We start from the raw sequence: 64597 nt of genomic DNA, 5'->3' as shown, positions 1-64597 counted from the left end.
GACACCATATCGGATGGAACCTCATGAAGCTTCACGATCTCATTTATGAACACCCAAGCAAGTGTCTTAACATTGGGAAGTGCAGTCAATGCGACAAAATGAACCATTTTACTGAACCTATCTACTGCCACCCAAACCACCGTTTTGTCTGCAGAAACCGGTAGGTCAGTAATAAAATCCATGAACAAGTGTGTCCATGGCCTACTAGGGATAGGTAGTGGAAGAAGAGTACCAGACGGACGGGTATGCGAAACCTAAGAACGCGCGCAAATACTACAAGCAGCTACATGTTCAATTACATCACAATGCAAACCCGGCCACCAAAAACGACGAGAGAGGAGGTCTGCGGTTGCCTTACCACCTAGATGCCCAGCAAGCACAAAGTTATGATGTTCTTTAATTACTTTGCGGCGCAGATCAAATGGTACAAATAACTTTCCTGAAGGGCAGGAGACAGGGGCTTCACCCTGAGCCTCCAACACCTCACCTTCCAGTTCAGGATAAAGTGCTGAAATTACTACCCCTTTCTGTAATATCGGGGCAGGGTTCTCATGGTCACCACCACCAAGGAAGCTCCGGGACAAAGCATCAGCCTTGACATTTTTGACCCCTGGACAAAAAGTGACAACAAAATTTTACCTAGTAAAAAACAGGGACCATCTGGCTTGCCTAGGGTTGAGACGTTTAGCTGACTGGAGATATGACAGGTTCTTATGATTGGGAATAATAGTAATAGGATGGACAGCCCCCTCCAACCAATGTCGCCATTCCTCGAATGCCAATTTGATTGCCAAAAGTTCCCTATTACCCACGTCATAATTTCTCTCAGCCGAAGACAATTTTTTAGAAAAGAAGGCGCATGGACGCCATTTACCAGGGGACAAACCCTGAGACAACACAGCCCCAACCCCGACATCCGACGCATCATCCTCCACAATAAAGGGTTAAGAAAAATCGGGTTGACTGAGTATAGGTGCAGTGGCAAAATCATTCTTTAAAGAAGAAAAAGCTTGGAGGGAAGCATCCGACCATTTGGAAAAATCAGACCCCTTCTTAGTCATGTCAGTAAGGGGTTTCACTATAACAGAGTAATTTTGGATGAATTTCCAATAAAAATTAGTAAAGCCCAGAAAACGCTGTAGAGCCTTCAGGTTCTTGGGACGTTCCCAGTCAAGGACTGCACAGATCTTCTCCGGATCTATCCGAAAACCCGAAGATGACAACAAGTACCGCAAAAACTGCACCTCCTGAACAGCAAAAACACATTTTTCTAGTTTGGCATAAAATTTATTATCCCTTAATATCTGGAGCACCTGCTTAACATGCCCCCAATGGGTCTCAAAATCAGGTGAATAAACCAAAATATCATCCAGATAGACCACCACAAACCTCCCCACCAAATGATGAAAAATATCATTTATGAAATGCTAGAATACCGCAGGTGCATTGGTCAAGCCAAAAGGCATAACCAGACTCTCGAAATGTCCTTCTGGGGTATTTAACGCTGCCTTCCATTCGTCCCCTTCTCTGATTCTAACCAGATTGTATGCTCCCCTTAAATCCAACTTGGAGAATACCTTAGCTCCCACAACCTGGCTGAACAAATCAGGAATCAGAGGAAGAGGGTATGGATCACGGATGGTAATTTGATTTAATTCCCGGAAATCTAAATAGGGATGTAGACCGCCATCTTTTTTCTTCACAAAGAAGAACCCTGCCGCCACAGGCGAAGATGAGGGTCTGATATGTCCCTTCTCCAGACTTTCCGCAATGAAATCTTTCATGGCTTGTCTCTCAGGGCCAGAAAGATTATACAGTCTGGACTTCGGTAGTTTAGCTCCGGGGGTCAGGTTAATAGGACAGTCATAAGCACGATGAGGAGGCAAATCCTGACACCCCCTCTCAGAAAAAAACGTCCTCAAAACCAGACAGAAAAGCAGGTAAAATTTCCAGACAGTAGCAAGGGAAATATCTAAACAGTTCTCATGGCAGTAATCTCCCCATTGAATAATCTCCCCGGTTTGCCAATCCACCAGCGGATGATGTTTAACAAGCCAAGGCATACCCAAGATAATTGGTGTGGGAAGATTGTCCAGAACATAGCCAGGAATTATTTCACAATGAACTGACCCCACCCTCAGTTTTACATTATGTACAATCTGAGTAAATGCTTTCTGTGCAAGTGGCGCCGAGTCAATGGCAAAGATGGGAATAGGTTCAGCTAAAGCACAGCAAGCAAGACCATGAGTTTTCACAAACTCAGCATCAACCATGCTGACTCCGGCTCCACTGTCAACAAACACAGAAATCCTCTCGGTATTGCTCTCCAGCACCACCTCAGCTGTCAGGACAAAGCGGGAACTGCAGTTTGGCCACAAATGCACCCCTTGTTTATCCAACTCCAGACCACCAAGAGTCAATCGAGTCTCCTTTTGTTTAGGAACTGAAGGACAGGTCCCAACAAAATGTCCCTTTTTCCCACAAAAAAAACATACGCCTTTTTTCTTGCGAATCTCTGGGGAGATGTATGATGTAGAGACACCCCCAACTGCATGGGTTCCTCCACCTCCCCCAGTACTGGTTCACCCCCAGAATGCTCCCCCGGCAGAGGTACACAACCCCGACAAGAAGGCCCCGGAGAAGGTGGTCTCACCCGTCTGTCCTGAAGGCGTCTATCAAGACGTATGGCCAAAGACATGGCAGCCTCCAAGGACCGAGGGGTTTCATATACTGCCAAGGCATCTTTCAACCTTTCAGTAAGCCCCTCACAAAATTTACTTCTAAGGGCTGAGTCATTCCATTTGGAATCCGTTGCCCATCTACAGAATTCCGAACTGTACGTTTCCACTGACCGATTCCCCTGCTGAAGGCGACGTAGCCTAGACTCAGCCAAGGCGACTCGGTCTGGGTCATCATAGATGAGGGCCAGAGCTCTGAAAAAACCTTCTACAGACTGGAGAAAAACTGAGTCCTGCGGTAATGAAAATGCCCATGACTGAGGATCTCCCTGCAATAAAGAAATCACAATACCAACCCGTTGCTCCTCATTACGTGAGGAGTAGGGACGAAGTTTGAAATACAATTTGCAGGCCTCCTTAAACACAAAAAACTTATCCCTACCTCCTGAAAACTTGTCCGGGAGGGTAACCTTGGGATCATGCTGGACAGGCCTACCTGCTGAGACCCCCACATTGGCAACCTGTAACCGCTGATGCTGCTGCTGTACCTCACGGCGGAGGTCATTCACCTCCAGAGACAGCCTGTGCAGCCACTCTGCAAGCTCTGCAACTGAACCAATAGCAAGGGAGAAAGGAAAAAAAAAAAAAGGTGCACACCCAAAACACACAGAAAAAAATGTCAGTTTTTATTTATTTTTTTCCTTTTCAAAACTTGCTCGGCCGGCTATTATGTCACGCCAGGTGTGGGAAAGACTTAGTGCAACACAGAGGGAAGAGGGAAAGGGAGCCCAGACACTAGGGAAAGGGGGAAGTGGAGACCTCCTAGTCTGGTCTAGTGTCACCCTGTCTCAACTAGCATTCCTATATTGCCTCTTCAGCAATCGCCGCACGCGTGCCTCGCCCTGTCTTCCTCTGGCGTATGGCTAAGCCTAGGGATGGGAGAAGATGAGCACTAGTCGATCTCCACTAAACTCTATAGACAACAAGAGTAGACAAACAGGGGGAAAATGCTTAGCTTTAGATGACTCCAGACAAATGCAAACTCAGCCTCAAGATCCAGAGAGGACGAAGTACTGCTCTTGCTAAGCCTTCACAAGTAGAAATGAATATAGCCGGCACCTCCCTCTAAGACACACCAGGTATATATACACCCAGGCCATGGAGCTAATTACCAGAGGGAGGTCGCCGCTAGGTCCTAGAGACAGCCTCTCATCTAAGATGTCTGTAATTCCAAACGTAGAGATCTCCTGCAACTAACTGCAGGGCGACTGTCTGTCACCTCTGATACACCCGTGACACATCAGCACATGAGTGCGGCGCCAGAACCACCGTCAGTACATGAATGCAGTATCAGAATCACTGACAGTACATGATTGCAGCACCAAAACCACTATCAATACATGAATGCAGTGCCAGAACCCCCATCATTATATGAGTGCAGCATCAGAACCACCGTCAGTACATGTATATAGCACCAAGCTTAGTAAAGCAATCAATTGCAATGTCAGGTCAGCCCCATATATCGCATGAACCTACAACTCCCAGTATGTCCTTAGCAATGGTAAGGAGATGCTGGAAGTTGCTGTTACCAGTCGTCATCAGACTGTGGACCATACAGGAACCCAGGGCTGCCATCAGGGCATCACTGCCCTTACTGGCGTATGGGGCCTGGTGAGCATAGAGGGTCCGGTCGGGGCCCCGTTCTTCTTCTCACCGGGCCCCAGAGGCAGCATTCTGCTGACTCAGTGAACGTGTGCCCTTGGACGCAAGTTCACTTTAAATCTATTGCCGTGCTGGATGCTTCCCGCACGGCAATAGTTAACAGCTGCCGGCCAATCACAGTGATTGGCCGGCGACTGAAGTCAGAAAACATGGGGGCAGGGTGAAAACATGGGGTCATTGGGGGCAGGATGACAACATAGGGGACATTGGGGGCAGGATGGAAACATGGGTCCAAAATGGGGGACATTGGGGGCAGAATGTGACACAATGAGGGCAGAATGTAAACATGGGGGCAGAATGTAAGACATTGGTGGCAGAATGTGAGACATAGGGGGCAGAATGGAAACATGGTGGCAGAATGTGAGACATTGGGTGCAGAATGTGAGACTTTGGGGGCAGAATGTGAGACATTGGGGACAGAATGTGAGACATTGGGGGCAGAATGGAAATATGGGGGCAGAATGGAAACATGGGGGCAGAATGGAACCATGGCAGAATTGAAACTCGGGGTAGGAAGGAGAGACATGTGGGGCAGAATGAGAAACATGGGGGGGGGGAATGGAGACATAAGGGGCAGAATGGAGACATGGGGACAGAATGGAGACATGGGGGGCAGGATGGAGAGACATGGGGGCAGAATGGAGACATGGGGGCAGGATGTGGGACATTATTACTGTGGGGGCTAATTATGGAGACAATGGGGGCAGGGTGGAGAAATGGGGGCAAGATGTGGGACATTATTACTGTAGGGGCTAATTAAAGGATATTATTACTGCTGTGATTTATTTTATTTCTGAGAATACGGTTTTCAGTGGGGGGGTCCTGTTATTGTACAGGGCAGCACTATGTCACTTTTTTTTCTTCATCTGGTACAGTGTAGAAGTTGGAAAAATGCTCTTTAAGCTGCTCTAGATAACTGTTATTTTATGAAGAGACGAGTTCTGGCTGGAAGAAGTGATGGCGGTATGCCCTGCATGAAGAGGAAAAGCAAAGATGAAAGACTTCAACTAGAGGCGTCACCGGTGAGTCAGTGTGTTATCTGTACACTGACACTGTACACTGTATACTATGTACAGAGATCCTATGTATAATGGCACTTATGGTAATATTAGTATTCTGTTTTTTTACTAATGATCAGTATCGTAGTATTCGGTCACTATGTGGTGGTAATATGTTGTCTGGTCATTGGGGAGCTGTATTTGTCCCTTGTATATGGTATTATTCGGTCACTATGTGGTGGTAATATGTGGTCCGGTCATGGTGTGGCGGTATCTGTCCCTTGTATGTGGTATTATTCGGTCACTATGTGGTGGTAATATGTGCTCTGGTCATGGTGTAGCAGTATTTGTCCCATGTATGTGGTATTATTCGGTCACTATGTGGTGGTAATATGTAGTCTGATCACGGTGTAGCCAAATTTGGCCCTTGTATGTGGTATTATTCGGTCACTATGTGGTGGTAATATGTGATATGGCCATAGTGTGGTGGTATTTGTCCCTTGTGTGTGGTATTATTGGTCATTTAAAAAAATGTATGTGACACATTCCCATAAATAAAAATATACCTAAAAGAGTATTGGGTATTATAAGAAATGTTTAATAGGTTAGAGTAGAGTAGGGCCCGGCCAGAAGAGTCTCCTTGTCGTGTTGGCGACAAGTCAGATCTAAGGGGGCCATACTCATCACTTTGGAGGGGTCGATGATGTGCATAGGCTCCTCCTCTAGATTGGACGACTGGAAGGATCGGGACAAGGCGTCAGCTTTAACATTCTTGTCCGCCGGGCAGAAATGTAGGATAAAGTCAAAGCGAGCGAAGAACAAAGACCACCGGGCCTGACGCGGATTGAGTCTTTGGGCATTCTGGAGATATGCAAGGTTTTTGTGATCAGTATAGATGATCACTGGGTATAAAGCCCCTTCAAGCAGGTAACGCCACTCCTCCAGCGCCAATTTGATGGCTAGCAGTTCTCGGTCTCCTATGGAGTAGTTGCGCTCAGACGAGGAGAAGAGTTTGGAGAAGAAGCCGCAGGTTACCATTCTCCCGGATGAAGACCTTTGGGTGAGCACCGCTCCGGCTCCGGAGGAGGAAGCATCAACCTCCAGGAAGAACTGTTTGTTGCAATCCGGATGGTGCAGCACTGGGGCAGAGGAGAAGGCTTGCTTTAAGGAAAGGAAGGCCTCCTCAGCTTCGGGCGGCCATACCTTGGGATTTGCTCCATTACGGGTGAGCGCAGAGATGGGAGCAGTCCGGGAAGAGAAGTGCGGGATGAAGAGACGGTAGTAGTTGGCGAAGCCCAGGAATCGCTGAATCGCCTTCAACCCCTCCGGACGGGGCCACTTTAAGACGGCAGAGAGCTTCTCGGGGTCCATTCGTAGACCTGTCTGGGAGATAATATAGCCCAGGAACGGAAGGGAGGTCTGCTCGAAGAGGCACTTCTCAAATTTGGCATAGAGGTGATTCTGCCTGAGCCTAAGCAGGACCTGACGAACATCCCTCCGGTGTGTGGGAAGGTCCGGAGAGAAGACCAAGATGTTGTCCAGGTACACCACCACGCAGGAATATAGAAGGTCACGGAAGATGTCATTGACTAATTCTTGGAAGACGGCTGGAGCATTGCAGAGACCGAAGGGCATTACACGGTATTCGTAGTGACCGTCCCGAGTATTGAATGCCGTCTTCCACTCGTCTCCTTGACGGATCCGGACCAGGTTATACGCCCCACGTAGATCCAGCTTGGAAAAGATCCTGGCGCCCTTAAGGCGGTCAAACAACTCAGAGATGAGCTGCAGGGGGTATTTGTTTTTTACCGTGATTTGATTGAGTCCTCTATAGTCAATACAGTGGCGTAGCGAGCCATCCTTTTTCTTGACGAAGAAGAATCCGGCTCCAGCCGGGGAGGTAGATTTCCGGATGAATCCCCTAGCCAGATTTTCCTCAATGTACTCCGACATGGCCCGGGTTTCGGCCGACGACAACGGGTAAATACGCCCACGGGGTGGAGTGGCTCCGGGTACCAGGTCGATCGGGCAATCATATGGCCTATGAGGTGGCAGTGTCTCTGCTTCCTTTTTGTCGAAGACATCTGCATAGGACCAGTAAGGTGCCGGTAAACCGGGTAGATTAGCCGGGGTGGGTGGAGGACGAACCGGGCGGACCGGGACCAGGCAGGTCTTATGGCAATCCTGCCCCCAACGGAGAACTTCACCGGATTGCCAATTCAGCACAGGTTCATGTTTCTGAAGCCAAGGTAGACCTAGCAATAGGGAGTGAGAGAGACGGAAAGCACATGGAAGGAGATCCTCTCAGAGTGCAGCATTCCCACCTGCAGGGTTATAGGTTCTGTGACGAGCAGGATGGTCACCGGAAGAAGTCTTCCATCTACGGAGGCGACTGCCAATGGTTCAGCCAGAGGTTTGGTGGGAATGTGATATTTCTCTACCAGGGACTGGGAAATGAGGTTCCCAGCAGCTCCAGAATCCAGGTGTGCAATTTCAAAGTAGCGGTTCTCTCCCAGGGAGATAGAGACGGATAAAGTGAAGGACGGAGAGGATTTACTTTTGCCTAGGATGACCTCTCCGAGCGGTCCTAGACTCTGGAGTTTCCCGGCTTCACCGGGCAGGAACGGATCAGGTGCTCCTTACTACCACAGTAGAAACTGCTCCCCTCGGCTCGGCGTGTCTCTTGGCGAGATTTGACCATCTTGGTCTGGTCAATCTGCATAGGTTCGGGCGAGCGTGCCCGGGAAATTGCTGATTGGGAAGCCGGTCTCTGGAAAACAGGAGCAAGACGAGGAAATCCTCTCTCCAGGGTAGACTCCTTAGCACGTTCTAGGAAACGAATGTCAATCCGGGTTGCTAGTGACACCAGGTCATCCAGGGTGGTATGAATGTCCCGGCCGGCTAACTCGTCCTTAATCTGACCAGAAAGACCCTCCCAGAAGATGGCCACCAGGGCCTCGTTGTCCCAGACAAGCTCAGAAGCGAGGGTATGGAACCGTATGGCATATTGGCCCACGGTGAGACTCCCATGGCGGAGACATAGCAGAGAGGAGGCAGAAGAGGATTTTCGTCCTGGTTCATCGAAGAATTTCCAGAAAGCAGCGAGGAAAGATGATAGATCGGACACTAGGGGATCCCCTCTCTCCCACAGGGGATTTAGCCATGCCAGTGCTTCTCCAGTGAGATAGGACATGATGAATGCCATTTTGGCCCAGTCGGAGATGAACTGGTGTGCCAAGAGTTCAAAGTGCAGGGTGCACTGGTTTATGAAACCTCGAGCTAAAGCGGGGTTGCCAGCAAGACGTGGAGGTGCCGAGAGCCGGGGTCCATAGCCGGACGCCATAATAGGACTGGGTTGCGGTGCCGCGGAAGCAGGCGCTGCTTGACCAGAGACAGACACAGACGGGTCGGACAATGCGCCTAGGCGAGAGTTAACAGACCGCAGAAAGGACAGAACCGACTCCTGTTGAACTCTCTGACGTAAGACCTCCTGGTGCAGGTCGGAGAATGCGGGGGTCTGGGGGCCACTGGGTTCCATGGCCAGAGCAAACTGTTACGGATCCGGGTGGTGGAACCTCTGTGCTGCGGTGCAAGGAGGGACCCAGAGGGACGTAACTAAGTATCAACTTGATCCAAAACAAGTCCAAAAGGCATAAAGTCAGACAACAGTCAGTAAATCTGGGGAATCAGGGCAAAGCAGACATATAAGCAATGGGGAGAGAAGCGATGGGGAGAGAACCTAGGTGTATGGTAAACTGCAGGGGGCATGAAGCAAGAAACGTTACTACCTGGGAGTGAAGATGCTGCAACGCAGATGACCGAGGAGGGGGTCCTCCCCACACCCGACGGACGCCGTTTCGCACCGTAGCTTCTTCCGGGGCGTGTCATGATTCCCCAGATTTACTTATACAGGTACCAGTTTTCACCAATTAGGTGATGTATGTGGTTACACCTGTTACTGCATTTATACCGGTGTATCTGGGGCCCTTAGCAGCTGTCAGTAATCTGAGACTTGGGATTCACTGTTTAGTCATGTATGTACCATGAATTAATTCTTCAGGTCACATTTATTAAGCTCATTAGGTCGCACTGGCGCTATATTTGAGCTAAAAAATCCTTTGACCATTACACTGGTCATCCATATATTTTCCTTGAGAAATGTTATCCTGGTGTATAGATCTTATCTGCATTATTTACTGTCTATTGCATACGCAGTGTACCTTGAGTGTGTCCATTCCCTGTTTTTGGAGGTTCCCCTTGCCTCATTTTGAAGTTTTCCTATTTTAATATTTCCCTAATAAAATATTGTCTTTTTTATTTCTATTTACTTGTCAGAATCTCTTCTTGTCTAGCGGCCATTAACCGCTATAGACCTTTTGTTTAAGTATCAACTAGGACCGACCTAGGTCGTACGGCGGCTAACAACTCTGTGACCAGGGAGGGACCGAGCAGAGGGACCAGGTGCTACTCTGGGGACGACCTTGTAAGAGAGCAGGTGACTCCCACGGGTCAGATGGCTGAGACTGACCGATACTGCAGATGGGCACAGCAGGCAGGCTGACGAGAGATCCGGGTAGATGGACTGGCAGAGACAGCAGGCGACAGGCGGGAGCCTCTAGGTAGGCTGTCAGGTGGTCACGACAAGTGACGGTAAGGAGCCTCCAGGTAGGCTGACAGGTGGTCACGGCAAGTGACAGGCAGGAGCCTCTAGGTAGGCTGTCAGGTGGTCACGGCAAGTGACAGGCGGGAGCCTCTAGGTAGGCTGTCAGGTGGTCACGGCAAGTGACGGGCAGGAGCCTCCAGGTAGGCTGACAGGTGGTCACAGCAAGTGACAGGCAGGAGCCTCTAGGTAGGCTGTCAGGTGGTCACGGCAAATGACGGGCAGGAGCCTCCAGGTAGGCTGACAGGTAACAGGCAGGTGCTTCCAGGTAAGCAGGCGGGCAAAACCCATAGACAGACTGGCGGACTGAACGGAAGACAGACTGTCGGACTGGAGAGTAGTCAGGCTGGCGGACAGGACTGATACTCAGGCTGGCGGGCAGGACCAGTAGTCAGGCTAGTAGCGGGACCTGAGGGCTGAAGCAGAGGTAAGTACACTGTGCATCAACTATTGCTCGGGCACCTCCATATTGGAGGAGGTGCTTTAAATATGGGAGGACCTCCGGCAATTTGCGGGGGACTCCTCAGGGCGGCGCGCGCGGCCCCTTTAAGAGGGAGGGAGCGCGCGAGCGCCCTAAGCACAGTGCCCGGGAAGCAGCGAGCGCCGGCATAAGCAGGAAGAGGAGCGCTGGAGGACGCCGGGCGGGGAGCGCGGCGGTGAGAGGGACGGCGTCTCTGCTTGGCAGGGGGCAGAGACGCCGATGCTACAATCTGACATGAAATCAGAATAAACCTTTCCTGTTTTAGGACAATTAGGATTACCATCATTTTGAATGTTTGTCAAATGCCAGAATAATGTGAGAGAGAGAATGTTTTAAGGCATTTTTATTACTCACTGAAAAGTCAAAAGTTTACCTACATTTCATTAGTATTTGGTACCATTGCCCTTATACTGAATGACTTGGGTCACACGTTTGGGATATCCTTCCACAAGCTTCTCACAATAGTTGGTTGGGATTCGGGCCCATTCCTCCTGACAAAACTGGTGTAACTGATCCAGGTTTGTAGGTCGCCTTGCTCGCACCTGCCTTTTCAGCTTTGCCCATAAATTTTCAATAGGATTGAGATCAGGGCTTTGTGATGGCCATTCTAAAACATTGACTTTGTTATCCTTAAGCCACTTTGTTACCATTTTGGCAGTATGCTTTAGGTCATTGTTCAATTCGGAAGACCCATTTCCGTCCAAGCTTTAACTTCCTGGCTGATGTCTTGAGATGTTGCTTCAGTATTGCCACATAATCTTCTTTTCTCATGATGCCATCTATTTTGTGAAGTGCACGAGTTCCTCCTGCAGCAAAACAACCCCACAACATGATGCTGCCACCCCCATGTTTCACGGTCGGGATGGTGTTCTTAGGCTTCCAAGCTTCTCCCTTTTTCCTCCAAATGTAATGATGGTCATTATGCCCAAAAAGTTAAATTTTAGTTGCATCAGACCACAGGACATGTCTCTAAAAATTAAGGTCTTTGTTCCTGTGTGCATTTGCAAACATTAATCTGGCTTTTTTATGTTTCTTTTGGAGTAATAGCTTCTTCCTGGCAGAGTGGCCTTTCAGCCCATGTTGATACAGTACTCTTATCACTGTGGTTATTGACACAATCTTACCAGCTTCCACCATCATCTTCACAAGGTCTTTTGATTTTGTCCTTGGGTTGATATGCACATGTTGGACCAAAGCACGTTCATCTCTGGGACACAGAACCCATCTCCTTCCTGAGCAGTATGATGGCTGGACATTTCCGTCTTGTTTGTACTTGCGTATAATTGTTTGTACAGATGAACAATGCACCTTCAGGAATCTTGAAATTGTACCCAAGGATTAGACAGACTTGTGCAAGTCCACAATTCTCTTCCTGATGTCTTGGCTGATTTCATTAGACTTTCCCATGATGCTACACAAAGAAGCAGTGTGTTTCAGGTGTGCATTAAAATACATCCACAGGTGTGTCTTTAAGTAACTCAGATGTTGCCAAAAAATCAGAAGCTTCCAAACATATGACATCATCGTATGGGCAGTCCAGAATTGTTTAAAGACAGTAATCTTAGTGTATGTAAACTTTTGACTTTGCAGTAAGTAATAAAATGACTTAAAACATTCTCTCTCTCTCATTATTCTGGCATTTGGCAAATATTAAAAATTATGGTAATCCTAATTGACCTAAAACGGGAAAGGTTTATTCTGATTTCATGTCAGATATTGAGAAAAACATGCAGATGTGTCTGTTTATATAGTGTATGTAAATTTCTGGTTTCAACTGTAAGTCATTTTTCTTTTTCTTTCTTGCACTCTTTGACTTATTTTTACCCTAAATTCTTCAAAACGGCACCCGCAATTCATGAATTTTGCACAAAATAAATCGCCACCGTACTAGAATGATTTTATGCACGCAGGTTATTTTGGAACAACTTTTTGCAACCATTTTTTGTAAAACGGGCTACTAAAAAAGTCGCAAAAAAAGAACAAAGAAAAAGTTTTTAACTTTGCGTAAAAATTGTTGAACATCCTGCGACATTTTTGAAGACCAGCAGGAAATTACATAGGAAAGAAACAAAAAAAAAGGAAAAAAAAAATATATATATAAATATATATATATATATGTATATATATATATATACACTGCTCAAAAAAATAAAGGAACACTTAAACAACAGAATATAACTCCAATTAAATCAAACTTCTGTGAAATCAAACTGATTGACAATCAATTCACATGCTGTTGTGCAAATGGAATAGACAATAGATGGAAATTATTGGCAATTATCAAGACACTCTCAATAAAGGAGTGGTTCTGCAGGTGGGGACCACAGACCACAACCCAGTACCAATGCTTTCTGGCTGATGTTTTGGTCACTTTTGAATGTTGGTTGTGCTTTCACACTCGTGGTAGCATGAGACGGACTCTACAACGCACAGAAGTTGCTCAGGTAGTGCAGCTCATCCAGGATGGCACATCAATGCGAGGTGTGGCAAGAAGGTTTGCTGTGTCTGTCAGCGTACTGTCCAGAGGCTGGAGGCGCTACCAGGAGACAGGCCAGTACACCAGGAGATGTGGAGGGGGCCGTAGGAGGGCAACAATCCAGCAGCAGGACTGCTACCTCCGCCTTTGTGCAAGGAGGAACAGGAGGAGCACTGCCAGAGCCCTGCAAAATGACCTCCAGCAGGCCACAAATGTGTATGTGCCGGCACAAACGGTTAGAAACCGACTCCATGAGGGTGGTATGAGGGCCCGACGTCCACAGATGGGGGTTGTGCTCACAGCCCAACACCGTGCAGGACGCTTGGCATTAGCCCCAGAACACCAGAATTGGCAAAGTCGCCACTGGCGCCCTGTGCTCTTCACAGATGAAAGCAGGTTCACACTGAGCACGTGTGACAGACGTGACAGAGTCTGGAGATGCCGTGGAGAGCGATCTGCTGCCTGCAACATCCTTCAGCATGACCGGTTTGGCAGTGGGTCAGTAATGGTGTGGGGTGGCATTTCTTTGGAGGGCCGCACAGCCCTCCATGTGCTCGCCAGAGGTAGCCTGACTGCCATTAGGTACCGAGATGACATTGTCAGACCCCTTGTGAGACCATATACTGGTGCAGTTGGCCCTGGGTTCCTCCTAATGCAGGACAATGCCAGACCTCATGTGGCTGGAGTGTGTCAGCAGTTCCTGCAACATGAAGGCATTGAAGCTATGGACTGGCCCGCCCGTTCCCCAGACCTGAATCTGATTGAGCACATCTGGGACATCATGTCTCGCTCCATCCACCAACGTCACGTTGCACCACAGACTGTCCAGGAGTTGGCGGATGCCTTAGTCCAGGTCTGGGAGGAGATCCCACAGGAGACCATCCACAACCTCATCAGGAGCATGCCCAGGCGTTGTAGGGAGGTCATACAGGCACGTGGAGGCCACACACAATACTGAGCCTCATTTTGACTTGTTTTAAGGACATTACATCATGGTTGGATCAGCCTGTAGTGTTTTTCCACTTTAATTTTGGGGGTGACTCCAAATCCAGGCCTCCATTGGTTAATAAATTTGATTTCCATTGATGATTTTTGTGTGATTTTGTTGTCAGCACATTCAGCTTTGTACAGAACAAAGTATTCAATGAGAATATTTCATTCATTCAGATCTAGGATGTGTTATTTCAGTGTTCCCTTTATTTTTTTGAGCAGTGTATTTACACAAATTATTTTGTCTTTAACCATTTTGGCGCTGTTCTGCTAAAAAAAATTCACAAAATCAATCAACAGGTGTACAGAAAACCACTCAAGGAAGAGCGGGGAGAACGTTAGCACCAAAATTGTACTCCCTTTTTAAAAGTCGCAGATGAATCCCCAATTTTGGAGGAAAAAAAAGAAGAAAAATTTAAGTGAATACCCCCGAAAACTAGGGAAAAAGGCACAAATGCAATAATGAATAGGGGGCAGCATAAGGGCAGCCTCTGACAGAGGGCTCTGTCACGACATGAAGATGGACACGACCCCTGCTTGCAGTCATCGACTCCACAATTGCGCTATCTGTCCGTCTGCACGTAGTACACGCTCATTAAATGACTGACGGGAGAATGAGCCAATGGCTGCTCTCGATGACGTCCGAATACCCGCCCTCACTCTCTTTCCACCAATCAGAGCCCGATATGATGCTCGTCACTCATAGGTCAGTATAAGGTTATACGCCCCGCCCCTCTCCGGCGTTACTTGGCAGCCAGGACCCTGCTGTCAGGGGGAGTGGGCGGAGCTTGTCATTGCTGGGAGCAGGAGCTGCTGCTGGCAGTTCAAGGGCAGCACATCCCGCTGTCTACGGCGCTCCGCAGTCCGCACACCATGCCCCTGGCCCGCAGCTTATCTGTCACCTCCCTCAACGGCCTGGATGACTGGGACGATGACCTGGACCTGGACAACAGTGTGCTGTTCGAGGTGGCGTGGGAAGTGGCCAATAAGGGTGAGTGGGAGCTGGCATTGCCCCCGTCAGCACTTCCTTCTTGGCATTTTGCAAGTCAAAAATTGTGTTTTACAGAATTTTGCAAACAATTTCCTGATAGTGTATAGATTTGATTGTAAATATTTCCCCAATACATGACCCCATCAGGCTTCCATAGATTATTGATTTTCCCCTATGGGATCAATGCTGCCAGAAATTGGGACTATGGCAACTATGGGTGGGAAGGGTCTGACCCCCTCCCACACAGCTGATCCTGATCTGTTGGTTTGCACTGACTGTAGCTGATAAGGGACGTGGATACTGCACCTGTGGTAGTGGCCATATTACAGGCATCCCCTCCCCCCTCCTGCCGATGTAATGAAGCAGATATGGATCTATGGGGATGGAAGATTAATCTCTAGGTTTCTGCTTTTGCACCCCCCCCCCCAAATATGGGAGATGAGTCTGATGGGGAATCTGAAACGCCCTCAGCTCTGCTGCATTGTTGGGACTGTTTTAAGGTCGGATCTGCTGCAGAACATTGTGATAAAATGCAGAAAAATTGGGTACATTTATTTATTTATTTCATAAAGTGAAAAATCGATGCTTTGCAAATGTGCACGTGTATATTTTGCTGCAGCCTATTCGGGTTTGTTGTGGATTTTGTGAATTCCCTGTTGGGGAAAATCCACAACAAATCCATTAACAATTTGCAAAAGAGAAAATAAAATTGACAAGCCGTTGTGCTGCTCTGATCAAAAGTACAGTAGTTCCCCCTAGTCTCCACCTGCTGTGCGTCCCATGAGTTTTTTTTGACCCTACATATTTTCACTGTGCAAAAAAACGCAGCGTCTTACAGTTAGGGTATGTGCACACAGTGCGTTTTTTATGCGGTAAATCCGCATGGATTTGGCCCCAAAACACAATTTTTTTTTAATGAGAATTTTGCAAGATCTGGACACAGGATTTTTCCTTACAGAATTTCATGTTCGTTAAAAGAAGCAGCATGTCCATTCTTTGTGCGTTTTTCCTATACAATGCATTGGAAAAAATGCTTGTCAAATCTGCAGGCTTAAAACGCTGAGGATTTACCGCAGCGTTTTTGCTACCAAGAGTTGCTGAAACGCTGCAGAGATTTCTGCAAGCAAATCCTGATCGTGTGCACATAACCTTACAGCAAAGTGGGGTTCCCACATAGACTTGCATGATATGCATAAAATCTGCAGGGGGAGGTGGGGGGATTGCATAAAATCTGTATCAAAGAAGTTTTAGCAAAGCCAAATACTAGGAAGTATCAAAAACAAACCAGTTTTATTTAAAACATGACATAAAATAATGCAAGTAACCTAATTTGCCGAATAGGTGCAGAAAATCTGCAACATCAGTCCACATTGTGGGGACGGAGCCTTAAGGCGTGAATTTAGCAGGAAAAATGCAACATCATTGGCTCAGAAATGCACAAACCTATGTCGTAGGATTCAGTGCGTGTATCAGGAGTTGGGTATTCCCATGTTGGTATATTGCTTGGATGTGAAATTATTTATAACTCTATTTCCAAAATTTTAAAGTATCGACCCCCCCCCCCCCCAATCTGTGGCATAGAGGATAATCTATCAATCTGGGTGTCTGATGGAAACTCTGAATTTAGGGCACTGGATCCCCCAGGTTCTGCAGAGTCTCATGCACATGCTGGAACTCCGCTCCATTCACTTTGTGGGGGCCTGTACTTTGATTCTTCCAAGAGTCCCATAGACAAGAATGGGCACCTCTGCTCCATTCAAGACAAGGTTCTAGAGCCCCAATCTTCGGATCGTGTTGGGGTCCCATCGGTTGGTCACCAAGCGATCAGTAAGTTATCCTTAATATTTTGGGAATAACCCTTTAATGACAGCTGCTTCCCTCTCAGTTTCTGCAGTGCTTTGGGGTCCGCAGCCAGCCCCAATCATTTTAATGCAGTTGCAGAGTAAGTGGAGACAGCCTTGCATTCCCCTTTATTTTAAGGAATGTCCCACAGCGTGTCCTAGACATAGAGAAGATGGAAATAACCCTTTAATTTCTGTGTTGTTTTATTCCATTGGAAATGCAGTGATGAAGTTTTGGATACAATGTAAAAGTTTGTCAACAAACTTTGAGAAAGTTGTTTTGATACAATGATGTGTCCTAGAGCAGTTGTCACATTGGATGTGGCTGCCCAGTTCTGTTTCTCCCCAGTAATGGCACATATTAGGGGGGATACAGCAGTGTCTGAGTGTGTGAGAAGTTCACGGTGCGGATTTGTATTCTTTGATACAGTGCCAGCTCTCAGCAAACACTGAGCATGAAGGCCGGGCCTGACACATGCCATTGTACGGAGTAGCGCCATTTGCAGGGCAGGACTTGTTGGTTGCAGCGTGCTCTGTAGTATTCTAGCCGACGTGGTCTGATCCAGGTGGGCACGTGTCCTGAGCATGCTCTCCACAGCCCCCATTAAAAATATTTTTTTTTATGGTTTTTGAACCCCCCCCCCAACTGCAGTTTATTTAAACAAAACTAACACTATATTCACCCTCCCCTGGTCCAGCACTGAGTCTCCTTGCTGCACCTGCTGTCTGTTATTGTCTGCAGCGCTGACAATATGTCGTCACCACTGCAGCCAATTGCATAGCTCTGCACATAAGCACCAATTGGCTGCAGTGCTGTAAATGTGACGGAGCAGTAGCGGAGACTCGGTGCCGAACCTGGGAAGGGTGGTAAATGCACAGTTTGTACCCGGCATGCTCAGAGATATAGATTGCTGGTCTACGGGTATCTTTTCATTCTACCATCCTGCTAAATAGGGAAAGGGGGTGGCGCTGCGCTCTCATACGTTGGAATTACCAGGATGACATTGAGGAAGGGGCAAAATATGCAAAATGGCTCTTCTTGCGAACCATGAGGACTCACCTGATTCTGTCTAAAAGTGTGTTTCGTTAAAGGGATATTGTCGGATAGAGCTTGTAAAAATAAGCACTTTTGTAATTTACTGCTTATTAAAATTTGCAGCCTTCTTGACATATTAACACTTTTTTTTTTTTTCTTTTGTATACGGCTCGTCGCCTAAGAGACCGACCACCTCTGCTGTCTAGTTAGTAACAAAACCTACAAAAGACAAAAATATATCTCATACCCTACCATCATTATATATAAATGTAAAGCAAAGTTGCATGATAAATATAGGGTACTTAGTGAACTATTTTTGATCAAAAAAAGTATACAAGCCGTCCCACCAGCGGCAAGGTGACCCTAAATTGGGACGGTACCTATACTGCCTATATTAAAAACCTTACTGTATATCAAAGTTGAAGTAATGCATATAAAAGGGTAGACAAATAGGACCGGGTCCCAACTCCAGACCACCCAGGCCCGTGGTAAGCTACATATATACCAGTCAGCTCAACAAAGGGGATGCCACACCCTTAAATTGCACAGAATGCAAACAAGACAAAAAAACAGGCAATGTGAACTGAGGTCTAAGATGGTAGACATGCAAGAAATAGGAGCATGTTCACACTAGCAAAAAAGAAACAAAACCGACAAAAGACAAAAATATATCTCATACCCTACCATCATTATAACATGCTCCTATTTCTTGCATGTCTACCATCTTAGACCTCAGTTCACATTGCCTGTTTTTTTGTCTAGTTAGTAAGCAGTGCTTTGACGCTGGCTGAGATTAGGAGATAACCGTGAGCTCCAGAAATCTTAGCCAGCTCCAAAACATCGCTTACAAGCTCAATAGAAATGTCTTGTAAGCACTGCGCATGTTCTGCTATCTGGCAGCAGTGGTCGGTCTCCAAAGCAACGAGCTGTAAACATAAGTGTTAATATCTCAAGAACGGCTGCAAATTTTAACAAGCAGTAAATTGCAAAAGTGCTTGTTTTTACAAGCCCTATCCGACAGTATCCATCTATGAAGATGGGGAATATCCCATTATCGTACTATAATCAGCTTCAACTATCCTACAATGTTTCCCAATTCCGGTTTATACTCGTTACATTGATTCTGAGACTTTCCAGAATGTTCTCCTTTATTGATCAGGTCTCTGTTTCCATCGAGCACTAAACTGAAGATGGAAAATGTCAATGATTTTCGTTCAGTTGTAGATTGATCCAGTGGTTTCATGTCTGGGAACTGGAACAATATCGGAGAATAAATTCTAAAATGTATCGAAACAGTTTATTTTGAATGTATAAAATAAATAATATAAATGCAATTGTTATAAAAGAAATAAAACACAGTACACCCCAAATCCCTTGCCGCTCTAGTGGTTCTCCACTGATTATTGCTGCATCGAGTCAGTGCCCCTAGTGGTGATACCAGTAAGAATGTCAAACATAATCTGGAGCATTGCTGCTGGACTGTCAAGAGAAGACTGTTTTTTGTTTTGCTTTTTATGTTTCACGAAGACTCTTTATGTAGAATCTATCTCCCCGTTTTTGCTGCATAAAGTAGGGGCAGAGACCTTGATTTCAGCCATGGGGTTATTCCTGATGCAGTTTTTTTTTTCTGCCGCAGTTCTGCTAATCCTCCATATTCATGAACTCCAGCTATCCACCACCATTGATTGCACAGCTTGTGTACAGTGTAGGCAGAGAGCTGTCAATTAATGGCAAAGGCGAGGTTATGTTGAGCTCATCGGTGAAAAAACTGCGGCAAGAAGCCTAGTAAATGAATGGCTAAGTTGGCCTCGTACTCAATTCTAGACTGGCTTCTCATAAAGTGTTCAGTTTTATCCATGGTGAGATCATTGGATCAAATGAAGAAAGGTTATTGACATGTAGGCTGATGGGGTTGGAGGAGAAGGTTTGGAGGTCCATGGAGGCGGTTGATGAATATGGTCATTTGCTGAGATTCTCCTACATCCACTATTAGGGTGCGCCACCATAGTTGTAATCTTGGTTTACTTGGTTAGGGGCCCTCTCAGAAGTTTCGCCCACCCCCAAACCAAACCCCTAGCTATTCCTCTGAGGGACGGTGTTCGCTGGGGATTGTGAGATGGAGAGCCATTGTGTTACAGTTCATACCCACATGATGAAGAATTGGATGACTATTGAGACGGGCACCAACTACCCACACACCATACACGTACCATTTACGGTAATCTTCTCCAGTATGTGGCTTCTTAAGAAGAAGGTTGGGCTGTGTAGGTGATCTATGGATGTCCGTTATATGTTGAAAGCAAAAAAAAAGCAAAGGCTCAGGGAGTCCTAAGTTGGACACAACCCAAAAAATGATTGTCTGTAGCTTTTGTGCGGAACGACTTGCACACGTCAGTAGTCTCTGGCCACCGGACAGAAGCTGTGAGAATTGTCCCTTACCTGATGGCATCCACAGCTCTTGTGATTAGCCAGCTTGGTGCACTGTCCTTGTTTCGACATTTTGCACCAAGTAGAAAAAAAGTAAATCCGTGGATGCCGTAAGGTAAGGGGCATTTCTCAGAACTCCTGTCCCCGGCCACAAATTACTGACTTAGAGTTGGTGCAAATCAGTTCCCAGCACTCAATGTCAAGATTCAGTCTTTCTGATTTTTTTTTTTTATTTTGCCCAGTACTTAAGAATTTAAGAAATTTCTGTACTGGAGGTCTGAAATATGGCACAACCACTGATCGTCTCGATGTAAGGGCGGAACAGTCCCATACATTGCTTAGTGTCCACTGCAAGTACAACATCTGTCACAATGGTGTTGGGACTATGGGCGCTAACCAGGTCCATAGAACTAGGAGAGCCCTAGTCTATTCCTGTCCTACATTACTCCTGAAGGTGGAGACGCCGGGTTCACGTGCCTTGCTGTGCTCCTATATCAACCCTTATCTGTCTCCTCCCCCACCCAGGGTAGTGGGAAGCTGAAGTGTATAGGAATACCCTAACCAGACAAACCAGGAAAGATGGACTGGGATAAATGAAAATACCAACCATACAAAATTCACTCACCAGAGTGATACACAGAGGAGTTAAAGGAAGGAGAAACCAAATAGAGTATGAGGATGTGCACACAGACAAAAATCCAAGCAACAATCTCCTGAACAAATCTCCAAACGCCAACTACAACCACGAACTACACCTCTAACTCCAGAACCAGGCAGTAAAAACTAACCATGGCAATCCATAAGTGCCAGAGAGGAGTGGTCAACACTGAACAGCTGAGCCAATCCATGTATGAAAGCTCCAGGAACTTCAACTGAACAGATTAACCCTTGCACTGCCAGCAAGGAAAAAAATGGACTGTTTCATAAGATGGTGAAGTACTTCTAACCAGTGCAGGAGTCCGTGAAACCAGACGCCACGGTCATCTGGCCCCTTTCTGTCGCTGTATCCCCATGACAGCACCTTTTCTCCCTCTCCATTGGATCAATATTTCCCAAACCCTATACATAATGGGTATATGTTCAATCCATGAAAAACAGGCATCTACATGAATCCAAACCCTGCAGATTTTTGCACGCAAGTCAGCCCTATAAATCCACAGCGTTTATACTATGTGTGAACTTGCCCAAATGTTATACCCACATGGCACTGATTTGCTATAAAATGCACCAAACTGTACTTTATTATTGCTGGGGCTTTGCTGCAAATCACATTGCAAACTGCAGATTTTTTTTAAACACTGTGTGATTGAGATTTGATGAAATCATATCCACAATGCTGTTACTGTGATGTTCTCGTATATATTCCTTTGTGGAATAGACCTCAAAGGTAGTGCACATAGCAAATGTCTATTTATCTGCAGCAAAAAAATCTGCAGATTTTGTTGCAGATTTGCTGCCAATTTTTTTGATTACCAGATTGCAAAATTGTGAAATCTGCAATAAATTTGCACTTGCTAAATATGCAAAGAACTTATTTGCTGCGTTTTTTTAAAATCCGCCCCACGTGTCAATTTCCGAAAAGTAATTTTTCTACCCCTTTAAATCTCGTCGTAGATTTTCCACACTTGCAAATCTGTGTGGAAAATCTGCATTTTAACCCCTTCCCGACCCGTGTCACACCGTTTGTGACATGGAAAACAGTTCTTCCCGACCCATGTCACAGCGTCTGTGACATGGAGGGAAAGAGCCCCTGCAGCGCCTGCGAGCGGGGTCGCTCAGGTTTCACAGTTGCTACTGCAACTGGACATCCTGAAGTCGACCCCCCCGGGGGGTGGATTAACCCCCCCCCCCCGTGCCTGGGACCCCTCTGATTGGCAGTTTCATTAAAAGTGAAAATGAAACAGCCAATCAGTATGAATTAAATATTTCACCAATGAAAATTTGTGTAATATTTAAATCTGGGCATGGCCTGATGCTTACAGCATCAGCCATTGGCTGGGGGGAGTGTCACCTCTGTCCCCCCCCTCCCCCCAGATCTGATTGGGGGGCTAGCGTCACATGGATACTAGCCCCAATCAGATGTGGAGGGAGTTTTTAATGATGCCGGCGGGTGTGGACCCTCTGCTGCTGCCCCCCCCGTGGACCCTCTGCTGCTGCCCCCCCCGTGGACCCTCTGCTGCTGCCCCCCCCCGTGGACCCTCTGCTGCTGCCCCCCCCCGTGGACCCTCTGCTGCTGCCCCCCCCCGTGGACCCTCTGCTGCTGCCCCCCCCCCGTGGACCCTCTGCTGCTGCCCCCCCCCCGTGGACCCTCTGCTGCTGCCCCCCCCCGTGGACCCTCTGCTGCTGCCCCCCCCCCGTGGACCCTCTGCTGCTGCCCCCCCCCTGTGGACCCTCTGCTGCTGCCCCCCCCTGTGGACCCTCTGCTGCTGCCCCCCCCCTGTGGACCCTCTGCTGCTGCCCCCCCCCCGTGGACCCTCTGCTGCTGCCCCCCCCCGTGGACCCTCTGCTGCTGCCCCCCCCCGTGGACCCTCTGCTGCTGCCCCCCCCGTGGACCCTCTGCTGCTGCCCCCCCCGTGGACCCTCTGCTGCTGCCCCCCCCGTGGACCCTCTGCTGCTGCCCCCCCCGTGGACCCTCTGCTGCTGCCCCCCCGTGGACCCTCTGCTGCTGCCCCCCCCCGTGGACCCTCTGCTGCTGCCCCCCCCCGTGGACCCTCTGCTGCTGCCCCCCCCCGTGGACCCTCTGCTGCTGCCCCCCCCGTGGACCCTCTGCTGCTGCCCCCCCCCGTGGACCCTCTGCTGCTGCCCCCCCCCCCGTGGACCCTCTGCAGCTGGCCCCCCCCCCGTGGACCCTCTGCAGCTGGCCCCCCCCCCCGTGGACCCTCTGCAGCTGGCCCCCCCCCCGTGGACCCTCTGCAGCTGCCCCCCCCCGTGGACCCTCTGCAGCTGGCCCCCCCCCCCCGTGGACCCTCTGCAGCTGGCCCCCCCCCCCGTGGACCCTCTGCAGCTGGCCCCCCCCCCGTGGACCCTCTGCAGCTGCGCTCGTGGTTCGCTTCTGCCGCCGCTGATCGCCTGCTGCCGCCGCTGATCTGCATCAGGTAGTATTGCCCCCGCTCCCCCCCGACCCCCCCCTCCACTCTGCCCCCCCCTCCACCCCCGACCCCCCCCCCCCCTCCACTTTCATACCTGCACCCCGACCTCCGCCTCTGCTCCCCCTCCCACGTCTTCATCCACCGGCTGCTGCTCTCCTTCTGACAGCCGGTGGACTGTGATCACAGCAGCAGCAGGCTCAGTGTAAATGCCCTGCTCCTGTGATCAAGCCCACCATCCCCCAGTCCCAGTGATATCACCCCCCATCTCCCAATAATCACCCCCCCTATCCCCAGTGTTCACCCCCCCCCCCCCCTGTCCCCAGTGTTCACCCCCCCCCCCTGTCCCCAGTGTTCACCCCCCTTCCCGTCCCCAGTGTTCACCCCCCTTCCCGTCCCCAGTGTTCACCCCCCTTCCCGTCCCCAGTGTTCACCCCCCGTCCCGTCCCCAGTGTTCACCCCCCCCCCGTCCCCAGTGTTCACTCCCCCATCCCAGTGATCACCCCCCTGCTGCTGGCTCCTGCTCCGCTTTCTGCCCCAGTGATCACCCCCCTGATGCTGCCGGCCTCCTACCCCCCTTGCTGCTGCCGGCTCCTGCCCCAGTGATCACCCCCCTTGCTGCTGCCGGCTCCTGCCCCAGTGATCACCCCCCTTGCTGCTGCCGGCTCCTGCCCCAGTGATCACCCCCCTTGCTGCAGCTGCTGGCTCCTCCATCTCTTCAGCCCCCCCCTGCGCCTGACAGCCCCCTGCGCCTGACAGCCCCCACACGTGACTGCAGAAGGTTACACCAAGCACACACACACACACACACACACACGTACACTCACACTATAATAAAGTTTCTATTTTTTTATTTTTTTTTTGCACACACAATGTCCCGCCCGTCCCACTCATCCCAGTCTAGGGCGTACTCAGCTTAGGAGGCTATGTCAGGTTGGTGTGTGTGTGTGTGTGTGGTGTATACACTACAATATACCACACCGCACACCAACCTGACATACACTACACAATGGTGTCCACTAACCAATTGGAACCATGTTGCGTTTGGAGAGTCCCTGTGTGCCCAAACATTGGAGCTCCCCAACAAGTGACCCCATTTTGGAAACTAGACCCCCCAAGGCACCTATCTAGATGCATAGTGAGCACTTGAAACCCCCAGGTGCTTCACAAATTGATTCATAAAAATGAAAAAGTGGAAAAAAAAAACACTTTTTTTATTTTTACGGATTAATTTGTGAAGGACCTGGGGGTTCCAAGTGCTCACTATGCATCTAGATAGGTGCCTTGGGGGGTCTAGTTTCCAAAATGGGGTCACTTGTGGGGGAGCTCCAATGTTTGGCCACACAGCGGCTCTCCAAACGCGACATGGTGTCCGCTAACAAATTGAATGGAAAATCGGCTCAAATTGTTAGCGGACACCATGTTGCGTTTGGAGAGCCCCTAATGTGCCTAAACAGTGGAGCTCCCCCACAAGTGACCCCATTTTGGAAACTAGACCCCCCAAGGCACCTATCTAGATGCATAGTGAGCACTTGGAACCCCCAGGTGCTTCACAAAATGATCTGTGAAAACAAAAAAGTACTTTTTTTTTCACAAAAATTTTCTTTTAGCCTAAATTTTTTAATTTTCACATGGGTAACAGGATAAAATGCATCCTAAAATGTATTGGTCAATTTCTCCTGAGTACACTGATACCTCATATGTGGTCATAAACCACTGTTTGGGCGCATGGCAGGGCTCAGAAGAGAAGGAGCGCAATTTGACTTTTGGAGCTAATTTTCCATTCAAAAAGTAAAATGGCGCTCCTTCCCTTCTGAGCCCTGCCGTGTGCCCAAACAGTGGTTTATGACCACATATGAGGTATCAGTGTACTAAGGAGAAATTGACCAACAAATTTTAGGATGCATTTTATCCTGTTACCCATGTGAAAATTAAAAAATTTAGGCTAAAAGAAAATTTTTGGTAGAAAAATAAAAATGTTCATTTTTTTCTTCCATGTGGCTTTAGTTCCTGTGATGCACCTGAAGGGTTAATAATCTTCTTGAATGTAGTTTTGAGTAGCTTGAGGGGTGCAGTTTTTGGAATGGTGTCACTTTTGGGTATTTTCTGTCATAAAGACCCCTCAAAGGGACTTCAAATGTGATGTGGTCACTAAAAAAATGGTTTTGTAAATTTTGCTGGAAAAAAGATAAATTGCTGATGAACTTTGAACCCTTCAAACTTCCTACCAAAATTTTTTTTTTTTTTCCAAAATTGTGCTGATGTAAAGTAGACATGTGGGAAATGTTATTTATTAACTATTTTGTGTCACATCACTCTCTGGTTTAGTAGAATAAAAATTCAAAATTTGAAAATTGCAAAATTTTCAAATTTTTTCCCATATTTTTGATTTTTTCACAAATAAACGCAAATATTATCGACCTAAATTTAATACTAACATGAAGCCCAATATGTCACGAAAAAACAATCTCAGAATCGCTAGGATCCGTTGAAGTGTTCCAGAGTTTTTACTTCGTAAAGGGACACTGGTCAGAATTGACAAAAATGCCAAGGTCTTTAGGGTCAAAATAGGCTGGGTCCTGAAGGGGTTAAGAGGTTTATATAGGCGGTTACTGGTTGGTAGGTTGGGTGTGTATATGGAGACAGTAAGTTGGTCGCGTGTCGTCAGATTTACCTAAATTCTTTACTCTATGCTCTGATTACCCAGTGGCAGTGAGCCGTGCAGTGGTTTATATACAAGACACTTCTATGTATGTCATATTCCTTACAAGGGAAACGATCCAGACAATCAGCGACAATAGTATCAGCGTGACATGCCAAGATTACCAAGGTCAGCCTGTGATAAAACAAATCCGCTCAAAATAAGTGTCCTGCCACTGTGTTTCTTCTAATACATTAATAAAGATACATTTTATTTCTATAGCGCCAACATGCTCTGCAGCACTTTACAATTCAGAGGGAACTTGTACAGACAAAATAAAACGTTACAGAATGACATAGTCCAACAGATACCAAAAGGAGTGAGGTTTCTGCTTACAATATGAGGAAATAGCAGGGGTGAGCAAAAAGTAAAAATTAGATTAGTGAGATGATAGGCCAGTCTGAAAGGAAAAAATGTGTTTTTAGGCCACGCTTAAAAATGTGAATACTAGGAATTAACTGGATTGTCTGGGGTAGTGCATTCCAGAAAACTGGGGCAGCACGAAGGAAGACTTGGAGACAGGAATGTGAGGTTTGGATTATTAAAGAAGTTGTCCACTACTTTATATGAACCCCGATAGCGCCGCTCACAGGCAGAAAAGGCACAAGGTATTTAGAGAAACACTTATGGGCCCTGGGGAAATACATTGGGGGGATCATATAAAGTAGTGGACAACCCCTTTAAAGATGTTGGTATTTGATCATTTGCAGAACTGAGAGCACTGCTAACGTGGAAGACAGAGATGAGGGAGGAGATATAGGGTGGGGCAGAACCGTGAAGAGGTTTGTGGTGAGATTGATAAGTTTATACTGGATTTTGTAGCGGATGGCAATGACTGGCACAGGGTAGAGGCATCGGTGCAGCTGCTGGACAGTAATACGATCCTGGCTGCTGCATTCAGGATGGAATGGAGAGGAGAAGAGAGAGTTTGCAATAGTCTAGGTGAGAGTTAATCAGAGTGAAAGGTAAGAAAAGAGAAGTAGGAGAACCAGGAGAGTAGTATCATTGAGCCCTGTAGAGTGGAGGATATTGAGGAGGAGCTGGGGATCCACAGTGGCAAATGTTGCAGAGCGATTTGGAGAATCAGCAGGGAGCAGTGACAATTGGATTTTGCTGTTACTAGGTCATTAGAGACTTTAGTAAGGGCAGTGTCAGTAGAGCAGTGTTCCTCCAACTCCAGTCCTCAAGAGCCACCAACAGGTCATGTTTTCAGGATTTCCTTAGTATGGCCCAGGTTATGGAATTATTGCCTGTCCAGGTGAGCAGATATCACCTGTGCAATACTAAGGAAATCCTGAAAACATGACCTGTTGACTGCTCTTGGATATTGGAGTTGAGAACACTACAGTAGAGTGTAAAGATCAAAAAGCCAGATTGTAAAGGGTCAATAAGATAGTGGTCTGAGAGATAGATCAGATAAGAGTGGAGCAAGAGTTCCAGGAGTTTGGAGATGAATGGAAGATTAGAGAACGGTCTATAGTTGGCAGTGCAGTTGTGGTTGAGAAATGTTTATTTTAGTAGAGGGTTATGACTGCCTGTTTGAATGAAGAGGGAAGGATACCTGGAAGAAAGAGAGGGTAAATATTTGTTAGGTGGGCACTGACCACCACGGAGAGGGACTGAAGGAGATGTGAGGGAATAAGGTCACTGGTGTCAGTTGAAAGGCGAGCAGATGCAAGGAGACTGGTAACTTCTTCAGTCTTTACAAGGGGACAAGGCTCACAGGATCCTCTGGGGCATGTGTTTGGGTTGCTCTGCCTAATGACTAGGTTACGCCCCCTTGGTAAAGACAATAAAAATTAGCACTAAATAAAAATGCCCATATCACGGGATCCATATAGCGAATTTTAAAAAAGGAAAAAAGCTGAATACTTAGGGGAGCTGCGAGAATAAAATAAGAGCAAACACTGCCAGTTTTGACCTATTGACAGGTCCACTTTAGGCTGGCCGTATCTATTATATATGGACTGAATGTTCATTTTGGCACAGAACTATACACATGACCGTTGGGCCGAACGTTCATGTGTTTGCAACGAGGAGAACTCTAAGAAACAAAAGGATCAGCTGTTGAAATTCAATAGCCCGATCCTTCACTTCCCTAACACCATCTTTCCAGGGAAAGTCGGGAGTCTCCTTTACACATCAGCTGGTCCTGCTGAAATTTGTAGGTTCAGCTGTCTTTTATCTAATGTGTATGTGGGGGTCTATAAGCTAGCTGTATCGATAGGATACTGGTTTATGTCCATAGAGAAGTATGTAGAGCTGTTTTATATGGAGAAGTGAATAAACATGGCCGTCTTGTTCCCCAGTCATGGGATTATTTGGGCTGAATTTTAGCAAATTTATTTTGATGAAGTTCATTTTATTTGAGCCCTATTTATTCCAGTGACTCAAAACCCTTGAATTACATGTGGGCCTTTTTCTACACGCAGCCGAACGAGGCCTCGAGGTTGCATACTTCTGTGGCTTTTTATAAGCCATCAAACATAGTGTTTGAATACTTCAAATAGCCGCAGAGGAAGTGTCAGTCTGCAAATGTGTACGCTATAGCAAGGGCATGGGGGACAGAGTATAAACTGTAGTTATGGTCACCACCACCACAATGACTGACAGCATTATGGAACCTGATGGAATCGTTACAAGTCATTGGGGGGCAGTCATGTGACAGATCAAGTGCTTTGTGGGCTGTTTTTAACTCTGATATAAATAAGGCCTAACTCTGCCTCTGAGTTGGTGTCCATATGGCTTGATATACATCTGACTGGGGTTGTCCTGAGTCCAAAACCTCTTCAAGGAGGAACTATCACTTGTCATAAATATGTAATTATTTTACCTGGTGTAAATTCTGCTGTTCTCCTGAATCTGGCACCATTTTTATTTTGTTCCTGCTTCTCTCCATTCCTGAGATATGGCCTTCTCTTATCTGTATGTAAATCTACTCTTTTTTTATTTTCTTGTAAACTGGGCGTGGCCCTCCCATTGAAGAGAGGGTCATATCTCGGGAACGGAGAGGAGCAGAAACGAAAGAAAAACTGCACCGGATTCAGGAGGACAGCGTCATTTACCCCAAGCTTACATTTTTATTTATTTATTTATTTTTTATGGTAAGTGTTAGTCTTAGAAAAGGCTGTGTGGTCCCCTTATGTGTGGCTTACTGCTTTAGAATAGGGTGGGCACAGAATCTAGAAAGTGATGTCTCCTGATCTTTACACTCAACCCGTCAAGTTGATTAAGCTGACATCTAAGGCCGAATGTAGACATCTGTGCACAGACTGGCCACAGGTCTCCTGACCTGTACTTGACAGCCTCATATATTCCTATGAGTCTGTCAAGAAACCCACATCCAGTCCTTCATCACAGTTCATACACAGACGTCTGAATTCAGCCTTACACTGTACTCTTAAGAGTCTCAACGATGCCCATTGCCACCAAGATCCTATTGACGAAATGATGTCCAAACTGGATATACCTATAAAGTTACTGTCCCATCAGATCCTGTGACGTCATGAACAAATTGCTATTGGTCTTTGACTCTCTTGGTGGTTTTTCCTTTGTCTATAGAAATTTTGGCTAGTAGAGTTCAGTTGGTGTCTAAAGATTTAGACAGTTTGCCTACTTCTGCCGAAGTCAAGGAAATTGTAGTAAAGGCATCAAGGCCATAGGGTTATCCATGAAAAATATGAGTTACCAACATATTTTGGTGTCCCATCGGACTTCGGGGACTTACTTATCGGCTTCTATGGACAGGCAGTCATTCTACGAGCTGGATCAGTAACGTAGCGGTCACACTCTTCATGACACAGATGTCGTCAATCCCCTGATCCTGTGAGATGTTCTTGGCTCTGCTGTATATTACACATGATATCGGCAAGCCAGAGCGAGTATTTTCATACCTCATTCACTCGGGTAAACTGCTGAGCCATGTGCCGGGTGACTTGGATCTCACCCTTTTTTAGAAGGACCGAGTGTACTTCCATTACTATGGAACATTCTGTACTGGTCACTGTCCGTCATCTCCTCGCCTGTGTGAGGTCTACAAACAACGTGCAATACATTGAAAAACAACTTTATTCTTTTTGGAATTTTGCAAATCTTTGACTGGTGCATCATAGCCCCATTGTCCTGGGGATTAGAGTGGGGGCCAAATTGGGATTCCCCACGAGATCGGAAATCCCACTGTAAAGTTGTTGTGTGGCTCTGACTTCACTTCATGTTGTTCTTCTTGGAGGTTCTATGTTTAGAGGCACCTTTTCTATTTCTCTCCCCAGTGGGTGGAATTTATACGGTGATACAGACCAAAGCCAAGATCACCACCGATGAATGGGGCGAGAATTACTTCCTTATAGGACCCTACTTCGAGCACAATGTACGGACCCAGGTTGAGTTGATTGAGCCTCCACATCCTGCCATCAAGCGATCCATAGATTCCATGAACGCAAAGGGATGTAAGGTGAGAAGAAGCTGACTCGTTGCATTTCTTAAATTTCTGATGTCTCTGCCTCCTTGTATATATTACTTGGTATTGTCAATTCTTTTTTTTTCTGATAAAATGCTTTAGATCATCTCCTCTTCATCTGAACTCCTCAATTACTGTCCATCACAAGTCTTCTCTAAAAAGAGAGGAGCCTTTGACCTATACACAAATCCTCCAAGCCTTAAAGAGTCTGTCACCCTCCCCACCCCAAAACAATAACTAAACCACTTATACAGATAGATATAAATATGGGTCTTGACGCTTCTACAAATCATATGCGTAGTATAGCTTTTAGTGGTTTAGTGGCAATTTATTTTGTATGCAAATGAGGCTGCTTCAGTGCACCCTTGGGGTCGCCAAGAGCTCAGTGCATCATTATGCCCTTTCAATTTGCATTCAGGCTGTCAATCAAAATATGACCGTGCTCTGTGAGAAAATGGAGAGGCGTAATGGTGCACTGAACTCTTGGCCACACCAAGGGTGCACCGAAGCCTCCTAATTTGCATACTAAATATATTTTTTTTTTATGGCACCTAAACCAGTACAATCTGTACTATAGGTATGGTTTTTATATGGGTCAAGTCCTTTGAATGCCTTTATAAATGGTTTAGTTAGTGTTTTGGTGGTGACACTCTTTACAACCCTGCATTGGTTGGGGACCATTGGTTTTTCGCCCCTGAAGCTTAAAAAGAACCCATCTGTGTCCAGATATTTTACATAGGCTCTCGCTGACACATCCATCAGAGAACAAATTCTAGGTTTGGCTACGCACCTTCGAGAAAGTGTCTCCAGCCTAACTGCTGGCAGTATCAGTCCTTGGTTTCCAGGCTAAAACAGAGACAACTGTTCTCATCACTTCAAGAGAACGTTGAACCTTGAACTTTCCAACTACTTGATCTACTGACATCAATCTTAAGGCCCCAGATTTCCAACAGGTAGTTGTTGAGCCCAACCATTTAGGTCTGAACTTCCTTTTGTATCTGCCTCATTTTGGTTGCCCCTTTCAAGCAACTGCTAAAGCCATTTTCTAGACTTTCTTAGAAAAAGGTCTTCACTGTTGACCTCTTGTGCGACCATATGTCAGTTTCTAACATTAGCTCTGGGGCTTTGATGGTTTTCAGTATAGACCATGTATGGGCAAACTTTATTTTTCACAAGAACAAGTTCTGGGATTTTTCATCTCATAGAACCGGGGAGGATTTGTTCTATGCCGTGCCTCCACCAGTATATGAAGAACAGGAAATGTCTCATGGTTGAGACATCTGTCCTTAGGTGGCTGCTCTTATCGTGACGGCATTGCTGTGTCTTAATTTGAATATTTTCTTCAGCTCAATGCCCAGGTTATGCCATCTGGTGTGTGTATAAGCATTGCCATAACCCTTGGGGTATTGTATAATCTATTGAGCCATCTTTAGATTAGGAACATTGTGACCCCCAAACTCCCCTTACCTGTCTTCCAATGTCCCTGTTCCATGCGACGGGTATATGATTGCTGCAGCAGTGACCTGTGTGACACTGTTGCAGGCAGTGATTGGCTGCAGTGGTCACATGTTCATCTTAAACAAACACGTAGCATACAGCTGATCTGAATGTCTATCCAATTTCTGCCACATGTGAATCCAGACTTTTGGGAAAAGTTCTAGTCTGGAATAGCATGTTCGACCACCGTTGATAGACCGCGGAGGTGGCCAGTAACCTAGCATTTTACAATGAAATGTTCTTGAGAACAGAATTTTTAATAAAAGGTAAATTTGAAAAGTTTTTTTTTTCCATAGCCTGTTGTAATTTTACCCATTATTTATTTGAGACTAACCCTTTAAGAGACCCTACTCCAAACATTTGATCAAAATTGTCTGTAATTTGGCTGACCAATCGCACAAAAAAATAAAATAAATAAAAGCCAATGGGGTCGTCCTCTTTCAGTAGGCGGCGTTCAAGCATCCCGAATAATCTGTCTTGCAAAATATTCCTACAATCACTGCTTTGCTCATTTTTGGATGATGTGGGTATTTAAAGAGTTAACTGTGTAATAAGTGGTTAGACTTTAAGAAATGAACTTTTACTCTGCAGTCAAAGTCTATATGTGATGCAAGGCGGCGTTCCAGTAATGCAGTGAATGAGCTCTTACATAATTTATTGCATATCTGTCAGTTACATTACACATCTAGACAGTGACGGGAGACTGCGCAAAGCCCCAAAACTAAGTGCACGGAGCAGAGGCCTTAGGACAAGGCCCGCGGCTCATCATAGTCCTCCACAGTACCTGCCGTTACCTACCGGACTTGATTCATCAAAGCTTTCACGCTGGCGTAAAAGCTTTTTGAAAAGTTTCAAAATTTAGGTGGCACGCAAGGTGGCGCCTAAACCTTGCTACCTTTTGGGCGTCTTCACACCAGGATCTCTTCTCCAACAGAATGGGTCAAGCGGGATGGGGTCGTGGTGACCGCCGCTCTTCAAATTCAGGATGAGTGGCACCAAACCAGGGACTGGAGTAGAATTTATAGCAAGGGGCACACAGAGGTGTATGCTGTTCGTCAGATGCTTCTGATTCATGAAAAGTAGTACACCCCCTAATCAAGACCACCGGTGTGAACAATGATGGCCTTAAGAGTGAAAATTTGTGGGATATCAAAACCGGCAATTTTGCACCAAATTATGTAACTTTTTAAAACTTTGTAATATTAAAAATCCCTCCTGAAGCTAATGGAAGGTGCCTAGAGTTGAGAAAAAAAAATTACAGGGCCTTGGTCCGGCGGCCACGTCTAGTGCCCTGCGAATGTTCTCGTACCTTCATCGTCCTCACTCCTCCATCGGATTAGAAAGCCACTGCATGGGCTGCTAATCAGAAGAGCAGTGGGGATGATGCAGGTAGGAGATTTCTAGGACTCTTGTCCAACGGTGATGTTGGTAGTCCGTGGTCACCAGAGAACTTCGAGCCTGCTAGGTCCCCACTGCCTTCCCGGCTCTTGTGTTGTGGTGCTATACACACGCGCAGGACATTGTTACAACCTGCTAATTTGAAGAGGCATAGGAGATTTGCAGGGCTCAAGTCCTGTAACCACGAACTACCAAAATCGCCAGTGGGCCACGGTCTTGCGAATCTATCTGCTCAGCTCAAAAGGAGACCCAATTGGTGGCCCCTGTCTTCTGCCATCATGGGGCTTATAGAAAATACTTCTTAAGTCTAAAATAAAAGGAATGTGACGTGTTCTCTTGGATATAACTCCTTTAATTTTCACTTGCGAGATTCCGCAAACTGCCTATCTGAGTTGTCCTAGCTCTTGGACCCAGACATATCAGAAGATACATTTTGGTGTCACTGAGTGGAATCAGTAACCCGTCCATCAATCTTATCGAGCACTTGCGCATCTTACTGTCCTTATTATTACGCCTTTGTCTTGCACCTTGTGACTTTGCTAAAAATCCTCCCCCTCCCCCTTCCGTCTGTGAGTTCAGGAGCACATGTTCGAGCGCTAATTTTGGCCTTCCTCCACCGTGACCTGATGTTATGCGGGGATTTGGTTACAGCCCCATCGAAAGGTCAACTCTAAAAATTGTAAGTCACGCTGATGTCCGGCTTCGGGTTCCCGGAGAGGATCGCAGAATTAGTTTGGTGTCGGGGACACGTATTTGTCCAGACAGCTGAGATGATGGTGAGAAGCTGACAGTGCGGAGGTCAGGGAGTCCTCGTGAAAGCGGTCTTGTCTTTCACAGAAAGGTCAGAGATGAGCAACCAAAATGTTAATGGCCGATATCTGCAGAGTGAATCACGGCAGCATGTATACAGGGCGGACCGCCAAAAACAGAACCATGATTCTTCCCGAATCAGTCCCCGTAATCCGGTAACTGTGCACACAATCGCTGGAAGACGTCCATGTACTCGGCCGTGTTCACATCTTTATTGAAAAATACTGGATCCTCAATCCATGTGCCCACAGCTACACACCAAATGCAGTTTGTGCGCCATCTGTGGGTGCTGGTACCTGGGGCTGGCTCCAGGACCGCTGGTGACAAATTTCCAGTGAGCCCCTCTTCGCTTTCTATTTTTCCTCTGCGCCTGTATCTGTGTGCTTGTGCGCATAGATAGAGATATATAGAGATTATTATATTATTATTATTATTTATTTATTTATTTAATAATTCTTGTTTCTAAATAACACATATATACAAATATTATTATTATTTTTTTTTCTTGTTTTTATCTCTTCTGGGATCTGGACGACTTTCTGTTTTTTTTTTTTTTATTCCGTTCTATTTTTCAATTATTTTTTTCATCTATTTCACTTGAACCTGAAAAATAAATATTATGGTATTTTATTAGCTACTCATGCGGCAAAACCAAATATATTCGTTATTTTTTATTTTTAAAAGGCGATGATATATTTTATATATTATATTCTCAATCGCATTTTCCCAAAATGCACATAATCTAAAAATCTTTAGATTTTTTTTTTCTTTATATGTACGTTTTGGGAAAATGTGATTGAGAATATTATATAAAAAAATCCCCTTTTTAAGAGTCAAAATAAAAAGGAATAAATTTGATATTGCCGCACGAGTAACTAATAAAATACCATTAATATTTATATCTCGCGTTCGAACGAAATAATGGATACAAAAATGATTGAAAATTAGAACAGAATAAAAAAAAATAAAAAATTAACGTAATAGATTTAGTTTTGCCACATGAGTAACTAATAAAATACCATAAGATTTATATCTCGTGTTCAAACGAAATAACACATTTAAAATTAAAAAAAAATAAAAATAAAATTGAAAACCGAACAGGGATCACCGTACAGTAAAGAAAATGCCAGAATTTCAGAATATAAAGGGCCCATATACTTCAGAACAGACAAGTGGACTCCTCGCTTATATACATTTGGCCAACCGGTTTCTATTCGTAGATGTATTATACTGCCACCTACTGGACTGTACCAGCACATTTTAAGTTGGGTTTAAAGTGAGGCCTTCCTCAGAAAATGAGCTACTGCTCAAGTCAGGATTTTTTGTCTACTTTTTTTTTTTTTCTTTTAATTTTACGATCTTTATTAAGAAAAAAATAGTGATATTGCAATCTTCACACTGGCCACCAGGGGCTTTTTTTTTTTTTTTTTTTTTTTTTTTTTTTTTATAACTTTCGTACGACCTGTACTTTCAAGAAGAATTTACAGTAGTCTCATTATCATCAGAGGCAGGATTACAGTGATGGGTAACACCTCTATACACAGCTGATAACCCAGGATCCACCAATCACAATAGGTGATGTCACAGCTCCTCCTCTCTTCACAATGACCTCTGCACACGCTCATTAGATGCCTCCTCATCTGTTCATTGATGCTAATGTGTATGTCAATATTCTGCCCATTGTAAAAAATTCAGTATTTTTCTTTTTTTAATACAGATTGTTATATGGGGCAGAAAAATAAATATATTTAAAGGGTATCTGTCAGTAGGATCACTCCCTCCTCCCCCTAAGTCTATATGGGCATGTAGGTCCTATATAATAGGATAAGATGATACTTTGATAGAAATGAGAAGTGAGCAGCCTCTCTGTTTTGCACAGATCTACTTTGGCCGGTGGCTGATAGAAGGAAGCCCTTACGTAGTCCTCATCGACATTGCCGCCACTGCCTGGAGCCTGGACCGCTGGAAGACTGAGCTATGGGACAGCTGCGCCATCGGGATCCCCTGGTACGATAGAGAAGCCAACGACGCTGTCCTATTCGGCTTCTTAACAGCGTGGTTCCTGGGTGAGGTACGTTCGCCGACCGACCGGTGAGGCTGACCCTAGGTAGCCCACCTTATCCCCGCACCCCCGTCCTTACCGCTCTTCATGCTCCCAGTTTGCAGCACAATGCGGTGACGAGAAGCCCTTTATCGTGGCCCATTTCCACGAGTGGCTAGCCGGCATCGGCTTATGTTTGTGTCGAGTGCGGAAACTCCCGGTGGCCACCATCTTCACCACTCATGCCACCCTCCTGGGACGATACCTGTGTGCCGGAAGCGTGGACTTCTACAATAACCTGCAGACGGTGAGATCTCTACAATGTATAGGTGCCATATTGTCTATCATGCTGTGATATTTTAGCTATAGGGAACGTCTAGGACCTTCTGGGATCTGCTAATCCCAAACTTTGGCCGTACTCCTGTGGGTAGTTAGGGTGATCTACATGATATTTGGAACCATTAATCTCCTGAACTTCTGTTATCAGAGCTCTAGAATCGAAAACCCAAGTGCCAAAAACTATAAAACTATATTACATAATTGACCAACACAATTTTTTGGACCTAAAAAAACTCGGAATGATGTATGAGATTCACTGTCTACTTAGTATTTGCCCCTTTTCATTAGACAAGTCTCTTCTCCCCCTCCCCCCCCCCCCTTCTCCCAAAATAAGTTGATCTGTGCATCCTGGGAACTGATTGGCAGGGAAATATGGCAAGTTTTAAATTCACTTATAGCGCCACCACTGGAGAAATAAAGCATTACGAATTCAAATCTATTGCTGGGTCGTCCAGAGACTTTATAGCCTCCCTGGTGGATATTATATGGATAAAAGTATTAGGACACAAATCTTAATCATTGAGTGCAGGTTTCTCATTCAGTCCCATTGCCCCCCTGCATGTATAACATTTGGCCTGTCACCCCCTCCTTTGGTGTATAACAATCACCCCCCCCCCCACCTACTGGGAGCTTCATGGCCTAGCAGCTGCATGCAGCCGTACATCACCAATGCAGAGCGTCGGATGGAGTGGTGTAAAGCTGCCACCACTGGACTCTGGAGGAGACGTGTTCTGTGCAGTGACGGATCACACTTCTCTATCTGCGTCTGATGGAGGAGTCTGGGTTTGGTGATTCCAGGAGAACATTACCTCCTGACTGCATTGTGCTCCTGTACAGATGGTGGAGGAGAATAATGCTATGGGCTGTTATCAGCGGTCGGCCTTGGGCCCTTAATTCTTCAGCTCAAGACATTGTGGACAATTGTAGCTTCCAGCTTTATGGGAACAGTTTGGGGAAGACCCTTTTCTGTTCCCCAGTGCACAAGGTCCATACAGACATGGTTGGATGAGTTTGGTGGAAGAACATGCCCTGACCTCGACCTCATCCAACACCTATACCAGAGATTGTGCTCCCAGACTCTTGTCCAACTTCAGGATGAAGGGTCAAAAATTCCCACAGATGCCTCAAAAATCTTGTAGGAATCTTCCCAGAAGAGCGGGATATGTTACATCTGGAGAGGGGCCGACTCCATATTAATGTCTATGGATGTAGAATGGGAGGTGAGAGAAGATCCTGTAGGTGTCCCAGTCCATACAGTGTGCATATGTTAACATAGCATTTCCTACAAGTGGGCTTTCTAAATCCAGACTGTTCCATGACTTGTCTATTTATCGATCTTGTTGTCATGATGAACATTGGATCTAAAGAGCCTTATAGCAGACTGCAGTTTATGTGCCCATGATGGCGGCTGAATATCCACATTAACCCGAGCTCATCTGCTGACAGTTCAATGTAGATAAGGAAGCCGGCGATCGTCAGATCTACCACCGATACTGCATGGAGCGCGCCGCGGTGCAGTGCAGCCACGTCTTCACCACGGTCTCTCAGATCACCGCGATAGAAGCTGAACATCTGCTGAAACGCAAACCTGGTAAGAGGGTGCGACACTATACTTGTGACCAGGGTTGGACTGGCCCACCAGAGAACCTGAGAATCCTCTGGTGGGCCCCGGCTTCTCCTTCAGGGGAGTTCATAGTGCAAACCTTCCAGCTGCTATGTGGATCTTGAGTGGGGGAAAAAGGTGGGCCCTCAGAATCAAATCCTCTGGTGGGCCCAATGTTCTTCAGTCTCGCACTGCATGTGACTCCTCTGCTTATTAAAGGGACTCTGGGTATTTACCATTACATTAACTTTTTCCTCACTACAGCTTGTTAGACTGTCGGATAACGTTGAGTAGTCTGTACAGTCATTGGAAGGGATAGATCTTGTCTTAAAAATGTAAGCAAGCACTGACTCTTCTACACCGGCATCGAAGGTGTAAATCACAGCTCCTGGACCCAAATGCAAGATGGTAAACTGAGCCCCCAAACTGGTGTCAGAGGGACCTTTACCTCTCCTCCGATACCCAGGCCTGGGCGCGACTGCATCCGCTATCGTCACACCATTGACATGCATGTTTTTATGGGGGCTCAAGGAGGCTTTAAATGGTACCTGTCATGTTGAAAATTGCTATTTACCAGCAGATAGAGGGTCAGTCTGCAGGTAAAAAGCATTAAAACCCTGCCTTGTTGCTGCTACTTCAGGGAGAAAATAAACAGGTGCTCAGTGCACCATTGCTGCAGCCAAACATATAAGTGCACCTTCTCACCTTGTTTTCCATCTATCGCTACCCTTCTCTTACGCTATAAAGCCAAAGTTTTCAATCAAAGAACAGGGGGACAGAGATGGAGGGAAAACAAGTAGGTGGGAAGGGTCACGTAAAAGTTTGGCCACACCAAGGGTGCACTGAGCACTTGTGCATAGTTTGAACAGTGATTCTAGGCTGACAGTCCCTCTAATCACTCCCCAGTACATTGCTTGACATTTGGCTCTGCAGTGTGTGTCTGTACAGAGCAGCCTGTCAATCAGTGTGGGGTAGTGATCACTAGGGAGTGCGCTGTAAACCGTGATTGTGATCGCTCCCTGCACCGCCCCTATGCTCCCTGCACCGCTGCTCGAGACTGATAGGTCACTCCCAGGGTATATTATAATGGACAAGCCTGATGATGGAGCAGTGAGTGGCAGTCGACCCTAGTTTCCTCTACACCCTCATTTCCCAATCCATGCCAAGACTTGCCTTCTCTCCCGGTGGTCTTTGTTCATCTGACCCCAGCAAAGACATTTCAAGACATGATGGCTGCATTGGTCACATGCTGATGCCACATGTCCTTTTTTGGGAGCATGAAACAGAGACCATTCCTAGAGCAAGGAAAACCTTGGCACCATGATCATGCTTTTGCTGTCGATCCGTAGATAAAATCCGCAACGATAGAATTTGATTGTGGATTTTACTCCTCCTGTGACAGCAATTGGCGTGCCCACTTGGAAAATCCACAGAATTTAATATCCTGTGTAAATTGGATTATGTGTATTTGGGGAAAAGTTTCCTAACGTTTTGCTGTTTCAGATGTTGTGACCCCGAATGGCTTAAACGTAAAGAAGTTCTCTGCCATGCACGAGTTCCAGAATCTCCACGCTCAGAGCAAGAACCGCATCCAGGAGTTCATCCGGGGGCATTTCTACGGGTAAGACAGTGGCACTGTAAACCCATCTAACTTGGGGAAACCGATCTTGCAGGGAACCTCTCCCCTTAGGAAAATGCTATTTACCTGTAGATATGAGGTTAATCTGCTGGTAAACAGCGTTACAATGCTCTGTGGCTACTGGGAGAAAACAGACTTCTTTCCTCCAAGGAGCTGCCGGTAAATGATTAGTTTGCCTGTCTATGGTATAGGGAATAAAATATTGATCTCTGGGATCAGGCTGCCATCTGACTGGAGCAGAGGTGGAGAATTCATCCCACCGCTCCATCTATTCTCCAGGAGACTGTCTGATACAGCCGAGCGCAAACCCTTTATAAGTCCCCCACTGACAGCTTCTCTTAATAGTAAAAATGTTGAGTAATGTTGCTTCATCTTGTCACATTTCCTTCCTTCTTATCAGTAATTACCGGATTATTCAGACTATAAAAAAACAGCAGAAAATGGGGGGAAAACATGTTTCCTGCTAACACTTCCCTGGCAGTATAAAGTACAGGGGTGAACACAAATAATATTAATGCACAAGTATAGAATAAGGGGTAATAGACCTAATGTTAGTGTCTGTCTGCAGCGTGTGTATTATGCAGCACACACAATATACGCACGCAGCTGTGCTGCACGGCCGCACGCACGCAGCTCTGCTGATGCATTACCAGACATGTGACTGATGACATGATATAAATGGTCATTCAGCTGCAGTTTCTGGGAGACCAGTGTGGGGCAGGAAAAGAGAACAGTTAATTTTGTCAATTGTGTAGTTAGTTAAATTTTATGGAACTACAGTGCTTGTAAAAGTATCCCCCCTCCCCTACCCTCTTTGCCATTTTTCCATAACCTGGAATTTCACTGTTTCTTTTGAGGGTTTTCATCAGTTCATGTAAAGAACATGGCTACAACTGTGAACATTTGGTTTTCTTTATCATGAAGCAAACAACAAATAGGACAAAATAACTGAAAACTTCAGTGTGTGTGTATAACTATTCACCTCCCTAAAGTCAGTACTTTGTGGCGCCTCCTTTTGCATCAATTGCAGCTACAAGTCACTTTGGATAAGTCTCTATGAGCTTTTCACATCTTGCTACTGAAATTTTTGTCCATTCCTCAAGGCAAAACTGCTCCAGTTTCTTGAAGATTGCAGTTCACCAGACGAAACCATGTAACTTGAAGTCTGACCACAGATTCTCAATTGGATTAAGGTCTGGGCTTTGACTAGGCCACTCCAAAACATATACAAGTTTCCCTTTAAACCACTCGAGTGTTGCTTTAGCAGTATGCTTTGGGTCATTGTCTTGTTGGAAGGTGAACCTCCATCCCAGTCTCAAATCACTGATGGACCGAAACAGGTTTTGCTCAAGAATATCCCTGTATTTTGCACCATCCATCTTCCCCCTCGACTTGGACCATTTTCCCTGTCCCTGCTGCCAAAACACATCCCCACAGTGTGTTGCTGCCACCACCATGTTTCATTGTGGGTATGGTGTTCTTGACGTGATGAGCTTTGTTGGTAAGGTGCCAGACATAGTGTTTACCTTGTGGCCTAAAGGTTAAATTTTGGTCTCCTCAGACCACAGCACCTTCCTCCATACATTTGGGAAGTCTTCCACATGTCTTTTGGCAAACTCAAAACAAGCCTTACAACTTTTGTGTGTAAATAAAGTATTTATTCGGTCACCCATGACGTGAGAGAGAGGATCCGCCCATCAAGGACAGGAAACCTACAGGTTAAAAAGGGCGGCCCTCTCTTCCCGCCTCAGTTTAGGTTTCCTGTCCATGATGGGGGACCTTGCAGGTTTACCTGCAGAAGATGGACTCCTGTCCCAGAGAGGGCCACAGCAGGTGGTTGGAGCCGGTCCGTCCCGGTCCTCTGGAGATGCCACGGCAGGGCTCATGGAGGCGCCTCCGTGAGCGTTGCGGCAGGCGCGACATCGCCTCACGGGAGGTAGATGTCCGCCAGGTGTGGGGCCGCTAGCGGGCTTCCAACCCCCCCCGCTACAGCTTGCAGGGGATCCAGGTCACGCCGGCGGCGCACGTGACGGGCGCGACCTTCTGACGTGACTTCCGGTGCGCCGAGCAGGAAGCCCTGTGACGTCACCGGAAGGGGCGGGGCTCATTTGAATTTTTGACGCGAGCAGCTGAACGCCGGGGGATTGAGGAACTGGCGGCGAGGAGCCCACCTGGATCCCACCTGGACCTGGGGAGGAAGACCAAGGAGCAGGGAACGCCCTCCTGGGGGAAAAAAAAAAAAAGGAAACGCACACCCACACATGGTACCGGTATGGCCAGTATTTAAAGGGTCTGGTAACATACAGAGGTGCTTCCCAGCCCATTCTTACATTGTAAGCTATGGAAGATTCACAGGAGCTGTCACCTAGGCAACAACATCTGCTGCAGGAGCAGCCCTCTGGGGAGCCCTCCCAACTAGTGGCGCAGCGTCATTCCCGGCTAGGGTCTGGTCGTACAGCTAGAAGAGCTACCACTAAGAGCAGGAAGGACGGTCCGGTGCGGCGTGATTCCTCGCCATGCATGCTGGATTTTTCTGCTTCTACGGTACCGAAGGTTCTGTGGGGTGAGTGGAATCTTCGTGAAAGTTCTACTAATGTTTCCTCCTTCTTTCTATCTATGACTTTCTTTTAGAGCAAGAAATGTTCCTTGAAGTCCAAGCACAGAGAGTGTGCCTTATGCAGCTGTCCGCTCCCTGATTCATATAGCAAAAGGTTATGTCAGCTTTGTATCAGCAAAATGATATCAGAGGAGACCCCAGATTTTTCCCTAGGCCTAAGAACTTTAATAAGGGAAGAAATAGGCAAAGCATTGCAAGGTTCAGAGTCTGGGCATATTCCTCAAGAAACCCAGCTGGGTTCAGACTCTGAGCTATCGGTCGCTTCCTCCTCCGCCTTCTCTTCCTCTGATAGTGAGCCAGATAGACAGTGCTTCCCCCTGAAGGAGGTCGATGCCCTAGTAAAAGCCGTCCGATCTACAATGGGGATAGTGGACTCGAGGGTAGAGAAGTCAGCTGAGGATGTTATGTTTGGTGGTCTGGGGCTAAAGAAGAGAAGGGTCTTTCCAGTAAATTCAAAGGTGAAAGACCTCATCGATAAGGAGTGGAGAAAGCCTGACAAGAAGGGTAGTGTTCCTCCATCCTTTAAAAGGAAATATCCGTTTGAGGATGCTATGTGTTCCTCCTGGTTAAAAGCACCCAAGCTGGATGTTGCTGTTACTAAAGCAGCGAAAAGAACTTCCCTCCCGTTCGATGATATGGGTGCATTGAGAGACCCCCTAGACAGACAGGCTGATACTTTCTTGAAAGGGGCATGGGAGACAGCTGCAGGAGCACTGAGACCAACAGTAGCAGCTACCTGTACGTCCAGAGCCCTGATGGTGTGGCTTGAACAGCTAGACAGTCAGTTGAAGGATGGGACTTCTAGGAAAGACCTTTTCTTCCCTTCCACTGGTTCAGGGGGCGGCAGCTTTTCTTGCTGATGCATCTGTGGACTCGATGAGGTTGGCAGCAAAGTCAGCAGCACTGTCAAATGCGGCTCGGCGAGCCTTGTGGATTAAAAGCTGGCCAGGGGATTTACAGACTAAGTCCAGACTGTGTACAATCCCGTGTGAAGGAGAATACCTCTTTGGTCAGACCATGGACGACTTATTGGAGAAAGCGGGGGACCCTAAGAAGGGGTTTCCATCAGTACCTCTACCCTTCTTTAAGAGATCGTTCCGGAAGAGGAAATTTTTCCGGAAGAGAGATTTCAAGGAGCAAGACAAGTCTGATGAAAGAGGTCGAAAAGGTAGAGGTCTACTCTTTGGTCCGTCTCCAAAAATTGAGCAGAAGCCAGGGGATACACAATCAGCCCAGGTGGGAGGGAGATTGTCATTTTTTTTGTCCCAGCTTGGGAACAGATTTCTCATAGTAATTGGATTTTGAGCCTGATTAAGTATGGTCTTTAAATTTAAAGCATTGCCTCACAAAAGGTTCATGGTTGTTCCCTCCAGTTCTTCCCCAGAACGCCAGGCTGCCCTCGTTTCGGAAGTACAAACCCTAATAAGAAAGCACGTCCTGATTGAGGTTCCGGAAGCTGAAAAGGGTCTTGGTTTCTACTCCCCGCTCTTCTTGATTCCGAAACCGGATGGAAGTTTCAGGACAATTATAAATCTGAAATCCCTGAATAATTTCCTTAAAATACACAGCTTTAAAATGGAGTCTTTAAAATCCGTAATAAAGTTACTTTTTCCCCACTGCTATATGGTAGTGCTCGATCTCAAAGATGCGTATTACCATATCCCAATTCATAGTAATTACCAGAAATACTTGAGGCTGGCCATTGAAATAGACGGGGTGGTTAAACACTTCCAATACACTGCACTCCCCTTCGGTTTAGCTATAGCCCCACGGGTTTTTACTAAAGTAATGGCGGAAGTTATGGCCCATATAAGAGAAAGGGACATTCTAATTATCCCTTACCTGGATGATCTCCTGATAGTGGGGAATTCGTTGGTTCAGTGCGAGACCCACCTGCAGGAGACCATGTCGGTCTTAAAGAGTTTGGGGTGGTTTCTAAATTTAGAAAAGTCTAGACTATCTCCACTCAAGGTACAACAATATCTGGGGGTCATATTAGATTCCAGGAAACAGCTATGTTGTCTTCCAGAAGAGAAAATTGATAGAATCCGGGAGTTGGTAGAACAATGTATACGTAAACCTTCTATGTCACTCCGTAAGGCCATGTCACTATTGGGAACCTTCACCTCCACTTTTCCTGCGGTTCGTTGGTCACAATTGGATTCAAGAGCCTTTCAGTGGGATGTGTTGTACAATAACGCAGCTTTAGAGGGGCATCTAGACCGTAAGTATTCGCTAGGTCCTCGTGCCATATGGTCCCTTCGTTGGTGGTTACGACAAGACAATCTTGCTAAAGGGGTTCCCTGGGAATGTAGTCCAACTGCAGTCTTGTCCACTGATGCAAGTGCTACAGGTTGGGGAGCTCACTTTGAAGGGAAATTAGTGCAGGGAACCTGGTCAAGCAGTGAGCAACAGTTGTCATCAAATGTTAAGGAGCTTCTGGCGGTGCAGCATGCGTTCAACGAGTTCCTTATATATTTTCAGGACCAGCATGTCCGTGTACTCTCGGACAATCAAGTCACGGTAGCTTACATAAACCACCAAGGGGGAACCCGCTCAAGAAACTTGATGAGGGTAGCGAAGGCACTTCTGCTGAAAGCCGAAGATCACTGTCTCTCTCTTTCGGCTACTCATCTAAAAGGCAAGGAAAACATCACAGCGGATTTCCTCAGCCGTACTTCTGTAAAAGAGGGAGAGTGGTCCCTAAATACACAAATATTCTCCAGAATCGTAGAAATGTGGGGCCTTCCGACTGTGGACTTATTCGCAACAAGAGCCAATCGGAAAGTGGGAAATTTTTGTTCCTTAGACCCCAGAGAAGGACCCCTGGCAGTGGACGCCTTTATGGTTCCCTGGAGATTTCCTCTGGCATATGCCTTCCCTCCCATGATCCTGCTCCCAGCGGTGATGAGAAAGATCAGGGCAGACCAGGCCAGAGTGATACTCATAGGTCCCTTTTGGCCCAAAAGACCGTGGTTCCCTTGTCTCCGAAAGATGTCCATATCAGATCCCTGGGTTCTTCCGGAGATTCCGGACCTCCTCACTCAAGGGCCACTTTCCCATCCTCCAACCCCGAGTCTACATTTGACGGCGTGGAATTTGAGAGGGTGTTATTGACCAACAAAGGATTCCCCGCAAATGTAGTGAATACTCTCCTGGCTAGCAGAAAACCTGTTACCACCCGTATTTATGCCAGGACCTGGAGGAAGTTTCTGTCCTTTGCAGAAGTTAAGGTGGAGGAGGGGCACCCTATTGGGAAAATTCTGGAATTTCTGCAGCGGGGCTTAGAATTAGGTCTCACTACCAGTACCTTGAAAGTACAGGTGTCGGCGTTGGGAGCTTTATTTTCTTCCAATATTGCAGATAACTATTGGATAACCCGTTTTTTAAAAGCTTCCTTTAGGTGTAGACCCATTACCAAAGTAAAGATGTCTCCCTGGGATTTGAATTTTGTCTTAGATGCCTTGACCAGTCCTCCTTTTGAGCCACTAGATTTAGTCTCCCCCAAAATTATTTTCCTAAAGACGGTCCTGTTAGTAGCCCTAACTTCAGCCAGGAGAGTTAGTGACCTACAGGCCCTTTCAATATGCCCTCCTTTTACGCAAATTCTGGACGATGGGATTATATTAAAACCTGATCCAGCCTTTCTTCCTAAAGTGGCCACTCGATTCCATAGAACCCAGGAAATAGTTCTCCCAACTTTTTGCTTTCCGCCCAAAAATCAAAAAGAGAAGAGACTTCACACTTTAGACATTAGGAGGTGCGTACTAAGGTACTTAGAAGTATCACGTGGCTTTAGAAAGGATAAGTCCCTATTTATTTGCTATCAGGGGGCTAGGAAGGGTTGTAAGGCCTCAAAGGCTACAATCGCTAGATGGATCAAGGAGGCCATTTCCCTCGCATACTCCTCAGGGGATAAAGAGATACCGGAGGGATTGAGGGCGCATTCTACCAGAGCGGTATCAACCTCCTGGGCGGAGAAGACAGGGCTTTCCATTGAGGAAATTTGTAAGGCTGCCACTTGGTCTTCTCCCTCTACTTTCTATAGGCACTATAGATTGGACCTGGGTGGCTCTGCAGATCTCACTTTCGGGAGAAGGGTACTTCAAGCTGTGGTCCCTCCCTATATTCCTTCGTCTCTGTAATTCTCTCACGTGGTGCTGTCATGGGCGAACGAATAAAGCCTTAGTTACTTACCGGTAACGGGATTTTTCGGAGCCCATGACAGCACCTTTATATTCCCTCCCTTCACTGGTGTTGTGCACTCCCGTAGATTTGATTTCTTTTTGTGCACCCTTGCGGGAAATTGATGAAAAGTAATGTATTTAATGTGTTTGTTTTGTTATAACTAACCTTGGCGGTACTCTTATGCTCTGTTAACTAAACTGAGGCGAGAAGAGAGGGCCGCCCTTTTTAACCTGTATGTTTCCTGTCCTTGATGGGCGGATCCTCTCGCTCACGTGGTGCTGTCATGGGCTCCGAAAAATCCCGTTACCGGTAAGTAACTAAGGCTTTTTTCTGCCTACTCTTCCATAAAGGCCACCTCTATGGAGTGTACGGCTTATTGTGGTCGTATGGACAGATACTCCACTCTCTGCTTGGGAACTCTGCAGCTCCTTCAGGGTTACCTTTGGTCTCTGTGCTGCCTGTCTGATTAATGCCCTCCTTGCCTGGGTGCAGAGTTTTGGTGGGTGGCCCTCTCAGCAGGTTTGTTGTGGCATCATGTTCTTTCCATTTGAAGATAATGGATGTGATGGTGCTCCGGGGGATCATCAGAGATTGAGATTTTTTTTTTATAACCCAACCCTGACTTGTACTTCTCAAGAACTTTGTCCCTGACTTGTTTGGAGATCTCCTTGGAATCATGGTGGTGTTTGGAGATCTCCTTGGTCTTCATGGTGGTGTTTGGAGATCTCCTTGGAATCATGGTGGTGTTTGGAGATCTCCTTGGTCTTCATGGTGTTGTTTGGTTAGTGGTGCCTCTTGTTAATGGTGTTGCAGCCTCTGTGGCCTTTCAGAAAAGGTAAAGTGTATACACTGACAGACATGTGACACTTAAGACGTCCACCTGTGAGCAATGTGTCACTAAGCATGTGACTTATGAAGGGAATTGTTTGCACCAGAAATTATTAGGGTCTTTATAGCAAAAGGGGTGAATACATATGCACATACCAATTTTTAGTTATATGATCCCATAAATTTAATTTATCCCTATATTTTTCTCACTTCACCAACTTAGACTATTTAATGCTGATACATCACACACAAATCAGATTACAAAAATATTTACACACAGGTTGTAAATGTAACAAAATATGTAAAAACCCAAGGGGGTGAATATTTTTTGCAAGCTAATGTACATCTTCGTTTGCCTAAAAGACAGCGGATCCTGGAAGCTTTTTCAACCTCCTGCTTTATATGTAGTAAAAATGGGATCACTAATCTGAAATTTCCTTTTCTCTATATACACTAGTTTTTCTTTTACTGTTTCAGACACCTGGACTTCAATTTAGACAAGACGCTTTTTTTCTTCATCGCCGGTCGCTATGAATTCTCTAACAAAGGAGCGGACATTTTCCTGGAGGCCTTAGCCAGACTCAACTATCTTCTTAGGGTGAGAATAAAGCCGGGTTATCCTAGGCCTCTTGTGTAGCAATCAGTGGACATCGGTGACACCGCGGCTTCTTCTTCTTCCTCCAGATGAATCAGAGCGACATCACCATCGTGGCCTTCTTCATCATGCCGGCACGGACCAATAACTTTAATGTGGAAACATTAAAGGGTCAAGCGGTTCGGAAACAACTGTGGTAAGTGCTTAACGGCGCAACAAACCCAGAAACCAAGAATAAAAGTAGAAAAAAAAAGAAACACCCCCCCCCCCCCAATCAGCCAGTTTATGCCTCTTACCAAAAAGTGATCAAAAAGTCCTATAAACCCTATAAAAACGACCTCTTGTCCTGCAAAAAAAACCACCAAGTCCTTACATTACTGTTGTCGAAAACAAACAAAAAAGTTACAATTAAAAAGTGGATAAGTGGTTTGTCGTAAAGGCTGAAACTGTCTGACGCCAAGGGGTTAAACTGGTCATTTTATTTACAATGTCTTTCATTAACTCAGAAAATTGGGAACTTCATGAATTGAAGGTTTCCATTCTGACTTATTTTTTCTGTATTGTGTCTGCAGCGATACAGCGAATGCTGTGAAAGAGAAGTTCGGGAAGAAACTGTACGAGTCTTTATTAGTGTAAGTGATAACACAAGATTATATTATATTTTTGTTAATATATATTTTATACTAACAAATGTGGATATAATATACACACAGGTATATAGTATATTAATGATATATATTATTTTATTAGTATATAATATAATTTAAAAAAAAAAAAAAATATATATATATATATATATATATATATATATATATATATATATATATATATATATATAATATAATTTATTTTTTTTCACGTGAGCAGGGATTTATGAAAGAGGAAGGTAGACTGTTAATATAAAATGTTTTTATTGTAATATATAATATTTTATTTATATATTATATAAATGTAAGAGAGTGGGGAGGTAGATAGTTAATAAATGTAATTTGACTTTTTTTTTGCAGAGGGAATCTACCAGACATGAATAAGATGCTTGATAAAGAGGATTTTACAATGATGAAAAGGGCTATTTTTGCTACACAGGTACCACGATCCTGTTAAAGGTCCTTGTCTCGGATTAGTAAGGTTGAGTAGAATATTGCCGCTATGGTTCTTAGAAGGTTTAGGTACAAAGCTGTAGTAACACACAACCTGCAGATGGGGTGCTGTTTTTGAAAGAAGGCAGCTATATATTTATTTTCCTGACTTTTGGAATCCTTGAAAACCCCTTTTAGGGTAAAATAAAGATTTTGTAATGTGAGCAAGAAACCGGCTCCAAAAAGTGGTTCCTTTCTTTGGTCACGTAGACCACATGGGAGGTAGGTCACTCGGGACCCCTTTATTTAGCTATTTGTAGCCCGAGGAGCTAAGAAAAAGCCGTCATGTTTGATGGCGGACTCGGCCCCTCCGAATATTACACGGACAGCCATAATGTAATACTATATATCTCTTGTGCATCCGCCGCTGCTGGTGTAATGTATGGCAGAACTGCTTTTATGGCAGATTGCCATTCTTAAAAGGGAACCTGTCAAGTCTGATAAAGCTATTAACCAGCAGATGAACTTTATTCCTCCCGTGAACTGCCAGCTTTCAGTCATGCAGGCGAGTCCGGAGCAATTACATTCACCTCTCACAGCACTGAGAGCGACAGCTGTAAGCACGACCGGCACAGACTGACAGCCGCTCTGTAGTGCATCAGTACAGAGCTGGCTGTCAGTCAGTGCCGGGGCGCGATTAGTCGCCGCTTTCAGTGCTGTGAGTGGTGAATCTAATTGCTCTGGATTCGCCTGCATGACTGAAAGCCGGCGGCTCCCGGGAAGAATAAAGTGCATTTTCTCCATTTCTGGATTTCAGCCGGGCACCTTTTTAGAACTCTATTTACCAGCAGATTAACCCTATATCTGCTGTTTAATAGCTTTATCGGACATGGTGGGTTCCCTTTTTAAGATGGATTGCAGCAATCAGATGAGCTTTCCATAAAGATTTCGGATACACTTGATGTGAATCTGCCATGACTGACTTACATACTTTTTACATTTTTTCCCTACAGAGACAGTCGTTCCCTCCGATCTGCACCCATAACATGCTGGATGACTCCACGGACGCCATCCTAAATACCATCCGAAGGATCGGACTCTTCAACAGCAGTGCGGACCGGGTGAAGGTGAGGATGGCCCGGTGTCTCTGCCGCTTCCATCTTTTCCTATGATTCCCAGGCCGAATTACTTTTGAAATGAATCCAAGTTACTACTTTATATAAAGTATATGATATAACTGTATAGTAGATGCCAGGTCCACTTATGGGGGTGGTCATCAGTCTCAGTGTGCACCGCTGTCTGTGGGAAGATGGTCGGACTTTGTATGGAAATTCAGTATCTCTGTAGCTTTATTCTGCCGAATTCTTGTTTCTTTCCTTCTCTCGCAGGTCATTTTCCATCCAGAGTTCCTTTCCTCCACGAGTCCTCTTTTGCCGGTGGATTACGAGGAGTTTGTGCGTGGATGCCACTTGGGCGTCTTCCCTTCTTACTATGAGCCTTGGGGCTACACACCCGGTAAGCCGTGACATTCCATATCTTCACTGGGGTTAGTGGATTGTCTGTGAGCCCATCCCCCATCTCAGAGGAGGGCAGCACTCTGCTTTGTCTATTCATTTTTAGCTATTTATGGGGGTATCTGTACTCTAATTCTCACCATTCAAAAATTTAGAAAAATTCACGACTTGTTCAAAATTTTTTTTAGAAAAAAACAGTCTCCATAGAGGAAGAGGACTATAACTCTAGCGCCACCTATTGGAAGTAGGAATCCTAAGTCAATATCGACTCTCTAACGAGCCTTGTCACATGACTTGGGATAAAAGCCAAAGCAGAATCTCAATTTGCAGACACTGTACTGATGAGGGGAAACACCCCGAAACACAAAGTGGTATATCGCTCTCCACAAGGAGAATCATTACCCCTCGGATCCCAGTCTTAGCCTCTCAGCCAGCCAAACCAGATCTCATACTTTGCACCGATGAGGGGCAGTACCCCGAAACACTGTGTGCAAATTGAGATTCTGGTCATATTGCAAGGCTCGTTAAAGGGTCGATATTGACTTTTAGGATTGCTGCTTCCAATAGGTGGCGCTAGAGTTCTAGCCCTCTTCCTCTATGAAGAGACAATTTGCATATTTAATTTCCCAGAGGAGCAGTGCAAGGCTTAAGTATCCTCAGCTTGGCATGCCAGGCTTGAAAATGCATCACTTTTATAAAGTGGCTAAACTTTCTTCCTGTCTGGCTGAGGGCTGTTCAATCACTTTGCCCAATGATCACTGAAAAAAGGAAAAACAAAATAAAAGTGATTTTTTTTTTTTTTTTTTTAACAATTTCACCCCACTTAAGTTTTTTTTTTTTCAGCTTTTTTTTTCAGTATATTGTATGGTGGCTTTCAAAACTGCAACTGATCGCTCAAAAATAAAGTTTTGAAAGAATTGAAGGAAAAACAAAAGTGCTTAAACAAAAATTGTCCTTAGCTGGAAGGGTTTAAATGGGTTCAGCTGCAATACCAGATGGAGCTGAGATTTCTAGTGAATCTGTATCCTGTGGACATGCCACCTAGTGGCGCCATCTGCTGGATGTAGTGAGAGTTGCAGCTCTGTGATCATTATACTATGTGAGTACTTGTCACTCTTTCAGCTGAATGTACCGTCATGGGGATCCCCAGCATTTCCACCAACCTGTCAGGATTTGGATGCTTCATGGAGGAGCATATTGCCGACCCCACTGCCTACGGTAAGGAGCTGTACCTGATAATGTATCTTTCTACCCTTAAAGACTTTTTCTTTTTTTTTTTTTTTCACTTAAATGCATGGAGGCTAAAAATAATTTTTGCAATTGAGTTCCATTAAAAATGTGCCTCCTGTATTTGCCTCCAGAAAGAGTTAGCTAAGAATCTGTCAGTGAGCTCTTTCTGTTTTTTGTCTTTTTCTGAGCTCCTCTCAGCTAATTTATGACCACAGACCGCATCAAAGTTGAATTTGCAGGGAAGCAAAGATCAATAAGAGGCAAATTGTGCAAAATTTTCAATGACTCTCAAATGCAAAAAATGATTTAGTCCCATATAGAAAAAAAAAATTGTCCCCATTTTAATACCGTGTTCAGACACTGCATAATGAGGTCTCTTTGCTCCTGCAGGTATTTACATCTTAGACCGGCGCTTCCGCTCGGTGGATGACTCCTGCACTCAGCTCACGTCCTTCCTGTACAACTTCTGTCAGCAAACCCGGCGCCAGCGCATCATTCAGAGGAACCGCACGGAGCGCCTCTCCGACCTGCTGGACTGGAAATATCTGGGCAGGGTAAGGGGCAATATGGGCAGTACAAATTTGCGGGGTAATTCGTTTTTGTAATGTACAGTCTGAGAAAAATTAGAAAAATTACAAATTGTTTCCTTTTTATAGGGGTAGTGCTGCAATATAATTTAATGTATAAGTCATGAAAAATGAAGGTTAGTTGCTATTTATGTGCATAGTATGGCGCCACCTGGTGTTTAAAGTGTATAGCAATGTGCACGTCCAACCTAATGGGCTGAGTGCCGGTGGTCGCACATGCTCAGTCCAACTCCCCACAATCTGTATAGGGATCCTCTGTTCACTCTGCAGGGAAACCAATAGGAATGGCTTTCTATCCTGCTCATCAGGAAAGGATCTGGTTTGGGTTCAAAACTGGAAGCCGACCTTTAAATAAAAGTGATGAATGTCCTCTTTGTAAAGAATTGTGCAAAAAGCATGGGTTCATTTTAGTTCTTTATTTCTATTTATTTCTGAAAGCGTAAAACTGGACTCTGTAACGTTCTCATCTCCTCTCTCTATAATTTAAGTATACTGACTGACACTTTTTTTTGTTTTTTCTTTTGTCAGTATTACATGTACGCTCGGCACATGGCCCTGGCTAAGGCGTTCCCGGACAACTTTACATATGAGCCTCATGAGCCGACAGCAGTAAGTACAAAGTTTAGTGCGTCCTGAGATTTATATATATATATATATATATATCTCCTCTTTGGTGGCCAGACAGGTGACCAAGGAAGTCGCCTTGCTTTCCAGCCTATAGTAAAATTGACTACTACTAGTGGTGTGCTGACACCTAGTGGCTGTATGGGCTGCATTACATAATTCCAGTTCCAAACTTGGTTAAAGGAAATCTGTCAACAGATTTTTGCAACCTAATCTGAGCTCAGCATGATGTAGGGCAGAGACCCTGATTCTAGCGATCTGTCACTTACTGGGCTGCTTGCTGTAGTTTTGATAAAATCAGAGGTTTTTTTTTTCAGGAGGAGATTATCACTTGACTAGTAAACCTGCTGCTATCTAGTCCAACCACGCACTTACCACTGATTGGCTGCTTTCTGTGCATAGGTAAAGAGCTGCCAATCACTGGTGTGGGCGGGGATATACAGGGCTCAGCAGCATTCAGAGAACTGAGAGATTTACAGTGGAGAAAACAGGAATTTTATCAAAACTGCAGCAAGGAACACAATAAGTGATACATTGCTGGAATCAGGGTCTCTGGCCCTACATCATAAGGAGTAGTAGAAATCTGGTGAAAAATTTCCTTTTAAAGGGGTTGACCATATCTGCATTATGCTGTTCATTTTTTTTATTCTGCCATAGAAACTGAATTCAGACTGGGGATAAATCTGTCGCATGACATTCACCGGCAGCACTGGCCGGACCCTATTGACTATAATGATGTCCAGTGTTTGCATCCAGTGTTATTTTTTATTTTTGCCTTTTATGATGGAAGATCAGAACCTTGCCTTACCTACGCCATGGTATAGAGCAGGGACTTTTGATGCTCTAGATATTAACCTAGATCTTTTTGTTTTTAGGCCGCAGGCTTCCGCTACCCACGTCCCGCCTCCGTGCCTCCTTCTCCTTCCCTCTCCCGTCACTCCAGTCCACATCACAGCGAAACTGAAGACGACGAGAGATACGACGAAGAAGAAGAAGCCGAGAAGGATCGTCAGAACATCAAGCAGCCGACCATGTCGACTACGACGCAGGTTCCCGAGTGGCGCAAACGCTCCAAAAAGGGCTCGGTCGACGCTGGAAACTCCAGTAACGCCAGCAATGCCAGCACCCCCACCAACCCAAGTAGCCCGAGTGACCTAAGCAGCCCCACCAACTCGTTCATCGAGGAGAGGAACTAAGATTTTCCCTGGATGTCAGTTGAACATGAAGACTGAAGTTCTGGGTCGTTTTCCAAGATGAGAACAGAAGAGGAACATCAGCCCCTTTTTTTCCCAAGATCTGTAGACTTGTCTTAGCTCCACCATGTTGATCCAACTGCAGCGTTTCACAAGTCATAACTTTGAGGGATTTGTTAGGTTTTAGGCATCTGATTATTTCATTTTGTCTTGGGTTTCCTTGTTGAAGCAGTAGCCACCAAGAAGATACCTCGACCTCGCCTAAGTGATCGCCTTTATTTTTTTGCTCTGTTTTTTTGGCGCCACTTCCAAACCTATTGGGCAAGGGAACCCGCAGGCCCCAGATCTATTTTCCAAATATCTGTATACCCTAAAGTTACTGATAACATCCTTGTCCAACGTCTGGTTCCCAACATTGGGCAATGTAGTGTTATGTTCCCACAGGACGTCTTCCACCAACGTAAACCATAAAGCTGCTAGTGTTGGGTATGGTCTCAGGGTATCTGGTTGTCTCTCCAGTGGTAGAATGTAAGCGACTAGAATGTGAATTTATGGTATTGTGTAACCCGCGTTATAAATGATGGACCTAGCCGACGCGTTTCGCATAAGAAAATGAAGGCTAATCGGTTAGTGTAGGCCATAGCACATCTGGGCATGTTGCATTATATGATCGACTAATCCAGGTAACTCTATGCTGTTTGTAGTAGGTATTGTCATATCCAGATGCTGGGGGTCCTAATCCACAATATAGGACCCTCTATGGATCTCTCAGGTAGGCAGGAAGGTTATACTGACTCCTTCGCTGACCCATGTGCATTACTGCCCCGGTCGGGAGGAGGTAATCATGACCGCCGTCAGCAGACACTGGTTCCTCTTCCCACAATATGAATCCATGTGAATGTTTGACATTTAAAGGAGTTTTTTTTTTTTTTTTTTTTTTTTTTTTGGAGTTCCCGATTATTATTTTTTTTTTTTTTACACTCTGCTCCTCTCAGCCTTTTTTTTTTGTGATCATGACAGATAGTGCTCTGATTCGTCTTTTATATCTGTGACTGATCCTTGTGCGATGGGACTGCGGAGATCGAATTCTCTCATACAGATATGTAGTATTTAAAATTAAAATTTTAAATCTGATGAAACGTTGTTGTTTGGTGTCTTTTGTGTCACTTGTATCACACTTTATAGTCAGGATTATGGCATATAAAGGACGTCTGTCACTCCCCAAAAAAAAGTAAAAAACTGCTTAAACAGTTATATAGGGGATTCCGCCCCTATAAAAAAAAACAAAACCCAGCCATTACATTTTAATTTGTTTGCCGAGAAAACTACTTTGATTTTATTTGCAAACAAGTGAGATAGATATATATTATACACTGCGTTCCAGATTATTGTGCAAATTGGATTTCAGTGCCATGAAGATGCAATTTTTTTGTTTTTCAAAAATTCATGGTCAGTTTGTGTGTCGGGGTCTTTGGGTCATTGAATTCAATCTCAAACACCTGTGATAATTAAGTAGCCACCAGGTTTCAAGCAATATGGGAAAGAAAAAGGATCTCTCTGCTGCTGAAAAGGGTCAAGTAGTGCAATGCCTTGAACTAGGTATGAAACGTTTTCGCAAATATCTAATGTTGAAGCATTATCATCGTAGTGTGAAAAAATTTGTGGCTGTTAGAGCACAGACTGGTATGTGCAGATAAAGGCATAATGAGGAAGATTTCTCTGGCAAAGAAAAAGGATCTCTCTGTTGCAGAAAAGTGTCAAATAGCGCAATGTCTCAGACATTAGATATTTCATGAAAACTTAAGCATGATCATCGTACTGTGAAAAGTGACTGATACAAAGCACAGACTAGGTCATGCAGATAAAGGCGTAATGAGGAAGGTTTCTGCCAGACAAATTCATCGGATAAAGAGAGCAGCTGCTAAAATACCTCCAGAGGCTTGCAGGTGTGCATAATCCTACTATTCGGCCACCTCTAAACAGTGCTCACAAGAAGAAACGGTTGCTTTGACAAGTACCAGTATGTTGAGGAGGCCGCCGTAAGATTTGAAACCCTAAACGCTATTGTAGTGCACAATTTTTGAATTTAGAAGAGACCTGAACAGTATCTGCAATTCCCGTGATACCAAACCTGATCCATCAATCCATGAAGCCCAAAGCTTTTCAAGTAATTTTAGTAATGCTGTTTCTTTTTAAATGGCCTACAACATGGAAAGGTGTATTTATGTGCCCACGATGCAGAAATGCTCAGGATTTTTTCCTGAGAGTTTCTGTATCTCCCTGGCGGAAAAAACGCATGCGGATTGTACATGTGGATTGTACATGCGTTTTCCTGCCAGGGACATGCGGAAATGGAGCATTATCACTGACATTTCCGCATGCGGATTGACAAGAGCTTTCCAAGCGATTAGCATCACTTGGAAAGTGCTTGTGTGACAACTAGGTCACACTATATAAATCCATGCAAACTGCATGGATTTATATAGTGGAACCCGAGAGAGTGGTTAAAAATAAAAAAATAAATGTATACTTACCCTCCGATGGCCCCCGGTGTCCTGCTTTACACCGGGGGCCATCCCTTGCCGGCAGCGTTGGATTGAAAGACCTGCCGACGTCAGCGTCGCGTGACCCATCACATGACTCTGACGTCACCGCAGGTCCTTCAATCCACTGCAAAGTGCCGGGAAGCAAGCAAGAGCGCTGCGCGGGCCGACAGAAGGTAAGTATACATTTATTTTTTATTTTATTCTTTTTTTCACAGTTTTCTATGGTACCCGGGTCCGGAGGAGAGTCTCATCTTCTCCAAACCCGGGTACCATCCGTACATTAAAACTCTTGGATTACGCATCTACATGTATAGTGATGCGTAATCCATGATTCCAATGCAAGTCAATGGCGGCGAAAACGCAGCGCTTCCGCAAAATAATTGGTAGTGCTGCGTTTTTTTTCCGCAATGATAATCCGCAACGGAAATTTCCGCAGCATGTGCACAGCACATGCGGATTATCATTGGGGAACATGGCAGGCCTTCTACCATGCATTTTTTAAGCGTTTTTGCCGCTGTGGAAACGCTTAAAAAACGCATTGTGGGCATACAGCCTAATAACCAATTAATTTTATTTATGAACTCCGGAATTGTGGGGAACTTATCTTTCACCTTCCACCAACGCAGATGAATTAGTAGTACAGTTGGGAGTGTGACGGAAGGGATCTTTAAACTTATGTGCTTCTAGTGCAGGGGTCTCAAACTCTAAATATATGGGCCGCACATAGAAAAAATGTGAATTTGAAGATGATATGAAATTTTTAATGATACCATATGTTTTTTTTCTATTCACCTTTTGGGTCATTTTTTAAACTTTTTTGGATTTGTTATTTTATTCTTTTACACGCCATTCAATTTATGGGCTATGGTACAGTTTTATCGCTTTTACAGTTTTTATTTCCTTTTTGTGTCCCCTAGTTGGCAACATAGTGATTTTTTTTTTTTTTTTACAATTTGCACCATATAGTAATTCTGACCAACTTCTTATAGTAATGTCCCCATCTTGTAGTAGTTTCCCCAGTTTGTGGTAATGTCCCATACTTGTCCGCATCTTGTAGTAATGGGCCCATTCTGGTCCCCCCATCTTGTAGTAATGGGCCCATTCTGGTCCCCCCATCTTGTAGTAATGGGCCCATCCTGGTCCCCCCATCTTGTAGTAATGGCCCACACTGGTCCCCCCATCTTGTAGTAATGGGCCCACACTGGTCCCCCCATCTTGTAGTAATGGCCCACACTGGTCCCCCCATCTTGTAGTAATGGGCCCATCCTGGTCCCCCCATCTTGTAGCAATGGCCCACACTGGTCCCCCCATCTTGTAATAATGTGCCCCCATCTTGTAGTAATGTGCCCACCCTGGTTCTCCCATCTTGTAGTAATGGGCCCATCCCTGTCCCTAACTTGTAGAACATTCATTCAACTGAAAAGAATCACTGACTTTGGCGGCCCTCAGGACCAGGCCGCAATCATTATGGGGGCTCCGGTGCCTACGGGCCGCATTAAGCAGCCTCAGGGGCCACATGTGGCCCTTGGGCCGCATGTTTGAGGCCCCTGTTCTAGTGCATCATATAGCCTAGAAGACTTAAAGGGGTATTCCCAACTCCAAGATCCTATCCCAATATGTAGTAGGTGTAATATTAATATTAGAAAATATCTCCAATTAGAAATGTAGTATAGTTCTTCTGATTCGCTGTGTCTCTTATCCCATGTGTTGGGCATTGCAATAGCTTAGGAATCCATGGTTACAACCATGAACAGCTAACTGTCACTATGTGTGGTCGTAACCATGGCTACGTAAGCTACTGCAATGCTCTGCACAGGGGGTAAGCAACTTAGCTAATCAGAAGAACTATACTACATTTCTAATTGGAGATATTTTCTAATATTATTACTATATATTTGGATAGGATCTTGGAGATGAGAATACCCCTTTTAAAATAGTGTTGAAGTAAAAGTCTTGGTGCTCCCCCACCACCAGGATCATCCCAACCCTTGTATGTGCTGTAGTTGAGCCGCTATATAGTAGACCTATGGGTTTGGAAGTGCCAGACCCCCACCACTTTTACCTCTTTGCAATGTTCCCAATTTAATTCTTGGGATTTATTAATTCCTTGAACAATCAATTTAAAAAAAGTATCTCTTAGGTATCCAGATAGGGGAATTATGTAAAACGTATAGTAACCGAGGCATCCAAATCATTTTGATTTAAATTCGTCCGCCCCACCACTGACTATGGTAGTTTAGACCATGCTCCCTTTTTTTGATTCAATTTCGGGAGACTTGGAGTGAGATTTAATCTATTTCAGTAATTTATTTGTCGTTATGTTGATACCTGTTACGGGTTCGGGTGGTGGAACCTCTGTGCTTCGGTGCAAGGAGGGACCAGAGGGGCATAACTAAGTGCCTACTCGGCCTGACCCAGGTCACACTGCGGCTTAATCGACTCCGTGAACCAGGGAGGGACCGGGCAGGTGAACCAGGTGCCACTCTGGGACCGACCTTGTGTGAGAGCAGGTGACACCCATGGGTTAGATGGCAGGAGCTGATCGGTACAGCAGATGAGCACGGCAGGAAGGCTGGCGGGTGGTCCGGGTAGATAAGCAGGCAGGTGCTCCAGGTAGGCTAGCTGGCGGGCACGGCAGGTAACTCGGCAGGTGCTCCAGGTAGGCAGGCTGGCGGACACTGCTGGTTACTCGGCAGGTGCTCCAGGTAGGCAGGCTGGCGGACACTGCTGGTTACTCGGCAGGTGCTCTGGGTAGGCAGGCTGGCGGACACTGCTGGTTACTCGGCAGGTGCTCCGGGTAGGCAGGCTGACGGACACGGCTGTTAGACTGGCGGGCAGGACTGACAAGCAGCGGAACCAGGAAGACGCCGGACCAGGACCGCGGCGGTGAGGGGAACGGCGTCTCTGCCCGGCAGGAGGCGAGACGCCGATGCTACAGTACCCCCCCCCCTTATGCCCCCTCTTTAGGCCCGTGAGAAATTTTTTAAGAAGATGAGGGGCAAGAATGTTCTCCCTGGGTTCCCAAGACCTCTCCTCCGGGCCCAACCCCTTCCAATCCACAAGACAGAAAGTCTTTCCTCTTACCCTCTTGGTGGCCAAAATGTTTTCTACCGCAAAGATGTCCTTAGCGGAAACTAGAGTGGTACCTGGATTGTCAGATAAGGAATTAAGGACAACTGGTTTGAGGAGGGATACATGAAAGGAGTTGGGAATCCGTAAGGTGACCGGGAATTTCAGCTTGTAAGCCACGGGATTGATTTGGTTCAGAACCTCGAACGGGCCGATGAACCACGGACGCAACTTATAAGAAGGTATCGAGACCGATATATTTGGAGGAAAGCCAGACCTTGTCTCCCGGACAGAATTGAGGCGGATCCAGACATCTCTTATCAGCATGTTTCTTCATCCGATCGGAGGACTGAAGAAGTGCAGATCTAGTGTCTTCCCAAATAGCCAAAAATTCGCTGACAAGAGACTCCGCAGCAGGATTGTCCACTGAAGAGTAGACTGGAAACGAAATCCGGGGGTGTCGACCGTAGACCACAAAGAACCGAGGATTTAGTAGAAGACTCGCTCTCATGGTTGTTATAGGAGAACTCGGCCCAGGGTAGGAGCTCAACCCAATCGTTATGGTGAGCGTTGACAAAGTGCCGAAGAAAGCTGGTAAGGATCTGGTTGATACGTTCCACTTGACCATTGGACTGAGGATGATAAGCAGAAGAGAAATCCAAAGAGACATCCAGCAGCTTGCACGTAGCTCTCCAGAAGCGCAAAATGAATTGAACTCCGCGATCAGACTCAATGTGGAGGGGTAGGCCATGAAGATGGAAGATGTGATGCATGAAGTCCTTAGCCAGCACAGATGCAGACGGAAGAGCAGGCAAAGGGATGAAGTGGGCCATTTTAGAAAAGCGGTCAGCGACCACCCAAATGACAGTACAACCGCAGAAACGGGGAGATCCGTGATGAAGTCCTTTGCAATGTGTTGCCATGGAGCGGAAGGCACGAGAAGAGGAAGGAGACGGCCGGATGGAAGGTGCCTGGGAACCTTGTTATGGGCACAAGAGGAACAAGCCGCGACAAAGTCCGCAACATCCTTGCGCAGGGAAGGCCACCAGTAATGTCGGGAGGCGAGCAGAAAGGTCTTCCTCTGGCCAGCATGACTGGGTAGTTTGGATGAATGGCCCCAGAGTAGAACCTTCTTTCGATCCGGAACCGCTACAAAGGTCTTCGGGTGGAAGATGAGACAGGTCAAACGGAGCAACAGTCATTGGAGGGGTCAATGATATGTAGAGGCTCCTTCTCATTGTCGGAAGACAAGAATGAGCGGGATAGAGCATCAGCAGAGTGAAGCAGAATCGAGCAAAGAATAGCGACCACCTGGCCTGACGCGGATTTAGTCTTTGGGCATTCTGCAAATAAGCGAGGTTTTTGTGGTCAGTGTAGATGACCACCGGGTGCAGAGCCCCCTCCAGCAAGTAGCGCCACTCCTCCAGCGCTAATTTGATGGTCAGCAGCTCACGATCTCCTATGGAGTAGTTGCACTTGGACAGGAAGAGCTTGGAGAAGAAGCCGTAGGTTACTATTCTCCTGGACGAGGATTTCTGGGTGAGCACCGCTCCGGAGGAGAATGCCTCAACCTCCAGGAAGAACTGCTTGTTGCAATCTGGACGGTGCAGCACAGGAGCGGAGGAGAAGGCTTGTTTAAAGGAGACGAAGGCCTTCTCCGCTTCGGGAGTCTATTCCCTGGTATTTGCTCCTTTTACGGGTGAGCGCGGAGATGGGAGCAGTCCGGAAGGAGAAATGAGGCTGTAATAGTTTGCGAAGCCCAGGAATCGCTGAATTGCCTTCAACCCCTCCGGTCGGGGCCACTTTAAGACAGCAGACACCTTCTCGGGATCCATCCGCAGACCAGTCTCGGAGATAACATAGCCCAGGAACGGTAGAGAGGTCTGCTCAAAGAGGCATTTCTCGAATTTAGCGTATAGGTGATTCTTCCGGAGCCTTAGCAGAACCTGACAAACCTACCTCTGGTGTGAGGTCAGATCTGGAGAGAAAACCAAGATATCGTCTCGGTACACCACCAAGCAAGAATACAGGAGATCACGGAAGATGTCGTTAACCAGCTCCTGGAAGACTGCTGGAGCATTACAGAGACCAAAGTGCATCACGCTGTATTCGTAGTGACCATTCCGGATGTTGAATGCTGTCTTCCACTCGTCTCCCTGGTGGATCTCGACCAAATTAGATCCAGCTTGGTGAAGATCTTCGTGCCTTTAAGGCGGTCAAGCAGCTCTGAGATGAGAGGCAGGGGGTACTTATTTTTGATGGTAATCTGGTTATGGCCCCTGTAATCGATAAAGGGACTTAGAGAGCCGTCTTTCTTCTTGACGAAAAAGAATCCTGCTCCAGCAGGAGAAGTGGATTTCTGGATAAATCCCCTAGCAAGACTCTCTTCTGTGTACTCAGACATGGCCTGGGTCTCAGCCGGCGACAAGGGATAGATTCGCCTGCTTGGAGGAGAAGCACCAGGTACCAGATCGATGGGGCAATCATACGGCCTATGAGGTGGTAGTGTCTCCGCTTCCTTTTTGTCAAAGATGTCCACATAGGACCAGTAGGGTGCTGGCAGACCAGGTAGATTAGCCGGGGGTCGAGCAGGACGAACCGGAACATGACAGGACTCATGGCATTCCTGACCCCAACGGAGCACTTCTCCAGATCTCCAATTCAGGACGGGCTCATGTCTTTGTAACCAGGCTAGATAAAGCAAGAGGGGATGAGAGAGACCGGACAGCACATGAAAGGAGATCTCAGAGTGCAGCATTCCCACCTGGAGGGTTACAGGCTCTGTGACTAGCAAGATGGTCTCCGGAAGAAGCCTCCCATCCACGGAGGCAACCGCCAACTGTTCAGCCAGATGTACGGTAGGAATCTGATACCGCTCCACAACAGCCTGTTTAATGAGGTTCCCAGCGGCTCCGGAATCCAGATGGGCAGTCTCGAAGAAGCGGGTCTCACCACTGGAAATAGAAACAGACAGAGTCAAGGACAGAGAGGATTTACACTTGCCAAGGACGACCTCTCCGAGCGGTCCTAGACACTGGAGTTTCCCAGGCTTACAGGGCAGGAACGGATCAGATGCTCTATACTGCCACAGTAGAAGCAACTCCCCTCGGCTCGGCGCATTCTCCAGGCGAGACTTGACCATCTTGGTTTGGTCAATTTGCATAGGCTCAGGCGAACATGCCTGGGGAATTGCTTGTTGCGAGGCTGGCCTTTGGAATGTCTCCTTAACACGTTCCAGAAAATGGATGTCAATCCGGGTAGCTAATGACACCAGGTCGTCCAGGGTGGAAGGGATGTCACAACCGGCTAGCTCATTCTTGATCCGTCCGGAAAGACCCTCCCAAAAGGTGGACACCAGGGCCTCGTTGTTCCAGGCAAGTTCATATGTGAGGGTTCGGAATTGTATGGCATACTGGCCCACAGTGAAACTCCCTGGGCGGAGAAGTGAGGAGGCAGAAGATTTTCGTCTTGGCTCATCGAAGACCTTCCGGAAGGCAGCGAGGAAAGCCAGAAGATCGGACACCAGGGGATTCCCTCTTTCCCACAAAGGGTTTAGCCATGCCAATGCCTCCCCGGTGAGGTGAGATATGATGAACGCCACCTTGGCCCGGTCGGAGGTGAACTGGTGTGCCAGGAGTTCAAAGTGCAGCGTGCACTGATTTATGAAGCCCCGACAGAATACGGGGTCACCACCAAAACATGGAGGCGCAGAGAGCGGGGGTCCAAAGCCGGGTGCCACAGCGCCACTGGGTTGAGGTGCCGCCGGAGCGGGTGCTGCTCGGCTAGAGACTGACACAGACGGGGTGGACAGCGTGTCCAGGCAGGAGTTGACAGTCCGCAGATGGGACTGGATAGTTTCCTGTTGGGATCTCTGATGTGAGACCTCCTGGTACAGATCAGAGAGCGAAGGAGCCTGGGGGCCACCGGGTTCCATGGCCTGTGCAAACTGTTGCGGGTCCGGGCGGTGGAACCTCTGTGCTTCGATGAAAGCAGGGACCAGAGGGGCGTGATTAAGTGCCTACTCGGCCTGACCAAGGTCACGCGGTGGCTTAGTCGACTCAGTGAACCAGGGAGGGACTGGGCAGGTGAACCAGGTGCCACTTTGGGACCGACCTTGTGTGAGAGCAGGTGACTCCCACAGGTCAGATGACAGGAACTGACTGGTACAGCAGATGAGCACGGCAGGAAGGCTGGTGGGTGGTTCGGGTAGATAAGCAGGCAGGTACGGCTGACAGCCAGACAGGAGCTCCGGGTAGGCAAGCTGGCGGGCACAGCAGGTTACTTGGCAGGTGCTTCGGGTTGGCAGTTAACTGGCAGGTGCTCCAGGTAGGCAGGCTGGCGGACACAGCTGGTTACTCGGCAGGTGCTCCGGGTAGGCAGGCTCGCGGGCACAGCAGGTAACAGGCAGGTGTTCTAGGTAGGCAGGCAGACGAGCACGGCAGGTAACTGCCAGGTGCTCCAGGTAAGCAGGCTGGCGGGCAGAACTGTTAGGCTGGCCGCCTGGACTGACAGGCAGCGGGACCTTAGGGCTGAGCAAAGTGTTAGCACACAAACAACAACCTTGCACAGGCACCTCCATTTTGGAGGAGGTGCCTTGTATAGGAGTCATCCGGCCATTGGCCGGGGACTCTTTAGGACGGCACGTGCGGCCCCTTTA

At 46.3% G+C, this 64597-nt stretch overlaps 1 protein-coding gene across 1 annotated transcript; it reads left to right on the top strand.

The window, feature by feature from the left end:
- Positions 1–14749: 14749 nt before the first annotated feature.
- Positions 14750–55464, top strand: GYS1 (glycogen synthase 1). Its single transcript, XM_073656397.1, has 16 exons — positions 14750–14996; positions 30356–30537; positions 36128–36319; positions 36408–36596; positions 38075–38219; positions 39735–39852; positions 47981–48101; positions 48188–48294; positions 48671–48730; positions 49106–49184; positions 50191–50304; positions 50566–50692; positions 51814–51909; positions 52312–52475; positions 53037–53117; positions 54008–55464. Exons 1-16 carry the CDS (start codon positions 14879–14881, stop codon positions 54326–54328), a joined length of 2214 nt encoding a protein of 737 aa, XP_073512498.1. The 5' UTR covers positions 14750–14878; the 3' UTR covers positions 54329–55464.
- Positions 55465–64597: the final 9133 nt, after the last annotated feature.

The sequence above is a fragment of the Phyllobates terribilis genome, unplaced genomic scaffold (assembly GCF_046119375.1).
Source record: "Phyllobates terribilis strain yellow unplaced genomic scaffold, ASM4611937v1 Scaffold_12__6_contigs__length_324123572, whole genome shotgun sequence".
NCBI lineage: Eukaryota > Metazoa > Chordata > Amphibia > Anura > Dendrobatidae > Phyllobates > Phyllobates terribilis.
The sequence above is the reverse complement of the archived record's forward strand: the minus strand, read 5'-3'. Positions and strand labels throughout refer to the sequence as shown.

Excerpts from the sequence above, each read along its gene's own strand:
- GYS1 (XM_073656397.1), top strand. The coding sequence starts at position 14,879 with ATGCCCCTGGCCCGCAGCTTATCTGTCACCTCCCTCAACGGCCTGGAT. Across the intron at positions 14,997-30,355 it reads GTGGGAAGTGGCCAATAAGG|TGGGTGGAATTTATACGGTG; the intron begins GTGAGTGGGAGC and ends TTCTCTCCCCAG. Across the intron at positions 48,731-49,105 it reads CTGTACGAGTCTTTATTAGT|AGGGAATCTACCAGACATGA; the intron begins GTAAGTGATAAC and ends TTTTTTTTGCAG.